Source organism: Schistocerca gregaria, chromosome 9, assembly GCF_023897955.1.
Source record: "Schistocerca gregaria isolate iqSchGreg1 chromosome 9, iqSchGreg1.2, whole genome shotgun sequence".
Lineage (NCBI taxonomy): Eukaryota > Metazoa > Arthropoda > Insecta > Orthoptera > Acrididae > Schistocerca > Schistocerca gregaria.
This window is the reverse complement of record NC_064928.1, coordinates 42,417,655-42,489,743: the sequence shown is the minus strand read 5'-3', so window position 1 is coordinate 42,489,743 and position 72,089 is coordinate 42,417,655.

Here is a 72,089-nt window from a genome sequence, read left to right as displayed (position 1 = left end):
ATCTCGATGCAATTTCTGTGTTTCATCAACACTTTGAAGATCCACAGATTACAGAATGCCTCCAGATGTGCATCGGAAACTACTACTGGTCTTGCAGGGAACGATCAAAGCGTAGACTGTTTGAGACATTACTCACATGGATGATAGTGCGCATGGTGACTGTTGTATTCAATTCCGATGCAATTTCTGTATTTCATCAACACTCAGATAGTCCACAGATTACTGGATGGCTCCAGATGTGCATCGGAAAGTACTACTGGTCTTCCAGTGAACGATCAAAGCGTGGACTGTTTGATACATTACTCTCATGGAGGAAAGTGCGCATAGTGACTGTTGTATTCAATCCCGATGCAACTTCTGTGTTTTATCAACACTTTGAAGGGCCACAGCTTACAGAATGCCTCCAGATGTGCATCAGAAACTACTACTGGTCTTCCAGGCAACGAACAATGCGTAAACTGTTTGAGACATTACTCCCATGGAGGAAAGTGGGCATGGTGAATGTTGTATTCAATCCCGATGCAATTTCTGGGTTTCTTCAGCACTCTGATAGTCCACAGATTACAAAATGCCTCCAGATGAGAATCGGTAACTACTATTGGTCTTCCAGGTAACCATCAAAGCGTAGACTGTTTGAGACATTACTCCCATGGAGGAAAGTGCGCATGGTGACTGTTGTATTCCATACCGATGCAATTTCTATGATTCATCAACACTTTGAAGATCCACAGATTACAGAATGCCTCCAGATGTGCATCAGACACTACTACTGGTCTTCCAGGGAACGATCAAAATGTAGACTGTTTGAGACATTACTCCTATGGAGGAAAGTTCTCATGGTGACTGTTGTATTCAATCCCGATGCAGTTTCTGTGTTTCATCAACACTCTGATAGTCCACACATTACAGAATGCCTCCAGATGTGCATCGGAAACTATTACATTGACTTCCAGGGAACGATCAAAGCGTAGACTGTTTGAGACATTACTCCCATGGAGGAAATTGTGCATGGTGACTGTTGTATTCAATTCCGATGCAATTTCTGTGTTTCATCAACACTCTGATAGTCCACAGACTACAGAATGACTCCAGATGTGCATCGGAAACTACTACTGGTCTTCAAGGGAACGATCAAAGCGTAAACTGTTTGAGACATTACTCCCATGGAGAAAAGCCTGCTTGGTGCCTGTTGTATACAATCCCGATGCACTTTCTGTGTTTCATCAACACTTTGAAGGTCCACAGATTACAGAATGCCTCCAGATTTGCATCGGAAACTACTACTGGTGTTCCAGGGAACAATCAAAACGTAGACAGTTTGAGACATTACTTCCATGGAGGAAAATGCGAATGATGACTGTTGTACTCAATCCCGAGGCAGTTTTTGTGTTTCATCAACACTTTCAAGGTCCACAGATTACAGAATGCCTCCAGATGTGCATCGGAAACTACTACTGGTCTTGCAGGGAACGATCTAACCGTAGACTGTTTGAGACATTACTCCCATGGAGGAAAGTGCGCATGGTCACTGTTGTATTCAATCCTGATGCAATTTCTGTGTTTCATCAACACCCTGATAGACCACACATTATAGAATGCCCCCAGATGGGCATCGGAAACTACTACTGGTCTTCCAGGGAACGATCAAAGCGTAAACTCTTTGAGACATTACTCCCATGGAGAAAAGTGCACATGATGACTGTTGTATTCAATCCCGATGCAATTTCTGGGTTTCATCAACACTCTGATAGTCCACAGATTACAAAATGCCTTCTGATGTGCATCGGAAACTACTACAGGTCTTCCAGGGAACGATCAAAGCGTAGACTGTTTGAGACATTACTCCCATGGAGGAAAGTGCGCATGGTGAATGTTATATTCAATCTCGATGCAATCTCTGTGTTTCATCAACACTTTGAAGATCCACAGATTACAGAATGCCTCCAGATGTGCATCGGAAACTACCACTGGTCTTGCAGGGAACGATCAAAGCGTAGACTGTTTGAGACATTACTCACATGGATGATAGTGCGCATGGTGACTGTTGTATCCAATCCCGATTCGATTTCTGTATTTCATCAACACTCAGATAGTCCACAGATTACTGGATGGCTCCGGATGTGCATCGGAAACTACTACTGGTCTTCCAGGGAACGATCAAAGCGTGGACTGTTTGATACGTTACTCTCATGGAGGAAAGTGCGCATAGTGAATGTTGTATTCAATCCCGATGCAATTTCTGGGTTTCTTCAGCACTCTGATAGTCCACAGATTACAAAATGCCTCCAGATGAGAATCGGTAACTACTATTGGTCTTCCAGGGAACCATCAAAACGTAGACTGTTTGAGACATTACTCCCATGGAGGAAAGTGCGCATAGTGACTGTTGTATTCAATCCCGATGCAATTTCTGTGTTTCATCAACACTCTGATAGTCCACAGCTTACAAAATGCCTCCAGATGTGCATCGGAAACTAATACTGGCCTTCCAGGGATCGATCAACGCGGAGACAGTTGGAGACTTTACTCCCATGGAGGAAAGTGGGCATGGTGACTGTTGTATTCCATACCGATGCAATTTCTGTGTTTCATCAACACTTTGAAGATCCACTGAATACAGAATGCCTCCAGATGTGCATCGGAAACTACTACTGGTCTTCCAGGGAACGATCAAAGCGTAGACTGTTAGTGACATTACTCCCATGGAGGAAAATGCGAATGATGACTGTTGTATTCCATCCCGATGCAATTTCTGTGTTTCATCAACACTTTGAAGGTCCACAGATTACAGAATGCCTCCAGATGTGCATCGGAAACTACTACTGGTCTTGCAGGGAACGATCAAAGCGTAGACTCTTTGAGACATTACTCACATGGATGATAGTGCGCATGGTGACTGTTGTATTCAATCCCGATGCAATTTCTGTGTTTCATCAACACTTTGAAGGTCCACAGATTACAGAATGCCTGCAGATGTGCATCGGAAACTACTACTGGTCTTCCATGGAACGATCAAAGCGTAGACAGTTTGAGACATTACTCCTACGGAGGAAAGTGCGCATGGTGACTGTTGTATTCCATCCCGATGCAATTTCTGTGATTCATCAACTCTTTGAAGGTCCACAGATTACAGAATGCCTCCAGATGTGCATCGGAAACTACTACTGGTCTTCCAGGGAATGATCAAAGCGTAGACTGTTTGCGACATTACTCCCATGGAGGAAAGTGCGCATGGTGACTGTTGTATTCAATCCCGATGCAATTTCTGTGTTTCATCAACACTCTGATAGTCCACACATTACAGAATGCCCCATATGTGCATCGGAACTAATACTGGTCTTCCAGGGAAGGAACAAAGCGTAAACTGTCTGAGACATTACTCCCATGGAGGAAAGTGCGCATGGTGTCTGTTGTATTCAATCCCGATGCAATTTCTGTGTTTGAGCAAAACTCTGATAGTTTACAGATTACAGAATGCCTCCAGATGTGCATCGGAAACTACTACTGGTCTTCCACTGAACGATCAATGCGTAGACTGTTGGAGACATTACTCCCATGGAGGAAAATGCGAATGATGACTGTTGTATTCCATCCCGAGGCAATTTCTGTGTTTCATCAACACTTTGAAGGTCCACAGATTACAGAATGCCTCCAGATGTGCATCGGAAAGTATTACATTGTCTTCCAGGGAACGATCAAAGCGTAAACTGTTTGAGACATTACTCTCATGGAGGAAAGTGCGCATATTGACTGTTGTATTCGATCCCGATGCAATTTCTGGGTTTCATCAACACTCTGATAGTCAACAGATTACAAAATGCCTACAGATGAGAATCGGAAACTGCTACTGGTCTTCCAGGGAACCATCAAAGCGTACACTGTTTGAGACATTACTCCCATGGAGGAAAGTGCGCATGGTGATTGTTGTATTCAATTCCGATGCAATTTCTGTGTTTCATCAACACTCCTATAGTCGACAGATTACAGGATGCCTCCAGATGTGCATCGGAAACTACTACTGGTCTTCCAGGGAACGATCAAAGCGTAGACTGTTTGCGACATTACTTCCATGGAGGAAATTCGGCATGGTGACTGTTGTATTGAATCCCGATGCAATTTCTGTGTTTCATCAACACTCTGATAGTCCACAGATTACAGAATGTCTCCAGATGTGCATCGGAAACTACTACTGGTCTTCCAGGGAACAATCAAAGCGTAGACTGTTTGAGACATTACTCCCATGGAGGAAAGTGGGCATGGTGAATGTTGTTTTCAATCCCGATGCAATTTCTGGGTTTCATCAGCACTCTGATAGTCCACAGATTACAAAATGCATCCAGATTACAATCGGAAACTACTACTGGTCTTCCAGGTAACCATCAAAGCGTAGACTGTTTGAGACATTACTCCCATGGAGGAAAGTGCGCATGGTGACTGTTGTATTCAATCCCGATGCAATTTCTGTGTTTCATCAACACTCAGATAGTCCACAGATTACAGGATGCCTCCAGATGTGCATCGGAAACTGCTACTGGTCTTCCAGGGAACGATCAAAGCGTAGACTGTTTGAGACATTACTCTCATGGAGGAAAGTGCGCATAGTGACTGTTGTATTCAATCCCGATGCAATTTCTGGGTTTCATCAACACTCTGATAGTCCACAGATTACAAAATGCCTCCTGATGTGCATCGGAAACTACTACAGGTCTTCCAGGGAATGATCAAAGCGTAGACTGTTTGATTCATTACTCCCATGGAGGAAAGTGGGCATGGTAACTGTTGTATTCAACCCCGATGCAATTTCTGTGTTTCATCAACACTCTGATTGTCCACAGATTACAGAATGCCTCCAGATGTGCATCGCAAACTACTACTGGTCTTGCAGGGAACGATCAAACCGTAGACTGTTTGAGACATTACTCCCATGGAGGTAAGTGCGCATGGTCACTGTTGTATTCAATCCCGATGCAATTTCTGGGTTTCATCAACACTCTGATAGTCCACAGATTACAAAATGCCTCCTGATGTGCATCGGAAACTACTACAGGTCTTCCAGGGAATGATCAAAGCGTAGACTGTTTGAGACATTACTCCCATGGAGGAAAGTGCGCATGGTTACTGTTGTATTCAATGTCGATGCAATTTCTGTGTTTCATCAACACTTTGAAGGTGCACAGATTACAGAATGTCTCCAGATGTGCATCGGAAACTACTACTGGTCTTCCAGGTAACGATCAAAGCGTAGACTGTTTGAGACATTACTCACATGCAGGAAAGTGCGTAAGGTGGCTGTTGTATTCACCCCGATGCAATTTCTGTGTTTCATCAACACTTTGAAGGTCCACAGATTACAGAATGCCTCCAGATGTCCATCGGAAACTACTACGGGTCTTCCAGGGAACGATCAAAACGTAGACAGTTTGAGACATTACTCCCATGGAGGAAAGTGCGCATGGTGACTGTTGTATTGCATACCGATGCAATTTCTGTGTTTCATCAACACTTTGAAGATCCACAGATTACAGAATGCCTCTAGATGTGCATCAGAAACTACTACTGGTCTTCCAGGGAACGATCAAAGCGTAGACTGTTTGAGACAATACTCCTATGGGGGAAAGTGCTCATGGTGACTGTTGTATTCAATCCCGATGCAGTTTCTGTGTTTCATCAACAATCTGAAGGTCCACAGATTACAGAATGCCTACAGATGTGCATCGGAAACTATTACATTGACTTCCAGGGAACGATCAAAGCGTAGACTCTTTGAGACATTACTCCCATGGAGGAAATTGCGCATGGTGACTGTTGTATTCAATCCCGATGCAATTTCTGTGTTTCATCAACACTCAGATAGTTCACAGATTACAGGATGCCTCCAGATGTGCATCGGAAACTACTACTGGTCTTCCAGGGAACCATCAAATCGTAGACTGTTTGAGACATTACTCCCATGGAGGAATGTGCGCATTGTGACTGTTGTATTCAATCCCGATGCAATTTCTGTGTTTTATAAACTCTCTGAAAGTCCACAGATTACAGAATGCCTCCAGATGTGCATCGGAAACTACTACTGGTGTTCCAGGGAACGATCAAAATGTAGACAGTTTGAGACATTACTCCCATGGAGGAATATGCGAATGATGACTGTTGTATTCAATCCCGAGGCGATTTCTGTGTTTCATCAACACTTTGAAGGTCCACAGATTACAGAATGCCTCCAGATGTGCATCGGAAACTACTACTGGTCTTGCAGGGAACGATCTAACCGTAGACTGTTTGAGACATTACTCCCGTGGAGGAAAGTGCGCATGGTGACTGTTGTATTCAATCCTGATGCAATTTCTGTGTTTCATCAACACTCTGATAGTCCACACATTATAGAATGCCCCCAGATGTGCATCGGACACTACTACTGGTCATCCAGAGAACGATCAAAGGGTAAACTGTTTGAGACATTACTCCCATGGAGAAAAGTGCTCATGGTGACTGTTGTATTCAATCCCGATGCAATTTCTGTGTTTCATCAACACTCTGATAGTCCACAGATTACAGAATGCCTCCAGATGTGCATCGGAAACTACTACTGGTCTTCCAGGGAACGATCAAAGCGTAGACTGTTTGAGACATTACTCCTATGGAGGAAAGTGCTCATGGTGACTGTTGTATTCAATCCCGATGCAGTTTCTGTGTTTCATCAACACTCTGATAGTCCACACATTACAGAATGCCTCCAGATGTGCATCGGAAACTTTTACATTGACCTCTACTGAACGATCAAAGCGTAGACTGTTTGAGACATTACTCCCATGGAGGAAATTGCGCATGGTGACGGTTGTATTCAATCCCGATGCAATTTCTGTGTTTTATCAACACTCTGATAGTCCACAGATTACAGAATGCCTCCAGATGTGCATCGGAAACTACTACGAGTCTTCAAGGGAACGATCAAAACGTAAACTGTTTGAGACATTACTCCCATGGAGAAAAGCCTGCATGGTGCCTGTTGTATACAATCCCCTTGCACTTTCTGTGTTTCATCAACACTTTGAAGGTCCACAGATTACAGAATGCATCCAGATGTGCATCGGAAACTACTACTGGTGTTCCAGGGAACGATCAAAACGTAGACAGTTTGATACATTACTCCCATGGAGGAAAATGCGAATGATGACTGTTGTATTCAATCATGATGATATTTCTGTGTTTAATCAACAATCTGTTTGTCCACAGATTACAGAATGCCTCCAGATGTGCATCGGAAACTACTACTGGTCTTGCAGGGAACGATCTAACCGTAGACTGTTTGAGACATTACTCCCATGGAGGAAAGCGCGCATGGTGACTGTTGTATTCAATCCCGATGCAATTTCTGTGTTTCATCAACACTTTGAAGGTACACAGATTACAGAATGCCTCCAGATGTGCATCGGAAACTACTACTGGTCTTCCAGGGAACGATCAAAGCGTAAACTGTTTGAGACATTACAACCATGGAGGAAAGTGCGCATGGTGACTGTTGTATTCAATCCCAATGCAATATCTGTGTTTCTTCAACAGTCTGATAGTCCACAGATTACAAAATGAGTCCAGATGTGCATCGGAAATTACTACAGGTCTTCCAGGGAACGATCAAAGCGTAGACCCTTTGAGACATTACTCCTATGGAGGAAAGTGCTCATGGTGACTGTTGTATTCAATCCCGATGCAGTTTCTGTGTTTCATCAACACTCTGATAGTCCACAGATTAGAGAATGCCTCCAGATGTGCATCGGAAACTATTACATTGACTTCCAGGGAACGATCAAAGCGTAGATTGTTTGAGACATTACTGCCATGGAGGAAAGTGCGCATGGTGAATTCTGAATTCAATCGCGATGCTATTTCTGTGTTTCATCAACACTTTGAAGGTCCACAGATTACAGAATGCCTCCAGATGTGCATCGGAAACTACTACTGGTCTTCCAGGGAACGATCAAAGCGTAGACTGTTTGAGACATTACTCACATGGAGGAAAGTGCGCAAGGTGGCTGTTGTATTCAATCCCGATGCAATTTCTGTGTTTCATCAACACTTTGAAGGTCGACAGGTTACAGAATGCCTCCAGATGTGCATCGGAAACTACTACTGGTCTTCCAGGGAACGATCAAAACGTAGACAGTTTGAGACATTACTCCCATGGAGGAAAGTGCGCATGATGACTGTTGTATTCCATACCGATGCAATTTCTATGATTCATCAACACTTTGAAGATCCACAGAATACAGAATGCCCCCAGATGTGCATCGAAAACTACTACTGGTCTTCCAGGGAACGATAAAAGCGTAGACTGTTTGAGACATTACTCCTATGGAGGAAAGTGCTCATGGTGGCTGTTGTATTCAATCCCGATGTAGTTTCTGTGTTTCATCAACACTCTGATAGTCCACAGATTACAGAATGCCTCCAGATGTGCACCGGAAACTACTACTGGTCTTCAAGGGAACGATCAAAGCGTAAACTGTTTGAGACATTACTCCCATGGAGAAAAGCCTGCATGGTGCCTGTTGTATACAATCACGATGCACTTTCTGTGTTTCATCAACACTTTGAAGGTCCACAGATTACAGAATGCCTCCAGATGTGCATCCGAAACAACTACTGGTGTTCCAGGGAACGATCAAAACGTAGACAGTTTGAGACATTACTCCCATGGAGGAAAATGCGAATGATGACTGTTGTATTCAATCCCGAGGCAATTTCTGTGTTTCATCAACACTTTGAAGGTCCACATATTATAGAATGCCTACAGATGTGCATCGGAAACTACTACTGGTCTTGCAGGGAACGATCAAACCGTAGACTGTTTGAGACATTCCTCCCATGGATGAAAGTGCGCATGGTCACTGTTGTATTCAATCCTGATGCAATTTCTGTGTTTCATCTACACTCTGATAGTCCACACATTATAGAATACCCTCAGATGTACAACGGAAACTACTACTGGTCTTCCAGGGAACGATCAAAGCGTAAACTGTTAGAGACATTACTCCCATGGAGAAAAGTGCACATGGTGACTGTTGTATTCAATCCCGATGCAATATCTGGTTTTCATCAACACTCTGATAGTCCACAGATTACAAAATGCCTCCTGATGTGCATCGGAAACTACTACAGGTCTTCCAGGGAATGATCAAAGCGTGGACTGTTTTAAACAATACTCCCATGGAGGAAACTGCGCATGGTGACTGTTGTATTCACTCTCGATGCAATTTCTGTGTTTCATCAACACTTAGAAGGTCCACAGATTACAGAATGCCTGCAGATGTGCATCGGAAACTACGACTGTTCTTCCAGGGAACGATCAAAGCGTAGACTGTTTGAGACATTACTCACATGCAGGAAAGTGCGCAAGGTGGCTGTGTATTCAATCCCGATGCAATTTCTGTGTTTCATCAACACTTTGAAGGTCCACAGATTACAGAATGCCTCCAGATGTGCATCGGAAACTACTACTGGTCTTCCAGGGAACGATCAAAGCGTAGACTGTTTGAGACATTACTCACATGGAGGAAAGTGCGCAAGGTGGCTGTTGTATTCAATCCCGATGCAATTTCTGTGTTTCATCAACACTTTGAAGGTCGACAGGTTACAGAATGCCTCCAGATGAGCATCGGAAACTACTACTGGTCTTCCAGGGAACGATCAAAACGTAGACAGTTTGAGACATTACTCCCATGGAGGAAAGTGCGCATGATGACTGTTGTATTCCATACCGATGCAATTTCTATGATTCATCAACACTTTGAAGATCCACAGAATACAGAATGCCCCCAGATGTGCATCGAAAACTACTACTGGTCTTCCAGGGAACGATAAAAGCGTAGACTGTTTGAGACATTACTCCTATGGAGGAAAGTGCTCATGGTGGCTGTTGTATTCAATCCCGATGTAGTTTCTGTGTTTCATCAACACTCTGATAGTCCACAGATTACAGAATGCCTCCAGATGTGCACCGGAAACTACTACTGGTCTTCAAGGGAACGATCAAAGCGTAAACTGTTTGAGACATTACTCCCATGGAGAAAAGCCTGCATGGTGCCTGTTGTATACAATCACGATGCACTTTCTGTGTTTCATCAACACTTTGAAGGTCCACAGATTACAGAATGCCTCCAGATGTGCATCCGAAACAACTACTGGTGTTCCAGGGAACGATCAAAACGTAGACAGTTTGAGACATTACTCCCATGGAGGAAAATGCGAATGATGACTGTTGTATTCAATCCCGAGGCAATTTCTGTGTTTCATCAACACTTTGAAGGTCCACAGATTATAGAATGCCTACAGATGTGCATCGGAAACTACTACTGGTCTTGCAGGGAACGATCAAACCGTAGACTGTTTGAGACATTCCTCCCATGGATGAAAGTGCGCATGGTCACTGTTGTATTCAATCCTGATGCAATTTCTGTGTTTCATCTACACTCTGATAGTCCACACATTATAGAATACCCTCAGATGTACAACGGAAACTACTACTGGTCTTCCAGGGAACGATCAAAGCGTAAACTGTTAGAGACATTACTCCCATGGAGAAAAGTGCACATGGTGACTGTTGTATTCAATCCCGATGCAATATCTGGTTTTCATCAACACTCTGATAGTCCACAGATTACAAAATGCCTCCTGATGTGCATCGGAAACTACTACAGGTCTTCCAGGGAATGATCAAAGCGTGGACTGTTTTAGACAATACTCCCATGGAGGAAACTGCGCATGGTGACTGTTGTATTCACTCTCGATGCAATTTCTGTGTTTCATCAACACTTAGAAGGTCCACAGATTACAGAATGCCTGCAGATGTGCATCGGAAACTACGACTGTTCTTCCAGGGAACGATCAAAGCGTAGACTGTTTGAGACATTACTCACATGCAGGAAAGTGCGCAAGGTGGCTGTGTATTCAATCCCGATGCAATTTCTGTGTTTCATCAACACTTTGAAGGTCCACAGATTACAGAATGCCTCCAGATGTGCATCGGAAACTACTACTGGTCTTCCAGGGAACGATCAAAACGTAGACAGTTTGAGACATTTCTCCCATGGAGGAAAGTGCGCATGGTGACTGTTGTATTCCATACCGATGCAATTTCTATGATTCATCAACACTTTGAAGATCCACAGATTACAGAATGCCTCCAGATGTGCATCAGAAACTACTACTGGTCTTCCAGGGAACGATCAAAATGTAGACTGTTTGCGACATTACTCCTATGGAGGAAAGTTCTCATGGTGACTGTTGTATTCAATCCCGATGCAGTTTCTGTGTTTCATCAACACTCTGATAGTCCACACATTACAGAATGCCTCCAGATGTGCATCGGAAACTATTACATTGACTTCCAGGGAACGATCAAAGCGTAGACTGTTTGAGACATTACTCCCATGGAGGAAAGTGCGCATGGTGACTGTTGTATTCCATACCGATGCAATTTCTATGATTCATCAACACTTTGAAGATCCACAGATTACAGAATGCCTCCAGATGTGCATCGGAAACTACTACTGGTCTTCCAGGGAACAATCAAAACGTAGACAGTTTGAGACATTACTTCCATGGAGGAAAATGCGAATGATGACTGTTGTACTCAATCCCGAGGCAGTTTTTGTGTTTCATCAACACTTTGAAGGTCCACATATTACAGAATGCCTCCAGATGTGCATCGGAAACTACTACTGGTCTTGCAGGGAACGATCTAACCGTAGACTGTTTGAGACATTACTCCCATGGAGGAAAGTGCGCATGGTCACTGTTGTATTCAATCCTGATGCAATTTCTGTGTTTCATCAACACCCTGATAGTCCACACATTATAGAATCCCCCCAGATGTGCATCGGAAACTACTACTGGTCTTCCAGGGAACGATCAAAGCGTAAACTGTTTGAGACATTACTCCCATGGAGAAAAGTGCACATGATGACTGTTGTATTCAATCCCGATGCAATTTCTGGGTTTCATCAACACTCTGATAGTCCACAGATTACAAAATGCCTTCTGATGTGCATCGAAAACTACTACAGGTCTTCCAGGGAACGATCAAAGCGTAGACTGTTTGAGACATTACTCCCATGGAGGAAAGTGCGCATGGTGAATGTTATATTCAATCTCGATGCAATTTCTGTGTTTCATCAACACTTTGAATATCCACAGATTACAGAATGCCTCCAGATGTGCATCGGAAACTACTACTGGTCTTGCAGGGAACGATCAAAGCGTAGACTGTTTGAGACATTACTCACATGGATGATAGTGCGCATGGTGACTGTCTTATTCAATCCCGATGCAATTTCTGTATTTCATCAACACTCAGATAGTCCACAGATTACTGGATGGCTCCAGATGTGCATCGGAAACTACTACTGGTCTTCCAGGGAACGATCAAAGCGTGGACTGTTTGATACATTACTCTCATGGAGGAAAGTGCGCATAGTGACTGTTGTATTCAATCCCGATGCAACTCCTGTGTTTTATCAACACTTTGAAGGTCCACAGCTTACAGAATGCCTCCAGATGTGCATCAGAAACTACTACTGGTCTTCCAGGCAACGAACAAAGCGTAAACTGTTTGAGACATTACTCCCATGGAGGAAAGTGGGCATGGTGAATGTTGTATTCAATCCCGATGCAATTTCTGGGTTTCTTCAGCACTCTGATAGTCCACAGATTACAAAATGCCTCCAGATGAGAATCGGTAACTACTATTGGTCTTCCAGGGAACCATCAAAGCGTAGACTGTTTGAGACATTACTCCCATGGAGGAAAGTGCGCATGGTGACTGTTGTATTCCATACCGATGCAATTTCTATGATTCATCAACACTTTGAAGATCCACAGATTACAGAATGCCTCCAGATGTGCATCAGAAACTACTACTGGTCTTCCAGGGAACGATCAAAATGTAGACTGTTTGAGACATTACTCCTATGGAGGAAAGTTCTCATGGTGACTGTTGTATTCAATCCCGATGCAGTTTCTGTGTTTCATCAACACTCTGATAGTCCACACATTACAGAATGCCTCCAGATGTGCATCGGAAACTATTACATTGACTTCCAGGGAACGATCAAAGCGTAGACTGTTTGAGACATTACTCCCATGGAGGAAATTGCGCATGGTGACTGTTGTATTCAATCCCGATGCAATTTCTGTGTTTCATCAACACTCTGATAGTCCACAGACGACAGAATGCATCCAGATGTGCATCGGAAACTACTACTGGTGTTCCAGGGAACAATCAAAACGTAGACAGTTTGAGACATTACTTCCATGGAGGAAAATGCGAATGATGACTGTTGTACTCAATCCCGAGGCAGTTTTTGTGTTTCATCAACACATTGAAGGTCCACAGATTACAGAATGCCTCCAGATGTGCATCGGAAACTACTACTGGTCTTGCAGGGAACGATCTAATCGTAGACTGTTTGAGACATTACTGCCATGGAGGAAAGTGCGCATGGTCACTGTTATATTCAGTCCTGATGCAATTTCTGTGTTTCATCAACACCCTGATAGTCCACACATTATAGAATGCCCCCAGATGTGCATCGGAAACTACTACTGGTCTTCCAGGGAACGATCAAAGCGTAAACTCTTTGAGACATTACTCCCATGGAGAAAAGTACACATGATGACTGTTGTATTCAATCCCGATGCAATTTCTGGGTTTCATCAACACTCTGATAGTCCACAGATTACAAAATGCCTTCTGATGTGCATCGGAAACTACTACAGGTCTTCCAGGGAACGATCAAAGCGTAGCCTGTTTGAGACATTACTCCCATGGAGGAAAGTGCGCATGGTGAATGTTATATTCAATCTCGATGCAATTTCTGTGTTTCATCAACACTTTGAAGATCCACAGATTACAGAATGCCTCCAGATGTGCATCGGAAACTACCACTGGTCTTGCAGGGAACGATCAAAGCGTAGACTGTTTGAGACATTACTCACATGGATGATAGTGCGCATGGTGACTGTTGTATCCAATCCCGATGCAATTTCTGTATTTCATCAACACTCAGATAGTCCACAGATTACTGGATGGCTCCAGATGTGCATCGGAAACTACTACTGGTCTTCCAGGGAACGATCAAAGCGTGGACCGTTTGATACATTACTCTCATGGAGGAAAGTGCGCATAGTGACTGTTGTATTCAATCCCGATGCAACTTCTGTGTTTTATCAACACTTTGAAGGTCCACAGCTTACAGAATGCCTCCAGATGTGCATCAGAAACTACTACTGGTCTTCCAGGCAACGAACAAAGCGTAAACTGTTTGAGACATTACTCCCATGGAGGAAAGTGGGCATGGTGAATGTTGTATTCAATCCCGATGCAATTTCTAGGTTTCTTCAGCGCTCTGATAGTCCACAGATTACAAAATGCCTCCAGATGAGAATCGGTAACTACTATTGGTCTTCCAGGGAACCATCAAAGCGTAGACTGTTTGAGACATTACTCCCATGGAGGAAAGTGCGCATGGTGACTGTTGTATTTAAATTCCGATGCAATTTCTGTGTTTCATCAACACTCAGATAGTCCACAGATTACAGGATGCCTCCAGATGTGCATCGGAAACTACTACTGGTCTTCCAGGGAACGATCAAAGCGTAGACTGTTTGAGACATTACTCTCATGGAGGAAAGTGCGCATAGTGACTGTTGTATTCAATCCCGATGCAATTTCTGTGTTTTATCAACACTCTGATAGTCCACAGCTTACAAAATGCCTCCAGATGTGCATCGGAAACTAATACTGGCCTTCCAGGGAACGATCAACGCGTAGTCAGTTTGAGACTTTACTCCCATGGAGGAAAGTTCTCATGGTGACTGTTGTATTCAATCCCGATGCAGTTTCTGTGTTTCATCAACACTCTGATAGTCCACACATTACAGAATACCTCCAGATGTGCATCGGAAACTATTACATTGACTTCCAGGGAACGATCAAAGCGTAGACTGTTTGAGACATTACTCCCATGGAGGAAAGTGCGCATGGTGACTGTTGTATTCCATACCGATGCAATTTCTATGATTCATCAACACTTTGAAGATCCACAGATTACAGAATGCCTCCAGATGTGCATCGGAAACTACTACTGGTCTTCCAGGGAACAATCAAAACGTAGACAGTTTGAGACATTACTTCCATGGAGGAAAATGCGAATGATGACTGTTGTACTCAATCCCGAGGCAGTTTTTGTGTTTCATCAACACTTTGAAGGTACACAGATTACAGAATGCCTCCAGATGTGCATCGAAAACTACTACTGGTCTTCCAGGGAACGATCGAAGCGTAGACAGTTTGAGACATTACTCCTACGGAGGAAAGTGCGCATGGTGACTGTTGTATTCCATCCCGATGCAATTTCTGTGATTCATCAACTCTTTGAAGGTCCACAGATTACAGAATGCTTCCAGATGTGCATCGGAAACCACTACTGGTCTTCCAGTTAATGATCAAAGCTTAGACTGTTTGCGACATTACTCCCATGGAGGAAAGTAGGCATGAAGACTGTTGTATTCAATCCCGATGCAATTTCTGTGTTTCATCAACACTCAGATAGTCCACAGATTACAGAATGCCTCCAGATGTGCATCGGAAACTACTACTGGTCTTCCAGGGAACGATCAAATCGTAGACTGTTTGCGACATTACTCCCATGGAGGAAAGTGCGCATGGTGACTGTTGTATTCCATACCGAAGTAATTTCTGTGTTTCATCAACACTTTGAAGATCCACAGATTACAGAATGTCTCCAGATGTGCATCGGAAACTACTACTGGACTTCCAGGGAACGATCAAAGCGTAAACTGTCTGAGACATTACTCCCATGGAGGAAAGTGCGCATGGTGTCTGTTGTATTCAATCCCGATGCAATTTCTGTGTTTGAGCAAAACTCTGATAGTTTACAGATTACAGAATGCCTCCAGATGTGCATCGGAAACTACTACTGGTCTTCCAGGGAACGATCAATGCGTAGACTGTTGGAGACATTACTCCCATGGAGGAAAATGCGAATGATGACTGTTGTATTCCATCCCGAGGCAATTTCTGTGTTTCATCAACACTTTGAAGGTCCACAGATTACAGAATGCCTCCAGATGTGCATCGGAAAGTATTACATTGTCTTCCAGGGAACGATCAAAGCGTAAACTGTTTGAGACATTACTCTCATGGAGGAAAGTGCGCATAGTGACTGTTGTATTCGATCCCGATGCAATTTCTGGGTTTCATCAACACTCTGATAGTCAACAGATTACAAAATGCCTACAGATGAGAATCGGAAACTGCTACTGGTCTTCCAGGGAACCATCAAAGCGTACACTGTTTGAGACATTACTCCCATGGGGGAAAGTGCGCATGGTGATTGTTGTATTCAATCCCGATGCAATTTCTGTGTTTCATCAACACTCCTATAGTCGACAGATTACAGGATGCCTCCAGATGTGCATCGGAAAGTACTACTGGTCTTCCAGGGAACGATCAAAGCGTAGACTGTTTGCGACATTACTTCCATGGAGGAAATTCGGCATGGTGACTGTTGTATTCAATCCCGATGCAATTTCTGTGTTTCATCAACACTCTGATAATCCACAGATTTCAGAATGTCTCCAGATGTGCATCGGAAACTACTACAGGTCTTCCAGGGAACGATCAAAGCGTAGACTGTTTGAGACATTACTCCCATGGAGGAAAGTGGGCATGGTGAATGTTGTTTTCAATCCCGATGCAATTTCTGGGTTTCATCAGCACTCTGATAGTCCACAGATTACAAAATGCATCCAGATGACAATCGGAAACTACTACTGGTCTTCCAGGTAACCATCAAAGCGTAGACTGTTTGAGACATTACTCCCATGGAGGAAAGTGCGCATGGTGACTGTTGTATTCAATCCCGATGCAATTTCTGTGTTTCATCAACACTCAGATAGTCCACAGATTACAGGATGCCTCCAGATGTGCATCGGAAACTGCTACTGGTCTTCCAGGGAACGATCAAAGCGTAGACTGTTTGAGACATTACTCTCATGCAGGAAAGTGCGCATAGTGACTGTTGTATTCAATCCCGATGCAATTTCTGGGTTTCATCAACACTCTGATAGTCCACAGATTACAAAATGCCTCCTGATGTGCATCGGAAACTACTACAGGTCTTCCAGGGAATGATCAAAGCGTAGACTGTTTGAGTCATTACTCCCATGGAGGAAAGTGGGCATGGTGACTGTTGTATTCAACCCCGATGCAATTTCTGTGTTTCATCAACACTCTGATTGTCCACAGATTACAGAATGCCTCCAGATGTGCATCGCAAACTACTACTGGTCTTCCAGGGAACGATCAAAGCGTAGACTGTTGGAGACATTACTCCCATGGAGGAAAGTGCGCATGGTGACTGTTGTATTCCATACCGATGCAATTTCTGTGTTTCATCAACACTTTGAAGATCCACGGATTACAGAATGCCTCCAGATGTGCATCGGAAACTACTACTGGTCTTCAAGGGAACGATCAAAGCGTAGACTGTTGGAGACATTACTCCCATGGAGGAAAATGCGAATGATTACAGTTGTATTCCATCCCGATGCAATTTCTGTGTTTCATCAACACACTGATAGTCCACAGATTACAGAATGCCTCCAGATGTGCATCGGAAACTACTACTGGTCTTCCAGGGAATGATCAAAGCGTAGACTGTTTGCGACATTACTCCCATGGAGGAAAGTGGGCATGAAGACTGTTGTATTCAATCCCGATGCAATTTCTGTGTTTCATCAACACTCTGATAGTCCACACATTACAGAATGCCTCCACATGTGCATCGGAACTAATACTGGTCTTCCAGGGAAGGATCAAAGCGTAAACTGTCTGAGACATTACTCCCATGGAGGAAAGTGCGCATGGTGTCTGTTGTATTCAATCCCGATGCAATTTCTGTGTTTGAGGAAAACTCTGATAGTTTACAGATTACAGAACGCCTCCAGATGTGCATCGGAAACTACTACTGGTCTTCCAGGGAACGACCAATGCGTAGACTGTTGGAGACATTACTCCCATGGAGGAAAATGCGAATGATGACTGTTGTATTCCATCCCGAGGCAATTTCTGTGTTTCATCAACACTTTGAAGGTCCACAGATTACAGAATGCCTCCAGATGTGCATCGGAAACTACTACTGGTCTTCCAGGGAACGATCAAAGCGTAGACTGTTTGCGACATTACTTCCATGGAGGAAATTCGGCATGGTGACTGTTGTATTCAATCCCGATGCAATTTCTGTGTTTCATCAACACTCTGATAGTCCACAGATTACAGAATGTCTCCAGATGTGCATCGGAAAGTACTACTGGTCTTCCAGGGAACGATCAAAGCGTAGACTGTTTGAGACATTACTCCCATGGAGGAAAGTGGGCATGGTGAATGTTGTTTTCTATCCCGATGCAATTTCTGGGTTTCATCAGCACTCTGATAGTCCACAGATTACAAAATGCATCCAGATGACAATCGGAAACTACTACTGGTCTTCCAGGTAACCATCAAAGCGTAGACTGTTTGAGACATTACTCCCATGGAGGAAAGTGCGCATGGTGACTGTTGTATTCAATCCCGATGCAATTTCTGTGTTTCATCAACACTCAGATAGTCCACAGATTACAGGATGCCTCCAGATGTGCATCGGAAACTGCTACTGGTCTTCCAGGGAACGATCAAAGCGTAGACTGTTTGAGACATTACTCTCATGGAGGAAAGTGCTCATAGTGACTGTTGTATTCAATCCCGATGCAATATCTGGGTTTCATCAACACTCTGATAGTCCACAGATTACAAAATGCCTCCTGATGTGCATCGGAAACTACTACAGGTCTTCCAGGGAATGATCAAAGCGTAGACTGTTTGAGTCATTACTCCCATGGAGGAAAGTGGGCATGGTGACTGTTGTATTCAACCCCGATGCAATTTCTGTGTTTCATCAACACTCTGATTGTCCACAGATTACAGAATGCCTCCAGATGTGCATCGCAAACTACTACTGGTCTTCCAGCTAACGATCAAAGCGTAGACTGTTGGAGACATTACTCCCATGGAGGAAAGTGCGCATGGTGACTGTTGTATTCCATACCGATGCAATTTCTGTGTTTCATCAACACTTTGAAGATCCACGGATTACAGAATGCCTCCAGATGTGCATCGGAAACTACTACTGGTCTTCAAGGGAACGATTAAAGCGTAGACTGTTGGAGACATTACTCCCATGGAGGAAAATGCGAATGATTACAGTTGTATTCCATCCCGATGCAATTTCTGTGTTTCATCAACACACTGATAGTCCACAGATTACAGAATGCCTCCAGATGTGCATCGGAAACTACTACTGGTCTTCCAAGGAATGATCAAAGCGTAGACTGTTTGCGACATTACTCCCATGGAGGAAAGTGGGCATGAAGACTGTTGTATTCAATCCCGATGCAATTTCTGTGTTTCATCAACACTCTGATAGTCCACACATTACAGAATGCCTCCACATGTGCATCGGAACTAATACTGGTCTTCCAGGGAAGGATCAAAGCGTAAACTGTCTGAGACATTACTCCCATGGAGGAAAGTGTGAATGGTGTCTGTTGTATTCAATCCCGATGCAATTTCTGTGTTTGAGCAAAACTCTGATAGTTTACAGATTACAGAACGCCTCCAGATGTGCATCGGAAACTACTACTGGTCTTCCAGGGAACGACCAATGCGTAGACTGTTGGAGACATTACTCCCATGGAGGAAAATGCGAATGATGACTGTTGTATTCCATCCCGAGGCAATTTCTGTGTTTCATCAACACTTTGAAGGTCCACAGATTACAGAATGCCTCCAGATGTGCATCGGAAAGTATTACATTGTCTTCCAGCGAACGATCAAAGCGTAAACTGTTTGAGACATTACTCTCATGGAGGAAAGTGCGCATAGTGACTGTTGTATTCGATCACGATGCAATTTCTGGGTTTCATCAACACTCTGATAGTCAACAGATTACAAAATGCCTACAGATGAGAATCGGAAACTGCTACTGGTCTTCCAGGGAACCATCAAAGCGTACACTGTTTGAGACATTACTCCCATGGAGGAAAGTGCGCATGGTGATTTTGTATTCAATCCCGATGCAATTTCTGTGTTTCATCAACACTCCTATAGTCGACAGATTACAGGATGCCTCCAGATGTGCATCGGAAACTACTTCTGGTCTTCCAGGGAACGATCAAAGCGTAGACTGTTTGCGACATTACTTCCATGGAGGAAATTCGGCATGGTGACTGTTGTATTCAATCCCGATGCAAATTCTGTGTTTCATCAACACTCTGATAGTCCACAGATTACAGAATGTCTCCAGATGTGCATCGGAAACTACTACTGGTCTTCCAGGGAACGATTAAAGCGTAGACTGTTTGAGACATTACTCCCATGGAGGAAAGTGCGCATGGTGATTGTTGTATTCAATCCCGATGCAATTTCTGTGTTTCATCAACACTCCTATAGTCGACAGATTACAGGATGCCTCCAGATGTGCATCGGAAACTACTTCTGGTCTTCCAGGGAACGATCAAAGCGTAGACTGTTTGCGACATTACTTCCATGGAGGAAATTCGGCATGGTGACTGTTGTATTCAATCCCGATGCAATTTCTGTGTTTCATCAACACTCAGATAGTCCACAGCTTACAGGATGCCTCCAGATGTGCATCGGAAACTGCTACTGGTCTTCCAGGGAACGATCAAAGCGTAGACTGTTTGAGACATTACTCTCATGGAGGAAAGTGCGCATAGTGACTGTTGTATTCAATCCCGATGCAACTTCTGTGTTTTATCAACACTTTGAAGGTCCACAGCTTACAGAATGCCTCCAGATGTGCATCGGAAACTACTACTGGTCTTCCAGGGAACGATCAAAGCGTATTACTGTTTGAGTCATTACTCCCATGGAGGAAAGTGGGCATGGTGACTGTTGTATTCAACCCCGATGCAATTTCTGTGTTTCATCAACACTCTGATTGTCCACAGATTACAGAATGCCTCCAGATGTGCATCGCAAACTACTACTGGTCTTCCAGGGAACGATCAAAGCGTAGACTGTTGGAGACATTACTCCCATGGAGGAAAGTGCGCATGGTGACTGTTGTATTCCATACCGATGCAATTTCTGTGTTTCATCAACACGCTGATAGTCCACAGATTACAGAATGCCTCCAGATGTGCATCGGAAACTACTACTGGTCTTCCAGGGAATGATCAAAGCGTAGACTGTTTGCGACATTACTCCCATGGAGGAAAGTGGGCATGAAGACTGTTGTATTCAATCCCGATGCAATTTCTGTGTTTCATCAACACTCTGATAGTCCACACATTACAGAATGCCTCCACATGTGCATCGGAACTAATACTGGTCTTCCAGGGAAGGATCAAAGCGTAAACTGTCTGAGACATTACTCCCATGGAGGAAAGTGCGAATGGTGTCTGTTGTATTCAATCCCGATGCAATTTCTGTGTTTGAGCAAAACTCTGATAGTTTACAGATTACAGAACGCCTCCAGATGTGCATCGGAAACTACTACTGGTCTTCCAGGGAACGACCAATGCGTATACTGTTGGAGACATTACTCCCATGGAGGAAAATGCGAATGATGACTGTTGTATTCCATCCCGAGGCAATTTCTGTGTTTCATCAACACTTTGAAGGTCCACAGATTACAGAATGCCTCCAGATGTGCATCGGAAAGTATTACTTTGTCTTCCAGCGAACGATCAAAGCGTAAACTGTTTGAGACATTACTCTCATGGAGGAAAGTGCGCATAGTGACTGTTGTATTCGATCACGATGCAATTTCTGGGTTTCATCAACACTCTGATAGTCAACAGATTACAAAATGCCTACAGATGAGAATCGGAAACTGCTACTGGTCTTCCAGGGAACCATCAAAGCGTACACTGTTTGAGACATTACTCCCATGGAGGAAAGTGCGCATGGTGATTTTGTATTCAATCCCGATGCAATTTCTGTGTTTCATCAACACTCCTATAGTCGACAGATTACAGGATGCCTCCAGATGTGCATCGGAAACTACTTCTGGTCTTCCAGGGAACGATCAAAGCGTAGACTGTTTGCGACATTACTTCCATGGAGGAAATTCGGCATGGTGACTGTTGTATTCAATCCCGATGCAATTTCTGTGTTTCATCAACACTCTGATAGTCCACAGATTACAGAATGTCTCCAGATGTGCATCGGAAACTACTACTGGTCTTCCAGGGAACGATTAAAGCGTAGACTGTTTGAGACATTACTCCCATGGAGGAAAGTGCGCATGGTGATTGTTGTATTCAATCCCGATGCAATTTCTGTGTTTCATCAACACTCAGATAGTCCACAGATTACAGGATGCCTCCAGATGTGCATCGGAAACTGCTACTGGTCTTCCAGGGAACGATCAAAGCGTAGACTGTTTGAGACATTACTCTCATGGAGGAAAGTGCGCATAGTGACTGTTGTATTCAATCCCGATGCAACTTCTGTGTTTTATCAACACTTTGAAGGTCCACAGCTTACAGAATGCCTCCAGATGTGCATCGGAAACTACTACTGGTCTTCCAGGGAACGATCAAAGCGTATTACTGTTTGAGTCATTACTCCCATGGAGGAAAGTGGGCATGGTGACTGTTGTATTCAACCCCGATGCAATTTCTGTGTTTCATCAACACTCTGATTGTCCACAGATTACAGAATGCCTCCAGATGTGCATCGCAAACTACTACTGGTCTTCCAGGGAACGATCAAAGCGTAGACTGTTGGAGACATTACTCCCATGGAGGAAAGTGGGCATGGTGACTGTTGTATTCAACCCCGATGCAATTTCTGTGTTTCATCAACACTCTGATTGTCCACAGATTACAGAATGCCTCCAGATGTGCATCGCAAACTACTACTGGTCTTCCAGGGAACGATCAAAGCGTAGACTGTTTCTAGACATTACTCCCATGGAGGAAAGTGCGCATGGTGACTGTTGTATTCCATACCGATGCAATTTCTGTGTTTCATCAACACTTTGAAGATCCACAGATTACAGAATGCCTCCAGATGTGCATCGGAAACTACTACTGGTCTTCCAGGGAACGATCAATGCGTGGACTGTGGGAGACATTACTCAGATGGAGAAAAATGCGAATGATGACTGTTGTATTCCATCCCGATGCAATTTCTGTGTTTCATCAACGCATTGAAGTTCCACAGATTACAGAATGCCTCCAGATGTGCATCGGAAACTACTACTGGTCTTGCAGGGAACGATCAAATCGTAGACTGTTTGTGGCATTACTCCCATGGAGGAAAGTGGGCATGGTGACTGTTGTATTCAATCCCGATGCAATTTCTGTTTTTCATCAACACTTTGAAGGTCCACAGCTTACAGAATGCCCCCAGATGAACATCGGAAACTACTACTGGTCTTCCAGGGAATGATTAAAGCGTCGACTGTTTGAGACATTACTCCCATGGAGGATAGTGCGCATGGTGACTGTTGTATTCAATCCAGATGCAATTTCTGTGTTTCATCAACACTCAGATAGTCCACAGATTACAGAATGATTCCAGATGAGCATCGGAAACTACTACTGGTCTTCCAGGGAACGATCAAATCGTAGACTGTTTGTGGCATTACTCCCATGGAGGAAAGTGGGCATGGTGACTGTTGTATTCAATCCCGATGCAATTTCTGTTTTTCATCAACACTTTGAAGGTCCACAGCTTACAGAATGCCCCCAGATGAACATCGGAAACTACTACTGGTCTTCCAGGGAATGATTAAAGCGTCGACTGTTTGAGACATTACTCCCATGGAGGAAAGTTCACATGGTTACTGTTGTATACAATCCCGATGCAATTTCTGTGTTTCATCAACACTCTGATAGTCCACAGATTACAGAATGCCTCCAGATGTGCATCGGAAACTACTACTGGTCTTCCAGGGAACGATCAAAGCGTAGACTGTTTGAGACATTACTCTCATGGAGGAATGTGTGCATGGTGACTGTTGTATTCAATCCCGATGCAATATCTGTGTTTTATCAAGACTCTGATAGACCACAGATTACAGAATGCCTCCAGATGTGCATCGGAAACTACTACTGGTCTTCCAGGGAACGATCAAAAAATAGACTGTGTGCGAAATTACTCCCATTGAGGAAAGTGGGCATGGTGACTGTTGTATTCAATCCCGTTGCAATTTCTGTGTTTCATCATCACTCTGATACTCCACAGATTACAGAGTGCCTCCAGATGTGCATTGGAAACTACTACTGGTCTTCCAGGGAACGATCAAAGCGTAGACAGTTTGAGACATTACTCCCATGGAGGAAAGTGCGCATGGTGTCTGTTGTATTCAATCCCGATGCAATTTCTGTGTTTCATCAACACTCTGATAGTCCACACATTACACAATGCCCCCATATGTGCATCGGAAACTAATACTGATCTTCCAGGGAACGATCAAAGAGTAGACTGTTTGCGACATTACTCCCACGGAGGAAAGTGGGCATGGTGACTGTAGTATTCAATCCCGATGCAATTTCTGTGTTTCATCAACACTCTGATAATCCACAGATTACATAATGCCTCCAGATGTGCATCGGAAACTACTACTGGTATTCCGGTGAACGATCATAACGTAGACTGTTTGTGACATTAGTCATATGGAGGAAAGTGCGCATGGTGACTGTTGTATTCTATCCCGATGCAATTTCTGTGTTTCATCAACACTTTGAAGGTCCACAGATTACAGAATGCCTACAGATGTGCATCGGAAACTACTACTGGTCTTCCAGGGAACGATCAAAGCGTAGACTGTTTGAGACATTACTCCCATGGAGGAATGTGTGCATGGTGACTGTTGTATTCAATCCTGATGCAATATCTGTGTTTTATCAAGACTCTGATAGTCCACAGATTACAGAATGCCTCCAGATGTGCATCGGAAACTACTACTGGTCTTCCAGGGAACGATCAAAAAATAGACTGTGAGCGAAATTACTCTCATGGAGGAACGTGGGCATGGTGACTGTTGTATTCAATCCCGTTGCAATTTCTGTGTTTCATCATCACTCTGATAGTCCACAGATTACAGAGTGCCTCCAGATGTGCATCGGAAACTACTACTGGTCTTCCAGGGAACGTTCAAAGCGTAGACAGTTTGAGACATTATTCCCATGGAGGAAAGTGCACATTGTGACGTATTGAATGCCGAGGCAATTTCTGTGTTTCATCAACACTTTGAAGGTCCACAGATTACAGAACGATTCCAGATGTGCATCGGAAACTACTACTTGTCTAGCAGGGAACGATCAAAGTGTAGACTGTTTGAGACATTACTCCCATGGAGGAACGTGCGCATGGTGACGTATTGAATGCCGAGGCAATTTCTGTGTTTCATCAACACTTTGAAGGTCCACAGATTACAGAACGATTCCAGATGTGCATCGGAAACTACTACTTGTCTAGCAGGGAACGATCAAAGTGTAGACTGTTTGAGATATTACTCCCATGGAGGAAAGTGCGCATGGTGTCTGTTGTATTCAATCCCGATGCAATTTCTGTGTTTCATCAACACTCTGATAGTCCACACATTACACAATGCCCCCATATGTGCATCGGAAACTAATACTGATCTTCCAGGGAACGATCAAAGAGTAGACTGTTTGCGACATTACTCCCACGGAGGAAAGTGGGCATGGTGACTGTAGTATTCAATCCCGATGCAATTTCTGTGTTTCATCAACACTCTGATAATCCACAGATTACAGAATGCCTCCAGATGTGCATCGGAAACTACTACTGGTATTCCGGTGAACGATCATAACGTAGACTGTTTGTGACATTAGTCATATGGAGGAAAGTGCGCATGGTGACTGTTGTATTCTATCCCGATGCAATTTCTGTGTTTCATCAACACTTTGAAGGTCCACAGATTACAGAATGCCTCCAGATGTGCATCGGAAACTACTACTGGTCTTCCAGGGAACGATCAAAGCGTAGACTGTTTGAGACATTACTCCCATGGAGGAATGTGTGCATGGTGACTGTTGTATTCAATCCCGATGCAATATCTGTGTTTTATCAAGACTCTGATAGTCCACAGATTACAGAATGCCTCCAGATGTGCATCGGAAACTACTACTGGTCTTCCAGGGAACGATCAAAAAATAGACTGTGAGCGAAATTACTCTCATGGAGGAACGTGGGCATGGTGACTGTTGTATTCAATCCCGTTGCAATTTCTGTGTTTCATCATCACTCTGATAGTCCACAGATTACAGAGTGCCTCCAGATGTGCATCGGAAACTACTACTGGTCTTCCAGGGAACGTTCAAAGCGTAGACAGTTTGAGACATTATTCCCATGGAGGAAAGTGCACATTGTGACGTATTGAATGCCGAGGCAATTTCTGTGTTTCATCAACACTTTGAAGGTCCACAGATTACAGAACGATTCCAGATGTGCATCGGAAACTACTACTTGTCTAGCAGGGAACGATCAAAGTGTAGACTGTTTGAGACATTACTCCCATGGAGGAAAGTGCGCATGGTGTCTGTTGTATTCAATCCCGATGCAATTTCTGTGTTTCATCAACACTCTGATAGTCCACACATTACACAATGCCCCCATATGTGCATCGGAAACTAATACTGATCTTCCAGGGAACGATCAAAGAGTAGACTGTTTGCGACATTACTCCCACGGAGGAAAGTGGGCATGGTGACTGTAGTATTCAATCCCGATGCAATTTCTGTGTTTGATCAACACTCTGATAATCCACAGATTACAGAATGCCTCCAGATGTGCATCGGAAACTACTACTGGTATTCCGGTGAACGATCATAACGTAGACTGTTTGTGACATTAGTCATATGGAGGAAAGTGCGCATGGTGACTGTTGTATTGTATCCCGATGCAATTTCTGTGTTTCATCAACACTTTGAAGGTCCACAGATTACAGAATGCCTCCAGATGTGCATCGGAAACTACTACTGGTCTTCCAGGGTACGATCAAAGCGTAGACTGTTTGCGACATTACTCCCATGGAGGAAAGTGGGCATGGTGACTGTAGTATTCAATCCCGATGCAATTTCTGTGTTTCATCAACACTCTGATAGTCCACATATTACAGAATGCCTCCAGATGTGCATCGGAAACTACTACTGGTCTTCCAAGAAACGATCAAAGCGTAAACTGTTTGAGACATTACACCCATGGAGGAAAGTGCGCATGGTAACTGTTGTATTCCATCGCGATGCAATTTCTGTGTTTCATCAACATTTTGAAGGTCCACAGATTACAGAATGCCTCCAGATGTGCATCGGAAACTACTACTGGTCTTCCAGGGAACGATCAAAGCGTAGACAGTTTGAGACATTACTCCCATGGAGGAAAGTGTGCATTGTGACTGTTGTATTGAATGCCGAGGCAATTTCTGTGTTTCATCAACACTTTGAAGGTCCACAGATTACAGAACGATTCCAGATGTGCATCGGAAACTACTACTGGTCTAGCAGGGAACGATCAAAACGTAGACTGTTTGAGACATTACTCCCATGGAGGAAAGTGCGCATGGTGTCTGTTGTATTCAATCCCGATGCAATTTCTGTGTTTCATCAACACTCTGATAGTCCACACATTACACAATGCCCCCATATGTGCATCGGAAACTAATACTGATCTTCCAGGGAACGATCAAAGCGTAAACTGTTTGAGACATTACTCCCATGGAGGAAAGTGCGCATGGTGACTAATGTATTCAATCCTGATGCAATTTCTGTGTTTCATCAACACTCTGATAGTCCACAGATTACAGAATGCCTCCAGATGTGTATCGGAAACTACTACTGGTATTCCAGGGAACTATCATAACGTAGACTGTTTGTGACATTACTCATATGGAGGAAAGTGCGCATGGTGACTCTTGTATTCAATCCCGATGCAATTTCTGTGTTTCATCAACACGTTGAAGGTCCACAGATTACAGAATGCATCCAGATGTGCATCGGAACTACTACTGGTCTTCCAGGGAACGATCAAAGAGTAGACTGTTTGCGACATTGCTCCCACGGAGGAAAGTGGGCATGGTGACTGTAGTATTCAATTCAGATGCAATTTCTGTGTTTCATCAACACTCTGATAGTCCACAGATTACAGAATGCCTCCAGATGTGCTTCGGAAACTACTACTGGTCTTCCTGGGAACGATCAAAGCGTAAACTGTTTGAGACATTACACCCATGGAGGAAAGTGCGCATGGTGACTGTTGTATTCAATCCCGATGCAATTTCTGTGTTTCATCAACACTCTCATAGTCCACAGATTACAGAATGCCTCCAGATGTGCATCGGAAACTACTACTGGTCTTCCAGGGAACGATCAAAGCGTAGACTGTTTGAGACATTACTCCCATGGAGGAATGTGTGCATGGTGACTGTTGTATTCAATCCCGATGCAATTTCTTTGTTTCATCAACACTCTGATAGTCCACAGCTTACAAAATGCCTCCAGATGTGCATCGGAAACTAATACTGGTCTTTCAGGGAACGTTCAAAGCGTAGACTGTTTGAGACATTACTCTCATGGAGGAAAGTGCGCATGGTGACTGTTGTATTCAATCCCGATGCAATATCTGTGTTTTATCAAGACTCTGATAGTCCACAGATTACAGAATGCCTCCAGATGTGTATCGGAAACTACTACTGGTATTCCAGGGAACTATCATAACGTAGACTGTTTGTGACATTACTCATATGGAGGAAAGTGCGCATGGTGACTCTTGTATTCAATCCCGATGCAATTTCTGTGTTTCATCAACACGTTGAAGGTCCACAGATTACAGAATGCATCCAGATGTGCATCGGAACTACTACTGGTCTTCCAGGGAACGATCAAAGAGTAGAATGTTTGCGACATTACTCCCACGGAGGAAAGTGGTCATGGTGACTGTAGTATTCAATTCCGATGCAATTTCTGTGTTTCATCATCACTCTGATAGTCCACAGATTACAGAGTGCCTCCAGATGTGCATCGGAAACTACTACTGGTCTTCCAGGGAACGATCAAAGCGTAGACAGTTTGAGACATTACTCCCATGGAGGAAAGTGCGCATTGTGACTGTTGTATTGAATGCCGAGGCAATTTCTGTGTTTCATCAACACTTTGAAGGTCCACAGATTACAGAACGATTCCAGATGTGCATCGGAAACTACTACTGGTCTAGCAGGGAACGATCAAAGCGTAGACTGTTTGAGACATTACTCCCATGGAGGAAAGTGCGCATGGTGTCTGTTGTATTCAATCCCGATGCAATTTCTGTGTTTCATCAACACTCTGATAGTCCACACATTACACAATGCCCCCATATGTGCATCGGAAACTAATACTGATCTTCCTGGGAACGATCAAACCGTAAACTGTTTGAGACATTACTCCCATGGCGGAAAGTGCGCATGGTGACCGTTGTATTCAATCCTGATGCAATTTCTGTGTTTCATCAACACTTTGAAGGTCCACAGATTACAGAATGCCTCCAGATGTGCATCGGAACTACTACTGGTCTTCCAGGGAACGATCAAAGAGTAGACTGTTTGCGACATTACTCCCACGGAGGAAGTGGTCATGGTGACTGTAGTATTCAATTCCGATGCAATTTCTGTGTTTCATCAACACTCTGATAGTCCACAGATTACAGAATGCCTCCAGATGTGCATCGGAAACTACTACTGGTCTTCCAGGGAACGATCAAACCGTAGACTGTTTGAGACATTACTCCCACGGAGGAAACTGCGCATGGTGACTGTTATATTGCATCCCGATGCAATTTCTGTGTTTCATCAACACTCTGATAGTCCACAGATTACAGAATGCCTCCAGATGTGCATCGGAAACAACTACTGGTCTTCCAGGGAACGATCAAAGCGTAGACTGTTTGAGACATTACTCATATGGAGGAAAGTGCGCATGGTGACTGTTGTATTCAATCCCGATGCAACTTATGTGTTTCATCAACACTCTGATAATCCACAGATTACAGAATGCCTCCAGATGTGCATCGGAAACTACTACTGGTATTACAGGTAACTATAATAACGTAGACTGTTTGTGACATTACTCATATGGAGGAAAGTGCGCATGGTGACTGTTGTACTCAATCCCGTTGCAATTTCTGTGTTTCATCAACACTTTGAAGGTCAACAGATTACAGAATGCCTCAAGATGTGCATCGGAAACTACTACTGGTATTCCGGTGAACGATCATAACGTAGACTGTTTGTGACATTAGTCATATGGAGGAAAGTGCGCATGGTGACTGTTGTATTCTATCCCGATGCAATTTCTGTGTTTCATCAACACTTTGAAGGTCCACAGATTACAGAATGCCTCCAGATGTGCATCGGAAACTACTACTGGTCTTCCAGGGAACGATCAAAGCGTAGACTGTTTGAGACATTACTCCCATGGAGGAATGTGTGCATGGTGACTGTTGTATTCAATCCCGATGCAATATCTGTGTTTTATCAAGACTCTGATAGTCCACAGATTACAGAATGCCTCCAGATGTGCATCGGAAACTACTACTGGTCTTCCAGGGAACGATCAAAAAATAGACTGTGAGCGAAATTACTCTCATGGAGGAACGTGGGCATGGTGACTGTTGTATTCAATCCCGTTGCAATTTCTGTGTTTCATCATCACTCTGATAGTCCACAGATTACAGAGTGCCTCCAGATGTGCATCGGAAACTACTACTGGTCTTCCAGGGAACGTTCAAAGCGTAGACAGTTTGAGACATTATTCCCATGGAGGAAAGTGCACATTGTGACGTATTGAATGCCGAGGCAATTTCTGTGTTTCATCAACACTTTGAAGGTCCACAGATTACAGAACGATTCCAGATGTGCATCGGAAACTACTACTTGTCTAGCAGGGAACGATCAAAGTGTAGACTGTTTGAGACATTACTCCCATGGAGGAAAGTGCGCATGGTGTCTGTTGTATTCAATCCCGATGCAATTTCTGTGTTTCATCAACACTCTGATAGTCCACACATTACACAATGCCCCCATATGTGCATCGGAAACTAATACTGATCTTCCAGGGAACGATCAAAGAGTAGACTGTTTGCGACATTACTCCCACGGAGGAAAGTGGGCATGGTGACTGTAGTATTCAATCCCGATGCAATTTCTGTGTTTGATCAACACTCTGATAATCCACAGATTACAGAATGCCTCCAGATGTGCATCGGAAACTACTACTGGTATTCCGGTGAACGATCATAACGTAGACTGTTTGTGACATTAGTCATATGGAGGAAAGTGCGCATGGTGACTGTTGTATTGTATCCCGATGCAATTTCTGTGTTTCATCAACACTTTGAAGGTCCACAGATTACAGAATGCCTCCAGATGTGCATCGGAAACTACTACTGGTCTTCCAGGGTACGATCAAAGCGTAGACTGTTTGCGACATTACTCCCATGGAGGAAAGTGGGCATGGTGACTGTAGTATTCAATCCCGATGCAATTTCTGTGTTTCATCAACACTCTGATAGTCCACAGATTACAGAATGCATCCAGATGTGCATCGGAACTACTACTGGTCTTCCAGGGAACGATCAAAGAGTAGACTGTTTGCGACATTGCTCCCACGGAGGAAAGTGGGCATGGTGACTGTAGTATTCAATTCAGATGCAATTTCTGTGTTTCATCAACACTCTGATAGTCCACAGATTACAGAATGCCTCCAGATGTGCTTCGGAAACTACTACTGGTCTTCCTGGGAACGATCAAAGCGTAAACTGTTTGAGACATTACACCCATGGAGGAAAGTGCGCATGGTGACTGTTGTATTCAATCCCGATGCAATTTCTGTGTTTCATCAACACTCTCATAGTCCACAGATTACAGAATGCCTCCAGATGTGCATCGGAAACTACTACTGGTCTTCCAGGGAACGATCAAAGCGTAGACTGTTTGAGACATTACTCCCATGGAGGAATGTGTGCATGGTGACTGTTGTATTCAATCCCGATGCAATTTCTTTGTTTCATCAACACTCTGATAGTCCACAGCTTACAAAATGCCTCCAGATGTGCATCGGAAACTAATACTGGTCTTTCAGGGAACGTTCAAAGCGTAGACTGTTTGAGACATTACTCTCATGGAGGAAAGTGCGCATGGTGACTGTTGTATTCAATCCCGATGCAATATCTGTGTTTTATCAAGACTCTGATAGTCCACAGATTACAGAATGCCTCCAGATGTGTATCGGAAACTACTACTGGTATTCCAGGGAACTATCATAACGTAGACTGTTTGTGACATTACTCATATGGAGGAAAGTGCGCATGGTGACTCTTGTATTCAATCCCGATGCAATTTCTGTGTTTCATCAACACGTTGAAGGTCCACAGATTACAGAATGCATCCAGATGTGCATCGGAACTACTACTGGTCTTCCAGGGAACGATCAAAGAGTAGAATGTTTGCGACATTACTCCCACGGAGGAAAGTGGTCATGGTGACTGTAGTATTCAATTCCGATGCAATTTCTGTGTTTCATCATCACTCTGATAGTCCACAGATTACAGAGTGCCTCCAGATGTGCATCGGAAACTACTACTGGTCTTCCAGGGAACGATCAAAGCGTAGACAGTTTGAGACATTACTCCCATGGAGGAAAGTGCGCATTGTGACTGTTGTATTGAATGCCGAGGCAATTTCTGTGTTTCATCAACACTTTGAAGGTCCACAGATTACAGAACGATTCCAGATGTGCATCGGAAACTACTACTGGTCTAGCAGGGAACGATCAAAGCGTAGACTGTTTGAGACATTACTCCCATGGAGGAAAGTGCGCATGGTGTCTGTTGTATTCAATCCCGATGCAATTTCTGTGTTTCATCAACACTCTGATAGTCCACACATTACACAATGCCCCCATATGTGCATCGGAAACTAATACTGATCTTCCTGGGAACGATCAAACCGTAAACTGTTTGAGACATTACTCCCATGGCGGAAAGTGCGCATGGTGACCGTTGTATTCAATCCTGATGCAATTTCTGTGTTTCATCAACACTTTGAAGGTCCACAGATTACAGAATGCCTCCAGATGTGCATCGGAACTACTACTGGTCTTCCAGGGAACGATCAAAGAGTAGACTGTTTGCGACATTACTCCCACGGAGGAAGTGGTCATGGTGACTGTAGTATTCAATTCCGATGCAATTTCTGTGTTTCATCAACACTCTGATAGTCCACAGATTACAGAATGCCTCCAGATGTGCATCGGAAACTACTACTGGTCTTCCAGGGAACGATCAAACCGTAGACTGTTTGAGACATTACTCCCACGGAGGAAACTGCGCATGGTGACTGTTATATTGCATCCCGATGCAATTTCTGTGTTTCATCAACACTCTGATAGTCCACAGATTACAGAATGCCTCCAGATGTGCATCGGAAACAACTACTGGTCTTCCAGGGAACGATCAAAGCGTAGACTGTTTGAGACATTACTCATATGGAGGAAAGTGCGCATGGTGACTGTTGTATTCAATCCCGATGCAACTTATGTGTTTCATCAACACTCTGATAATCCACAGATTACAGAATGCCTCCAGATGTGCATCGGAAACTACTACTGGTATTACAGGTAACTATAATAACGTAGACTGTTTGTGACATTACTCATATGGAGGAAAGTGCGCATGGTGACTGTTGTACTCAATCCCGTTGCAATTTCTGTGTTTCATCAACACTTTGAAGGTCAACAGATTACAGAATGCCTCAAGATGTGCATCGGAAACTACTACTGGTCTTCCAGGGAACGATCAAAGCGTAGACTGTTTGCGACATAACTCCCATGGAGGGTAGTGCGTATGGTGACTGTAGTATTCAATCCCGATGCAATTTCTGTGTTTCATCATCACTCTGATAGTCCACAGATTACAGAATGCCTCCAGATGTGCATCGGAAACTACTACTGGTCTTCCAGGGAACTATCAAAGCGTAAACTCTTTGACACATTACATCCATATAGGAAAGTGCGCATGGTGACTGTTGTATTCAATCCCCATGCCATTTCTGTGTTTCATCAAGACTCTCATAGTCCACAGATTACAGAATGCCTCCAGATGTGCATCGGAAACTACTACTGGTCTTCCAGGGAACTATCAAAGCGTAAACTGTTTGAGACATTACATCCATATAGGAAAGTGCGCATGGTGACTGTTGTATTCAATCCCAATGCAATATCTGTGTTTCATCAACACTCTGATAGTCCACAGATTACAGAATGCCTCCAGATGTGCATCGGAAACTACTACTGGTCTTCCAGCGAACGATCAAAGCGTAGACTGTTTGAGACATTACTCAAACTTAGGAAAGTGCGCATGGTGACTGTTGTATTCAATCCCGATGCAATTTCTGTGTTTCATCAATACTTTGAAGGTCCACAGATTACAGAATACCTCCAGATGTGCATCGGAAACTACTACTGGTCTTCCAGGGAACGATCAAATCGTAGACAGTTTGACACATTAGTCCCACGGAGGAAAGTGCGCATGGTAACTGTTGTATTCCATCGCGATGCAATTTCTGTGTTTCATCAACACTTTGAAGGTCCACAGATTACAGAATGCCTCCAGATGTGCATCGGAAACTACTACTGGTCTTCCAGGGAACGATCAAAGCGTAGACTGTTTGAGACATTACTCCCATGGAGGAAAGTGGGCATGGTGACTGTAGTATTCAATCCCGTTGCAATTTCTGTGTTTCATCATCACTCTGATAGTCCACAGAATACAGAATGCCTCCAGATATGCATGGGAAACAACTACTGGTCTTCCAGGGAACGATCAAAGCGTAGACAGTTTGAGACATTACTCCCATGGGGGAAAGTGCGCATTGTGACTGTTGTATTGAATCCCGAGGCTATTTCTGTGTTTCATCAACACTTTGAAGGTCCACAGATTACATAACGATTCCAGATGTGCATCGGAAACTACTACTGGTCTAGCAGGGAACGATCAAAGCGTAAACTGTTTGAGACATTACTCCCATGGAGAAAAGTGCGCATGGTGACTGTTGTATTCAATCCTTATGCAATTTCTGTGTTTCATCAACACTCTGATAGTCCACAGATTACAGAATGCCTCCAGATGTGCATCGGAAACTACTACTGGTCTTCCAGGGAACGATCAAAAAATAGACTGTGAGCGAAATTACTCCCATGGAGCAACGTGGGCATGGTGACTGTTGTATTCAATCCCGTTGCAATTTCTGTGTTTCATCATCACACTGATAGTCCACAGATTACAGAGTGCCTCCAGACGTGCATCGGAAACTACTACTGGTCTTCCAGGGAACGTTCAAAGCGTAGACAGTTTGAGACATTACTCCCATGGAGGAAAGTGCGCATTGTGACGTATTGAATGCCGAGGCAATTTCTGTGTTTCATCAACACTTTGAAGGTCCACGGATTACAGAACGATTCCAGATGTGCATCGGAAACTACTACTGGTCTAGCAGGGAACGATCAAAGTGTAGACTGTTTGAGACATTACTCCCATGGAGGAAAGTGCGCATGGTGTCTGTTGTATTCAATCCCGATGCAATTTCTGTGTTTCATCAACACTCTGATAGTCCACACATTACACAATGCCCCCATATGTGCATCGGAAACTAATACTGATCTTCCAGGGAACGATCAAAGAGTAGACTGTTTGCGACATTACTCCCACGGAGGAAAGTGGGCATGGTGACTGTAGTATTCAATCCCGATGCTATTTCTGTGTTTGATCAACACTCTGATAATCCACAGATTACAGAATGCCTCCAGATGTGCATCGGAAACTACTACTGGTATTCCGGTGAACGATCATAACGTAGACTGTTTGTGACATTAGTCATATGGAGGAAAGTGCGCATGGTGACTGTTGTATTGTATCCCGATGCAATTTCTGTGTTTCATCAACACTTTGAAGGTCCACAGATTACAGAATGCCTCCAGATGTGCATCGGAAACTACTACTGGTCTTCCAGGGTACGATCAAAGCGTAGACTGTTTGCGACATTACTCCCATGGAGGAAAGTGGGCATGGTGACTGTAGTATTCAATCCCGATGCAATTTCTGTGTTTCATCAACACTCTGATAGTCCACATATTACAGAATGCCTCCAGATGTGTATCGGAAACTACTACTGGTCTTCCAAGAAACGATCAAAGCGTAAACTGTTTGAGACATTACACCCATGGAGGAAAGTGCGCATGGTAACTGTTGTATTCCATCGCGATGCAATTTCTGTGTTTCATCAACATTTTGAAGGTCCACAGATTACAGAATGCCTCCAGATGTGCATCGGAAACTACTACTGGTCTTCCAGGGAACGATCAAAGCGTAGACAGTTTGAGACATTACTCCCATGGAGGAAAGTGCGCATTGTGACTGTTGTATTGAATGCCGAGGCAATTTCTGTGTTTCATCAACACTTTGAAGGTCCACAGATTACAGAACGATTCCAGATGTGCATCGGAAACTACTACTGGTCTAGCAGGGAACGATCAAAACGTAGACTGTTTGAGACATTACTCCCATGGAGGAAAGTGCGCATGGTGTCTGTTGTATTCAATCCCGATGCAATTTCTGTGTTTCATCAACACTCTGATAGTCCACACATTACACAATGCCCCCATATGTGCATCGGAAACTAATACTGATCTTCCAGGGAACGATCAAAGCGTAAACTGTTTGAGACATTACTCCCATGGAGGAAAGTGCGCATGGTGACTGTTGTATTCAATCCTGATGCAATTTCTGTGTTTCATCAACACTCTGATAGTCCACAGATTACAGAATGCCTCCAGATGTGTATCGGAAACTACTACTGGTATTCCAGGGAACTATCATAACGTAGACTGTTTGTGACATTACTCATATGGAGGAAAGTGCGCATGGTGACTCTTGTATTCAATCCCGATGCAATTTCTGTGTTTCATCAACACTTTGAAGGTCCACAGATTACAGAATGCATCCAGATGTGCATCGGAACTACTACTGGTCTTCCAGGGAACGATCAAAGAGTAGACTGTTTGCGACATTACTCCCACGGAGGAAAGTGGTCATGGTGACTGTAGTATTCAATTCCGATGCAATTTCTGTGTTTCATCAACACTCTGATAGTCCGCAGATTACAGAATGCCTCCAGATGTGCTTCGGAAACTACTACTGGTCTTCCTGGGAACGATCAAAGCGTAAACTGTTTGAGACATTACACCCATGGAGGAAAGTGCGCATGGTGACTGTTGTATTCAATCCCGATGCAATTTCTGTGTTTCATCAACACTCTCATAGTCCACAGATTACAGAATGCCTCCAGATGTGCATCGGAAACTACTACTGGTCTTCCAGGGAACGATCAAAGCGTAAACTGTTTGAGACATTACTCCCATGGAGGAATGTGTGCATGGTGACTGTTGTATTCAATCCCGATGCAATTTCTTTGTTTCATCAACACTCTGATAGTCCACAGCTTACAAAATGCCTCCAGATGTGCATCGGAAACTAATACAGGTCTTTCAGGGAACGTTCAAAGCGTAGACTGTGTTCGAAATTACTCCCATGGAGGAAAGTGCGCATGGTGACTGTTGTATTCAATCCCGTTGCAATTTCTGTGTTTCATCATCACTCTGATAGTCCACAGATTACAGAGTGCCTCCAGATGTGCATCGGAAACTACTACTGGTCTTCCAGGGAACGATCAGAGCGTAGACAGTTTGAGACATTACTCCCATGGAGGAAAGTGCGCATTGTGACTGTTGTATTGAATGCCGAGGCAATTTCTGTGTTTCATCAACACTTTGAAGGTCCACAGATTACAGAACAATTCCAGATGTGCATCGGAAACTACTACTGGTCTAGCAGGGAACGATCAAAGCGTAGACTGTTTGAGAAATTACTCCCATGGAGGAAAGTGCGCATGGTGTCTGTTGTATTCAATCCCGATGCAATTTCTGTGTTTCATCAACACTCTGATAGTCCACACATTACACAATGCCCCCATATGTGCATCGGAAACTAATACTGATCTTCCTGGGAACGATCAAACCGTAAACTGTTTGAGACATTACTCCCATGGAGCAAAGTGCGCATGGTGACTGTTGTATTCAATCCTGATGCAATTTCTGTGTTTCATCAACACTTTGAAGGTCCACAGATTACAGAATGCCTCCAGATGTGCATCGGAACTACTACTGGTCTTCCAGCGAACGATCAAAGAGTAGACTGTTTGCGACATTACTCCCACGGAGGAAGTGGTCATGGTGACTGTAGTATTCAATTCCGATGCAATTTCTGTGTTTCATCAACACTCTGATAGTCCACAGATTACAGAATGCCTCCAGATGTGCATCGGAAGCTACTACTGGTCTTCCAGGGAACTATCAAAGCGTAAACTGTTTGAGACATTACATCCATATAGGAAAGTGCGCATGGTGACTGTTGTATTCAATCCCGATGCCATTTCTGTGTTACATCAAGACTCTCATAGTCCACAGATTACAGAATGCCTCCAGATGTGCATCGGAAACTACTACTGGTCTTCCAGGGAACTATCAAAGCGTAAACTGTTTGAGACATTACATCCATATAGGAAAGTGCGCATGGTGACTGTTGTATTCAATCCCAATGCAATATCTGTGTTTCATCAACAATCTGATAGTCCACAGATTACAGAATGCCTCCAGATGTGCATCGGAAACTACTACTGGTCTTCCAGCGAACGATCAAAGCGTAGACTGTTTGAGACATTACTCCCACTTAGGAAAGTGCGCATGGTGACTGTTGTATTCAATCCCGATGCAATTTCTGTGTTTCATCAATACTTTGAAGGTCCACAGATTACAGAATACCTCCAGATGTGCATCGGAAACTACTACTGGTCTTCCAGGGAACGATCAAATCGTCGACAGTTTGACACATTAGTCCCACGGAGGAAAGTGCGCATGGTAACTGTTGTATTCCATCGCGATGCAATGTCTGTGTTTCATCAACACTTTGAAGGTCCACAGATTACAGAATGCCTCCAGATGTGCATCGGAAACTACTACTGGTCTTCCAGGGAACGATCAAAGCGTAGACTGTTTGAGACATTACTCCCATGGAGGAAAGTGGGCATGGTGACTGTAGTATTCAATCCCGTTGCAATTTCTGTGTTTCATCATCACTCTGATAGTCCACAGAATACAGAATGCCTCCAGATATGCATGGGAAACAACTACTGGTCTTCCAGGGAACGATCAAAGCGTAGACAGTTTGAGACATTACTCCCATGGGGGAAAGTGCGCATTGTGACTGTTGTATTGAATCCCGAGGCTATTTCTGTGTTTCATCAACACTTTGAAGGTCCACAGATTACATAACGATTCCAGATGTGCATCGGAAACTACTACTGGTCTAGCAGGGAACGATCAAAGCGTAAACTGTTTGAGACATTACTCCCATGGAGAAAAGTGCGCATGGTGACTGTTGTATTCAATCCTTATGCAATTTCTGTGTTTCATCAACACTCTGATAGTCCACAGATTACAGAATGCCTCCAGATGTGCATCGGAAACTACTACAGGTATTCCAGGGAACTATCATAACGTAGACTGTTTGTGACATTACTCATATGGTGGAAAGTGCGCATGGTGACTGTTGTATTCAATCCCGCTGCAATTTCTGTGTTTCATCAACACTTTGAAGGTCCACAGATTACAGAATGCCTCCAGATGTGCATCGGAACTACTACTGGTCTTCCAGGGAACGATCTAAGAGTAGACTGTTTGCGACATTACTCCCACGGAGGAAAGTGGTCATGGTGACTGTAGTATTCAATTCCGATGCAATTTCTGTGTTTCATCAACACTCTGATAGTCCACAGATTACAGAATGCCTCCAAATGTGCATCGGAAACTACTACTGGTCATCCAGGGAACGATCAAAGCGTAAACTGTTTGAGACATTACACCCATGGAGGAAAGTGCGCATGGTGACTGTTGTATTCAATCCCGATGCAATTTCTGTGTTTCATCAAGACTCTCATAGTCCACAGATTACAGAATGCCTCCAGATGTGCATCGGAAACTACTACAGGTATTCCAGGGAACTATCATAACGTAGACTGTTTGTGACATTACTCATATGGAGGAAAGTGCGCATGGTGACTGTTGTATTCATTCCCGCTGCAATTTCTGTGTTTCATAAACACTTTGAAGGTCCACAGATTACAGAATGCTTCCAGATGTGCATCGGAACTACTACTGGTCTTGCAATGAACAATCAAAGCGTAGACCGTTTGAGACATTACTCCCATGGAGAAAAGTGCGCATGGTGACTGTTGTATTCCATCCCGACGCAATTTCTGTGTTTCATCAACAATTTGAAGGTCCACAGATTACAGAATGCCTCCAGATGTGCATCGGAAACTACTACTGATCTTCCAGGGAACGATCAAAGCGTAGACTGTTTGCGACATTACTCCCACGGAGGAAGTGGTCATGGTGACTGTAGTATTCAATTCCGATGCAATTTCTGTGTTTCATCAACACTCTGATAGTCCACAGATTACAGAATGCCTCCAGATGTGCATCGGAAACTAATACTGGTCTTCCAGGGAACGATCAAAGCGTAAACTGTTTGAGACATTACACCCATGGAGGAAAGTGCGCATGGTGACTGTTGTATTCAATCCCGATGCAATTTCTGTGTTTCATCAAGACTCTCATAGTCCACAGATTACAGAATGCCTCCAGATGTGCATCGGAAACTACTATTGGTCTTCCAGGGAACGATCAAAGCGTAAACTCTTTGAGACATTACATCCATGGAGGAAAGTGCGCATGGTGACTGTTGTAATCAATCCCAATGCAATATCTGTGTTTCATCAACACTCTGATAGTCCACAGATTACAGAATGCCTCCAGATGTGCATCGGAAACAACTACTGGTCTTCCAGGGAACGATCAAAGCGTAGACTGTTTGAGACATTACTCATATGGAGGAAAGTGCGCATGGTGACTGTTGTATTCAATCCCGATGCAACTTATGTGTTTCATCAACACTCTGATAATCCACAGATTACAGAATGCCTCCAGATGTGCATCGGAAACTACTACTGGTATTACAGGTAACTATAATAACGTAGACTGTTTGTGACATTACTCATATGGAGGAAAGTGTGCATGGTGACTGTTGTACTCAATCCCGTTGCAATTTCTGTGTTTCATCAACACTTTGAAGGTCAACAGATTACAGAATGCCTCAAGATGTGCATCGGAAACTACTACTGGTCTTCCAGGGAACGATCAAAGCGTAGACTGTTTGCGACATTACTCCCATGGAGGATAGTGGGCATGGTGAGTGTAGTATTCAATCCCGATGCAATTTCTGTGTTTCATCATCACTCTGATAGTCCACAGATTACAGAATGCCTCCAGATGTGCATCGGAAACTACTACTGGTCTTCCAGGGAACTATCAAAGCGTAAACTGTTTCAGACATTACATCCATATAGGAAATTGCGCATGGTGACTGTTGTATTCAATCCCGATGCCATTTCTGTGTTACATCAAGACTCTCATAGTCCACAGATTACAGAATGCCTCCAGATGTGCATCGGAAACTACTACTGGTCTTCCAGGGAACTATCAAAGCGTAAACTGTTTGAGACATTACATCCATATAGGAAAGTGCGCATGGTGACTGTTGTATTCAATCCCAATGCAATATCTGTGTTTCATCAACACTCTGATAGTCCACAGATTACAGAATGCCTCCAGATGTGCATCGGAAACTACTACTGGTCTTCCAGCGAACGATCAAAGCGTAGACTGTTTGAGACATTACTCCCACTTAGGAAAGTGCGCATGGTGACTGTTGTATTCAATCCCGATGCAATTTCTGTGTTTCATCAATACTTTGAAGGTCCACAGATTACAGAATACCTCCAGATGTGCATCGGAAACTACTACTGGTCTTCCAGGGAACGATCAAATCGTCGACAGTTTGACACATTAGTCACACGGAGGAAAGTGCGCATGGTAACTGTTGTATTCCATCGCGATGCAATGTCTGTGTTTCATCAACACTTTGAAGGTCCACAGATTACAGAATGCCTCCAGATGTGCATCGGAAACTACTACTGGTCTTCCAGGGAACGATCAAAGCGTAGACTGTTTGAGACATTACTCCCATGGAGGAAAGTGGGCATGGTGACTGTAGTATTCAATCCCGTTGCAATTTCTGTGTTTCATCATCACTCTGATAGTCCACAGAATACAGAATGCCTCCAGATATGCATGGGAAACAACTACTGGTCTTCCAGGGAACGATCAAAGCGTAGACAGTTTGAGACATTACTCCCATGGGGGAAAGTGCGCATTGTGACTGTTGTATTGAATCCCGAGGCTATTTCTGTGTTTCATCAACACTTTGAAGGTCCACAGATTACATAACGATTCCAGATGTGCATCGGAAACTACTACTGGTCTAGCAGGGAACGATCAAAGCGTAAACTGTTTGAGACATTACTCCCATGGAGAAAAGTGCGCAAGGTGACTGTTGTATTCAATCCTGATGCAATTTCTGTGTTTCATCAACACTCTGATAGTCCACAGATTACAGAATGCCTCCAGATGTGCATCGGAAACTACTACAGGTATTCCAGGGAACTATCATAACGTAGACTGTTTGTGACATTACTCATATGGAGGAAAGTGCGCATGGTGACTGTTGTATTCAATCCCGCTGCAATTTCTGTGTTTCATCAACACTTTGAAGGTCCACAGATTACAGAATGCCTCCAGATGTGCATCGGAACTACTACTGGTCTTCCAGGGAACGATCTAAGAGTAGACTGTTTGCGACATTACTCCCACGGAGGAAAGTGGTCATGGTGACTGTAGTATTCAATTCCGATGCAATTTCTGTGTTTCATCAACACTCTGATAGTCCACAGATTACAGAATGCCTCCAAATGTGCATCGGAAACTACTACTGGTCATCCAGGGAACGATCAAAGCGTAAACTGTTTGAGACATTACACCCATGGAGGAAAGTGCGCATGGTGACTGTTGTATTCAATCCCGATGCAATTTCTGTGTTTCATCAAGACTCTCATAGTCCACAGATTACAGAATGAATCCAGATGTGCATCGGAAACAACTACTGGTCTTCCAGGGAACGATCAAAGCGTAGACTGTTTGAGACATTACTCATATGGAGGAAAGTGCGCATGGTGACTGTTGTATTCAATCCCGATGCAATTTCTGTGTTTCATCAAGACTCTCATAGTCCACAGATTACAGAATGCCTCCAGATGTGCATCGGAAACTACTACTGGTCTTCTAGGGAACTATCAAAGCGTAAACTGTTTGAGACATTACATCCATATAGGAAAGTGCGCATGGTGACTGTTGTATTCAATCCCAATGCAATATCTGTGTTTCATCAACACTCTGATAGTCCACAGATTACAGAATGCCTTTAGATGTGCATCGGAAACTACTACAGGTGTTCCAGGGAACTATCATAACGTAGACTGTTTGTGACATTACTCATATGGAGGAAAGTGCGCATGGTGACTGTTGTATTCAATCCCGCTGCAATTTCTGTGTTTCATAAACACTTTGAAGGTCCACAGATTACAGAATGCATCCAGATGTGCATCGGAACTACTACTGGTCTTGCAATGAACAATCAAAGCGTAGACCGTTTGAGACATTACTCCCATGGAGAAAAGTGCGCATGGTGACTGTTGTATTCCATCCCGACGCAATTTCTGTGTTTCATCAACAATTTGAAGGTCCACAGATTACAGAATGCCTCCAGATGTGCATCGGAAACTACTACTGATCTTCCAGGGAACGATCAAAGCGTAGACTGTTTGCGACATTACTCCCATGGAGGAAAGTGGGCATGGTGACTGTAGTATTCAATCCCGATGCAATTTCTGTGTTTCATCAACACTCTGATAATCCACAGATTACAGAGTGCCTCCAGATGTGCATCGGAAACTACTACTGGTATTCCGGTGAACGATCATAACGTAGACTGTTTGTGACATTAGTCATATGGAGGAAAGTGCGCATGGTGACTGTTGTATTCAATCCCTACGCAATTTCTGTGTTTCATCAACAATTTGAAAGTCCACAGATTACAGAATGCCTCCAGATGTGCATCGGAAACTACTACTGGTCATCCAGGGAACGATCAATGCGTAAACTGTTTGAGACATTACACCCATGGAGGAAGGTGCGCATGGTGACTGTTGTATTCAATCCCGATGCAATTTCTGTGTTTCATCAAGACTCTCATAGTCCACAGATTACAGAATGAATCCAGATGTGCATCGGAATCTACTACTGGTCTTCCTGGGAACGATCAAAGCGTAAACTGTTTGAGACATTACATCCATATAGGAAAGTGCGCATGGTGACTGTTGTATTCAATCCCAATGCAATATCTGTGCTTCATCAATACTCTGATAGTCCACAGATTACAGAATGCCTACAGATGTGCATCGGAAACTACTACTGGTCTTCCAGGGAACGATCAAAGCGTAGACTGTTTGAGACATTATTCATATGGAGGAAAGTGCGCATGGTGACTGTTGTATTCAATCCCGATGCAATTTATGTGTTTCATCAACACTCTGATAATCCACAGATTACAGAATGCCTCCAGATGTGCATCGGAAACTACTACTGGTATTCCAGGGAACTATCATAACGTAGACTGTCTGTGACATTACTCATATGGAGGAAAGTGCGCATGGTGACTGTTGTATTCAATCCCGATGCAATTTCTGTGTTTCATCAACACTTAGAAGGTCAACAGATTACAGAATGCCTCAAGATGTGCATCGGAATCTACTACTGGTCTTCCAGGGAACGATCAAAGCGTAGACTGTTTGCGACATTACTCCCATGGAGGAAAGTGGGCATGGTGAGTGTAGTATTCAATCCCGATGCAATTTCTGTGTTTCATCAACACTCTGATATTCCACAGATTACAGATTGCCTCCAGATGTACATCGGAAACTACTACTGGTCTTCCAGGGAACGATCAAAGCGTAAACTGTTTGAGACATTACACCCATGGAGGAAAGTGCGCATGGTGACTGTTGTATTCAATCCCGATGCAATTTCTGTGTTTCATCAAGACTCTCATAGTCCACAGATTACAGAATGCCTCCAGATGTGCATCGGAAACTACTACTGGACTTCCAGGGAACTATCAAAGCGTAAACTGTTGGAGACATTACATCCATATAGGAAAGTGCGCATGGTGACTGTTGTATTCAATCCCAATGCAATATCTGTGTTTCATCAACACTCTCATAGTCCACAGATTACAGAATGCCTCCAGATGTGCATCGGAAACTACTACTGGTCTTCCAGCGAACGATCAAAGCGTAGACTGTTTGAGACATTACTCCCACTTAGGAAAGTGCGCATGGTGACTGTTGTATTCAATCCCGATGCAATTTCTGTGTTTCATCAATACTTTGAAGGTCCACAGATTACAGAATACCTCCAGATGTGCATCGGAAACTACTACTGGTCTTCCAGGGAACGATCAAATCGTAGACAGTTTGACACATTAGTCCCACGGAGGAAAGTGCGCATGGTAACTGTTGTATTCCATCACGATGCAATTTCTGTGTTTCATCAACACTTTGAAGGTCCACAGATTACAGAATGCCTCCAGATGTGCATCGGAAACTACTACTGGTCTTCCAGGGAACGATCAAAGCGTAGACTGTTTGAGACATTACTCCCATGGAGGAAAGTGGGCATGGTGACTGTAGTATTCAATCCCGTTGCAATTTCTGTGTTTCATCATCACTCTGAAAGTCCACAGAATACAGAATGCCTCCAGATATGCATGGGAAACAACTACTGGTCTTCCAGGGAACGATCAAAGCGTAGACAGTTTGAGACATTACTCCCATGGGGGAAAGTGCGCATTGTGACTGTTGTATTGAATCCCGAGGCTATTTCTGTGTTTCATCAACACTTTGAAGGTCCACAGATTACATAAGGATTCCAGACGTGCATCGGAAACTACTACTGGTCTAGCAGGGAACGATCAAAGCGTAAACTGTTTGAGACATTACTCCCATGGAGAAAAGTGCGCATGGTGACTGTTGTATTCAATCCTGATGCAATTTCTGTGTTTCATCAACACTCTGATAGTCCACAGATTACAGAATGCCTCCAGATGTGCATCGGAAACTACTACAGGTATTCCAGGGAACTATCATAACGTAGACTGTTTGTGACATTACTCATATGGAGGAAAGTGCGCATGGTGACTGTTGTATTCAATCCCGCTGCAATTTCTGTGTTTCATCAACACTTTGAAGGTCCACAGATTACAGAATGCCTCCAGATGTGCATCGGAACTACTACTGGTCTTCCAGGGAACGATCTAAGAGTAGACTGTTTGCGACATTACTCCCACGGAGGAAAGTGGTCATGGTGACTGTAGTATTCAATTCCGATGCAATTTCTGTGTTTCATCAACACTCTGATAGTCCACAGATTACAGAATGCCTCCAGATGTGCATCGGAAACTACTACTGGTCATCCAGGGAACGATCAAAGCGTAAACTGTTTGAGACATTACACCCATGGAGGAAAGTGCGCATGGTGACTGTTGTATTCAATCCCGATGCAATTTCTGTGTTTCATCAAGACTCTCATAGTCCACAGATTACAGAATGAATCCAGATGTGCATCGGAAACAACTACTGGTCTTCCAGGGAACGATCAAAGCGTAGACTGTTTGAGACATTACTCATATGGAGGAAAGTGCGCATGGTGACTGTTGTATTCAATCCCGATGCCATTTCTGTGTTTCATCAAGACTCTCATAGTCCACAGATTACAGAATGCCTCCAGATGTGCATCGGAAACTACTACTGGTCTTCTAGGGAACTATCAAAGCGTAAACTGTTTGAGACATTACATCCATATAGGAAAGTGCGCATGGTGACTGTTGTATTCAATCCCAATGCAATATCTGTGTTTCATCAACACTCTGATAGTCCACAGATTACAGAATGCCTCCAGATGTGCATCGGAAACTACTACAGGTATTCCAGGGAACTATCATAACGTAGACTGTTTGTGACATTACTCATATGGAGGAAAGTGCGCATGGTGACTGTTGTATTCAATCCCGCTGCAATTTCTGTGTTTCATAAACACTTTGAAGGTCCACAGATTACAGAATGCATCCAGATGTGCATCGGAACTACTACTGGTCTTGCAATGAACAATCAAAGCGTAGACCGTTTGAGACATTACTCCCATGGAGAAAAGTGCGCATGGTGACTGTTGTATTCCATCCCGACGCAATTTCTGTGTTTCATCAACAATTTGAAGGTCCACAGATTACAGAATGCCTCCAGATGTGCATCGGAAACTACTACTGATCTTCCAGGGAACGATCAAAGCGTAGACTGTTTGCGACATTACTCCCATGGAGGAAAGTGGGCATGGTGACTGTAGTATTCAATCCCGATGCAATTTCTGTGTTTCATCAACACTCTGATAATCCACAGATTACAGAGTGCCTCCAGATGTGCATCGGAAACTACTACTGGTCTTCCAGGGAACGATCAAAGCGTAAACTGTTTGAGACATTACTCCCATGGAGAAAAGTGCGCATGGTGACTGTTGTATTCAATCCTGATGCAATTTCTGTGTTTCATCAACACTCTGATAGTCCACAGATTACAGAATGCCTCCAGATGTGCATCGGAAACTACTACAGGTATTGCAGGGAACTATCATAACGTAGACTGTTTGTGACATTACTCATATGGAGGAAAGTGCGCATGGTGACTGTTGTATTCAATCCCGCTGCAATTTCTGTGTTTCATCAACACTTTGAAGGTCCACAGATTACAGAATGCCTCCAGATGTGCATCGGAACTACTACTGGTCTTCCAGGGAACGATCTAAGAGTAGACTGTTTGCGACATTACTCCCACGGAGGAAAGTGGTCATGGTGACTGTAGTATTCAATTCCGATGCAATTTCTGTGTTTCATCAACACTCTGATAGTCCACAGATTACAGAATGCCTAGAGATGTGCATCGGAAACTACTACTGGTCATCCAGGGAACGATCAAAGCGTAAACTGTTTGAGACATTACACCCATGGAGGAAAGTGCGCATGGTGACTGTTGTATTCAATCCCGATGCAATTTCTGTGTTTCATCAAGACTCTCATAGTCCACAGATTACAGAATGAATCCAGATGTGCATCGGAAACAACTACTGGTCTTCCAGGGAACGATCAAAGCGTAGACTGTTTGAGACATTACTCATATGGAGGAAAGTGCGCATGGTGACTGTTGTATTCAATCCCGATGCAATTTCTGTGTTTCATCAAGACTCTCATAGTCCACAGATTACAGAATGCCTCCAGATGTGCATCGGAAACTACTACTGGTCTTCTAGGGAACTATCAAAGCGTAAACTGTTTGAGACATTACATCCATATAGGAAAGTGCGCATGGTGACTGTTGTATTCAATCCCAATGCAATATCTGTGTTTCATCAACACTCTGATAGTCCACAGATTACAGAATGCCTCCAGATGTGCATCGGAAACTACTACAGGTATTCCAGGGAACTATCATAACGTAGACTGTTTGTGACATTACTCATATGGAGGAAAGTGCGCATGGTGACTGTTGTATTCAATCCCGCTGCAATCTCTGTGTTTCATAAACACTTTGAAGGTCCACAGATTACAGAATGCATCCAGATGTGCATCGGAACTACTACTGGTCTTGCAATGAACAATCAAAGCGTAGACCGTTTGAGACATTACTCCCATGGAGAAAAGTGCGCATGGTGACTGTTGTATTCCATCCCGACGCAATATCTGTGTTTCATCAACAATTTGAAGGTCCACAGATTACAGAATGCCTCCAGATGTGCATCGGAAACTACTACTGGTCTTCCTGGGAACGATCAAAGCGTAAACTGTTTGAGACATTACATCCATGGAGGAAAGTGCTCATGGTGACTGTTGTATTCAATCCCAATGCAATATCTGTGCTTCATCAATACTCTGATAGTCCACAGATTACAGAATGCCTACAGATGTGCATCGGAAACTACTACTGGTCTTCCAGGGAACGATCAAAGCGTAGACTGTTTGAGACATTATTCATATGGAGGAAAGTGCGCATGGTGACTGTTGTATTCAATCCCGATGCAATTTATGTGTTTCATCAACACTCTGATAATCCACAGATTACAGAATGCCTCCAGATGTGCATCGGAAACTACTACTGGTATTCCAGGGAACTATCATAACGTAGACTGTTTGTGACATTACTCATATGGAGGAAAGTGCGCATGGTGACTGTTGTATTCAATCCCGATGCAATATCTGTGTTTCATCAACACTTAGAAGGTCAACAGATTACAGAATGCCTCAAGATGTGCATCGGAATCTACTACTGGTCTTCCAGGGAACGATCAAAGCGTAGACTGTTTGCGACATTACTCCCATGGAGGAAAGTGGGCATGGTGAGTGTAGTATTCAATCCCGATGCAATTTCTGTGTTTCATCAACACTCTGATATTCCACAGATTACAGAATGCCTCCAGATGTACATCGGAAACTACTACTGGTCTTCCAGGGAACGATCAAAGCGTAAACTGTTTGAGACATTACACCCATGGAGGAAAGTGCGCATGGTGACTGTTGTATTCAATCCCGATGCAATTTCTGTGTTTCATCAAGACTCTCATAGTCCACAGATTACAGAATGCCTCCAGATGTGCATCGGAAACTACTACTGGACTTCCAGGGAACTATCAAAGCGTAAACTGTTGGAGACATTACATCCATATAGGAAAGTGCGCATGGTGACTGTTGTATTCAATCCCAATGCAATATCTGTGTTTCATCAACACTCTCATAGTCCACAGATTACAGAATGCCTCCAGATGTGCATCGGAAACTACTACTGGTCTTCCAGGGAACGATCAAAGCGTAGACTGTTTGAGACATTACTCCCACGGAGGAAAGTGCGCATGGTAACTGTTGTATTCAATCCCGATGCAATTTCTGTGTTTCATCAATACTTTGAAGGTCCACAGATTACAGAATACCTCCACATGTGCATCGGAAACTACTACTGGTCTTCCAGGGAACGATCAAATCGTAGACAGTTTGACACATTAGTCCCACGGAGGAAAGTGCGCATGGTGACTGTTGTATTCCATCGCGATGCAATTTCTGTGTTTCATCAACACTTTGAAGGTCCACAGATTACAGAATGCCTCCAGAGGTGCATCGGAAACTACTACTGGTCTTCCAGGGAACGATCAAAGCGTATACTGTTTTAGACAATACTCCCATGGAGGAAAGTGCGCATGGTGACTTTTGTATTGAATCCCGATGCAATTTCTGTGTTTCATCAACACTCTGATAGTCCACGGATTACAGAATGATTCCAGATGTGGTACTACTGGTCTTCCAGGGAACCATCAAAGCGTAGACTGTTTTAGACATTACTCCCATGGAGGGTAGTGCGTATGGTGACTGTTGTATTCAATCCCGATGCAATTTCTGTGTTTCATCAACACTCAGATAGTCCACAGATTACAGAATGCCTCCAGATGTGCATCGGAAACTTTTACTGGTCTTCCAGGGAACGATCAAACGTAGACTGTTTGTGACATTACTCATGTGGAGGAAAGTACGCATGGTGACTGTTGTATTCAATCCCGATGCAATTTCTGTGTTTCATCAACACTTTGAAGATCCACAGATCACAGAATGCCTCCAGATTTGCATCGGAACTACTACTGGTCTTCCAGGGATCGATCAAAGCGTAGACTGTTTGCGACATTTCTCCCATGGAGGAAAGTGGGCATGGTGACTGTAGGGTTCAATCCCGATGCAATTTCGGGGTTTCATCAAGACTCTCATAGTCCACTGATTACAGAATGCCTCCAGATGTGCATCGGAAACTACTACTGGTCTTCCAGGGAACGATCAAAGCGTAAACTGTTTGAGACGTTACAACCATGGAGGAAAGTGCGCATGGTGACTGTTGTATTCAATCCCAATGCTATATCTGTGTTTCATCAACACTCTGATAGTCCACAGATTACAGAATGCCTCCAGATGTGCATCGGACACTACTACTGGTCTTCCAGGGAACGATCAAATCGTAAACTGTTTGAGACATTACACCCATGGAGGAAAGTGCGCATGGTGACTGTTGTATTCAATCCCGATGCAATTTCGGGGTTTCATCAAGACTCTCATAGTCCACTGATTACAGAATGCCTCCAGATGTGCATCGGAAACTACTACTGGTCTTCCTGGGAACGATCAAAGCGTAAACTGTTTGAGACATTACAACCATGGAGGAAAGTGCGCATGGTGACTGTTGTATCCAATCCCAATGCTATATCTGTGTTTCGTCAACACTCTGATAGTCCACAGATTACAGAATGCCTCCAGATGTTCATCGGAAACTACTACTGGTCTTCCAGGGAACGATCAAAGCGTAGACTGTTTGAGACATAACTCACATGGAGGATAGTGCGCATGGTGACTGTTGTATTCAATCCCGATGCAATTTCTGTGTTTCATCAACACTTTGAAGGTCCACAGATTACAGAATGCCTCCAGATGTGCATCGGAAACTACTACTGGTCTTCCAGGGAACGATCAAAGCGTAGACTGTTTGAGACATTACTCCCACGGAGGAAAGTGCGCATGGTGACTGTTGTATTCCGATGCAATTTCTGTGTTTCATAAATACTTTGAAGGTCCACCGATTGCAGAATGCCTCAAGATGTGCATCGGAAAGTACTACTGGTCTTAAAGGGAACGATCAAAGCGTAGACTGTTTGAGACATTACTCCCATGGAGGAAAGTGCGCATGGTAACTGTTGTATTCAATCCCGATGCAATTTCTGTGTTTCATCAACACTTTGAACGTCGCCAGATTACAGAATGCCTCCAGATGTGCATCGGAAACTACTACTGGTCTTCCAGGGAACGATCAAATCGTAGTCTGTTTGAGACAATACTCCCACGGAGGAAACTGCGCATGGTGATTGTTGTATTGCATCCCGATGCAATTTCGGTGTTTTATCAACACTTTGAAGGTCCACAGATTACAGAATGCCTCAAGATGTGCATCGGAAACTACTACTGGTCTTCCAGGGAACGATCAAAGTGTAGACAGTTTGAGACATTAGTCGCACGGAGGAAAGTGCGCATGGTGACTGTTGTATTCCATCCCGATGCAATTTCTGTGTTTCATCAACACTCTGAGAGTCCACAGATTACAGAATGCCTCCAGATGTGTATCGGAAACTACAACTGGTCTTCCAGGGAACCATCAAAGCGTAGACTGTTTGAGACTACTCCCATGGGGTAAAGCCCGCATGGTGACTGTTGTATTCCATACCGATGCAATTTCTGTGTTTCATCAACACTTTGAAGATCCACAGATTACAGAATGCCTCCAGATGTGCACCGAATACTACTACTGGTCTTCCAGGGAACGATCTAAGCGTATACTGTTTGCGACATTACTCCCATGGAGGAAAGTGGGCATGGTGACTGTAGTATTCAATCCCGATGCTATTTCTGAGTTTCATCAACACTCTGATAGTCCACAGATTACAGAATGACTCCAGATGTGCATCGGAAACTACTACTGGTCTTCCAGGGAACGATCAAATCGTAAACTCTTTGAGACATTACAATCATGGAGGAAAGTGCGTATGGTGACTGTAGTATTCAATCCCAATGCAATATCTGTGTTTCATCAACACTCTGATAGTCCACAGATTACAGAATGCCTCCAGATGTGCATCGGAAACTACTACTGGTCTTCCAGGGAACGATCAAAGCGTAGACTGTTTGAGACATTACTCACATGGAGGATAGTGCGCATGGTGACTGTTGTATTCAATCCCGATGCAATTTCTGTGTCTCATCAACACTTTGAAGGTCCACAGATTAGAGAATGCCTCCAGATGTGCATCGGAAACTACTACTGGTCTTCCAGGGAACGATCAAAGCGTAGACTGTTTGAGACATTACTCCCACGGAGGAAAGTGCGCATGGTGACTGTTGTATTCGGAAGCAGTTTCTGTGTTTCATAAATACTTTGAAGGTCCACCGATCACAGAATGCCTCAAGATGTGCATCGGAAACTACTACTGGTCTTCCAGGGAACGATGAAAGTGTAGACAGTTTGAGACATTAGTCCAACGGAGGAAAGTGCGCATGGTGACTGTTGTATTCCATCCCGATGCTATTTCTGTGTTTCATCAACACTTTGAAGGTCCACAGATTACAGAATGCCTCCAGATGTGCATCGGAAACTACTATTGGTCTTCCTGGGAACCATCAAAGCGTAGACTGTTTGAGACATTACTCCCATGGAGGAAAGTGCGCATGGTGACTGTTGTATTAAATCCCGAAGCAATTTCTGTGTTTCATCAACACTCTGATAGTACACAGATTACAGAATGCCTCCAGATGTGCATCGGAAACTACTGCTGGTCTTCCAGGGAACGATCAAAGCGTAGACTGTTTGAGACATTACTCACATGGATGATAGTGCGCATGGTGACTGTTGTATTCAATCCCGATGCAATTTCTGTGTTTCATCAACACTTTGAAGGTCCACAGATAACAGAATGCCTCCAGATGTGCATCGGAAACTACTACTTGTCTTCCAGGGAACGATCAAAGCGTAGACTGTTTGAGACATTACTCCCACGGAGGAAACTGCGCATGGTGACTGTTGTATTCCATCCTGATGCAATTTCTGTGTTTTATCAACACTTTGAAGGTCCACAGATTACAGAATGCCTCAAGATGTGCATCGGAAACTACAACTGGTCTTCCAGGGAACGATCAAAGCGTAGACAGTTTGAATCATTACTCCCACGGAGGAAAGTGCGCATGGTGACTGTTGTATTCCATCCCGATGTAATTTCTGTGTTTCATCAACACTCTGATAGTCCACAGATTACGGAATGCCTCCAGATGTGTATCGGAAACTACAACTGGTCTTCCAGGGAACTATCAAAGCGTAGACTGTTTGAGACATTACTCCCATGGAGAAAAGCCCGCATGGTGGCTGTTGTATTCCATACCGATGCAATTTCTGTGTTTCATCAACACTTTGAAGATCCACAGATTACAGAATGCCTCCAGACGTGCATCGAAAACTACTACTGGTCTTCCAGGGAACGATCAAAGCGTAGACTGTTTGCGACATTACTCCCATGGAGGAAAGTGATCATGGTGACTGTAGTATTCAATCCCGATGCAATTTCTGTGTTTCATCAACACTCTGATAGTCCACAGATTACAGAATGCCTCCAGATGTGCATCGGAAACTACTACTGGTCTTCCAGGGAACGATCAAGTCGTAAACTGTTTGAGACATTACACCCATGGAGGAAAGTGCGCATGGTGACTGTTGTATTCAATCCCGATGCAATTTCGGGGTTTCATCAAGACTTTCATAGTCCACTGATTACAGAATGCCTCCAGATGTGAATCGGAAACTACTACTGGTCTTCCAGGGAACGATCAAAGCGTAAACTATTTGAGACATTACAACCACAGAGAAAAGTGCGCATGGTGACTGTTGTATTCAATCCCAATGCAATATCTGTGTTTCATCAACACTCTGATAGTCCACAGATTACAGAATGCCTCCAGATGTGCATCGGAAACTACTACTGGTCTTCCAGGGAACGATGAAAGCATAGACTGTTTGAGACATTACTCACATGGAGGATAGTGCGCATGGTGACTGTTGTATTCAATCCCGATGCAATTTCTGTGTTTCATCAACACTTTGAAGGTCCACAGATTAGAGAATGCCTCCAGATGTGCATCGGAAACTACTACTGGTCTTCCAGGGAACGATCAAAGCGTAGACTGTTTGAGACATTACTCCCACGGAATAAAGTGTGCATGGTGACTGTTGTACTCCGATGCACTTTCTGTGTTTCATAAATACTTTGAAGGTCCACCGATTTCAGAATGCCTCAAGATGTGCATCGGAAACTACTACTGGTCTTCCAGGGAACGATCAAAGTGTAGACAGTTTGAGACATTAGTCCCACGGAGGAAAGTGCGCATGGAGACTGTTGTATTCCATCCCGATGCAATTTCTGTGTTTCATCAACACTTTGAAGGTCCACAGATTACAGAATGCCTCCAGATGTGCATCGGAAACTACTACTGGTCTTCCTGGGAACCATCAAAGCGTAGACTGTTTGAGACATTACTCCCATGGAGGAAAGTGCGCATGGTGACTGTTGTATTCAATCCCGATGCAATCTCTGTGTTTCATCAAGACTCTGATAGTACACAGATTACAGAATGCCTCCAGATGTGCATCGGAAACTACTGCTTGTCTTCCAGGGAACGATCAAAGCGTAGACTGTTTGAGACATTACTCACATGGAGGATAGTGCGCATGGTGACTGTAGTATTCAATCCCGATGCAATTTCTGTGTTTCATCAACACTCTGATAGTCCACAGATTACAGAATGCTTCCAGATGTGCATCGGAAACTACTATTGGTCTTCCAGGGAACGATCAAATCGTAAACTGTTTGAGACATTACACCCATGGAGGAAATTGCGCATGGTGACTGTTGTATTCAATCCCGATGCAATTTCGGGGTTTCATCAAGACACTCATAGTCCACTGATAACAGAATGCCTCCAGATGTGCATCGGAAACTACTACTGGTCTTCCAGGGAACGATCAAAGCGTAAACTGTTTGAGACATTACAACCATGGAGGAAAGTGCGCATGGTGACTGTTGTATTCAATCCCAATGCAATATCTGTGTTTCATCAACACTCTGATAGTCCACAGATTACAGAATGCCTCCAGATGTGCATCGGAAACTACTACTGGTCTTCCAGGGAACGATCAAAGCGTAGACTGTTTGAGACATTACTCACATGGAGGATAGTGCGCATGGTGACTGTTGTATTCAATCCCGATGCAATTTCTGTGTTTCATCAACACTTTGAAGGTCCACAGATTAGAGAATGCCTCCAGATGTGCATCGGAAACTACTACTGGTCTTCCAGGGAACGATCAAAGCGTAGACTGTTTGAGACATTAGTCCCACGGAGGAAAGTGCGCATGGTGACTGTTGTATTCCGATGCAATTTCTGTGTTTCATAAATACTTTGAAGGTCCACCGACTACAGAATGCCTCAAGATGTGCATCGGAAACTACTACTGGTCTTCCAGGGAACGATCAAAGTGTAGACAGTTTGAGACATTAGTCCCACGGAGGAAAGTGAGCATGGTGACAGTTGTATTCCATCCCGATGCAATTTCTGTGTTTCATCAACACTTTGAAGGTCCACAGATTACAGAATGCCTCCAGATGTGCATCGGAAACTACTACTGGTCTTCCTGGGAACCATCAAGGCGTAGACTGTTTGAGACATTACTCCCATGGAGGAAAGTGCGCATGGTGACTGTTGTATTCAATCCCGATGCAATTTCTGTGTTTCATCAAGACTCTGATAGTACACAGATTACAGAATGCCTCCAGATGTGCATCGGAAACTACTGCTGGTCTTCCAGGGAACGATCAAAGCGTAGACTGTTTGAGACATTACTCACATGGAGGATAGTGCGCATGGTGACTGTTGTATTCAATCCCGATGCAATTTATGTGTTTCATCAACACTTTGAAGGTCCACAGACTACAAAATGCCTCGAGATGTGCATCGGAAACTACTACAGGTATTCCAGGGAACGATCAAAGCGTAAACTGTTTGCGACATTACTCCCACGGAGGAAGTGGTCATGGTGACTGTAGTATTCAATTCCGATGCAATTTCTGTGTTTCATCAACACTCTGATAGTCCACAGATTACAGAATGCCTCCAGATGTGCATCGGAAACTACTACTGGTCATCCAGGGAACGATCAAAGCGTAAACTGTTTGAGACATTACACCCACGGAGGAAAGTGCGCATGGTGACTGTTGTATTCAATCCCGATGCAATTTCTGTGTTTCATCAAGACTCTCATAGTCCACAGATTACAGAATGAATCCAGATGTGCATCGGAAACTACTACTGGTCTTCCAGGGAACGATCAAAGCGTAAACTGTTTGAGACATTACATCCATGGAGGAAAGTGCGCATGGTGACTGTTGTAGTCAATCCCAATGCAATATCTGTGTCTCATCAACACTCAGATAGTCCACAGATTACAGAATGCCACCAGATGTGCATTGCAAACTACTACTGGTCTTCCAGGAAACGATCAAAGCGTAGACTGTTTGAGACATTACTCATTTGGAGGAAAGTGCGCATGGTGACTGTTGTATTCAATCCCGATGCAATTTATGTGTTTCATCAACACTCTGATAATCCACAGATTACAGAATGCCTCCAGATGTGCATCGGAAACTACTACTGGTATTCCAGGGAACTATCATAACGTAGACTGTTTGTGACATTACTCATGTGGAGGAAAGTGCGCATGGTGACTGTTGTATTCAATCCCGATGCAATTTCTGTGTTTCATCAACACTTTGAAGGTCAACAGATTACAGAATGCCTCAAGATGTGCATCGGAAACTACTACTGGTCTTCCAGGGAACGATCAAAGCGTAGACTCTTTGCGACATTACTCCCATGGAGGAAAGTGGGCATGGTGAGTGTAGTATTCAATCCCGATGCAATTTCTGTGTTTCATCAACACTCTGATAGTCCACAGATTACAGATTGCCTCCAGATGTGCATCGGAAACTACTACTGGTCTTCCAGGGAACGATCAAAGCGTAAACTGTTTGAGACATTACACCCATGGAGGAAAGTGCGCATGGTGACTGTTGTATTCAATCCCGATGCAATTTCTGTATTTCATCAAGACTCTCATAGTCCACAGATTACAGAATGCCTCCAGATGTGCATCGGAAACTACTACTGGTCTTCCAGGGAACTATCAAAGCGTAAACTGTTGGTGACATTACATCCATATAGGAAAGTGCGCATGGTGACTGTTGTATTCAATCCCAATGCAATATCTGTGTTTCATCAACACTCTGGTAGTCCACAGATTACAAAATGCCTCCAGTTGTGCATCGGAAACTACTACTGGTCTTCCAGGGAACGATCAAAGCGTAGACTGTTTGAGACGTTACTCCCACGGAGGAAAGTGCGCATGGTGACTGTTGTATTCAATCCCGATGCAAATTCTGTGTTTCATCAATACTTTGAGGGTCCACAGATTACAGAATACCTCCACATGTGCATCGGAAACTACTACTGGTCTTCCAGGGAACGATCAAAGCGTAGACAGTCTGACACATTAGTCCCAAGGAGGAAAGTGCGCATGGTGACTTGTATTCCATCGCGATGCAATTTCTGTGTTTCATCAACACTTTGAAGGTCCACAGATTACAGAATGCCTCCAGATGTGAATCGGAAACTACTACTGGTCTTCCAGGGAACCATCAAATCGTAGACTGTTTTAGACATTACTCCCATGGAGGAATTGCGCATGGTGACTGTTGTATTCATTCCCGATTCAATTTCTGTGTTTCATCAATACTCAGATAGTCCACAGATTACAGAATGCCTCTAGATGTGCATCGGAAACTACTACTGGTCTTCCAGGGAACGATCAAACGTAGACTGTTTGTGACATTACTCATATGGAGGAAAGTGCGCATGGTGACTGTTGTATTCAATCCCGATGCAATTTCTGTGTTTCATCAACACTTTGAAGATCCACAGATTACAGAATGCCTCCAGATTTGCATCGGAAACTACTACTGGTCTTCCAGGGAACGATCAAAGCGTAGACTGTTTGCGACATTACTCCCATGCAGGAAAGTGGGCATGGTGACTGTAGTATTCAATCCCGATGCAATTTCTGTGTTTCATCAACACTCTGATAGTCCACAGATTACAGAATGCCTCCAAATGTGCATCGGAAACTACTACTGGTCTTCCAGGGAACGATCAAAAAGTAAACTGTTTGAGACATTACAACCATGGAGGGAAGTGCGCATGGTGACTGTTGTATTCAATCCCGATGCAAAATATGTGTTTCATCAACACTCTGATAGTCCACAGAGTACAGAATGCCTCCAGATGTGCATCGGAAACTACTACTGGTCTTCCAGGGAACGATCAAATCGTAGACTGTTTGAGACATTACTCACATGAAGGATAGTGCGCATGGTGACTGTTGTATTCAATCCCGATGCAATTTCTGTGTTTCATCAACACTTTGAAGGTCCACAGATTACAGAATGCCTCCAGATGTGCATCGGAAACTACTACTGGTCTTACAGGGAACGATCAAAGCGTAGAATGTTTGAGACATTTTTTACACGGAGGAAAGTGCGCATGGTGAATGTTGTATTCCGATGCAATTTCTGTGTTTCATACATACTTTGAAGGTCCACCGATTACAGAATGCCTCAAGATGTGCATCGGAAACTACTACTGGTCTTCCAGGGAACGATCAAAGTGTAGACAGTTTGAGACATTAGTCGCACGGAGGAAAGTGCGCATGGTGACTGTTGTATTCCATCCCGATGCAATTTCTGTGTTTCATCAACACTTTGAAGGTCCACAGATTACAGAATACCTCCAGATGTGCATCGGAAACTACTACTGGTCTTCCTGGGAACCATCAAAGCGTAGACTGTTTGAGACATTACTCCCATGGAGGATAGTGCGCATGGTGACTGTTGTATTCAATCCCGATGTAATTTCTGTGTTTCATCAACACTTTGAACGTCGCCAGATTACAGAATGCCTCCAGATGTGCATCGGAATCTACTACTGGTCTTCCAGGGAACGATCAAAGCGTAGTCTGTTTGAGACATTACTCCCACGGAGGAAACTGCGCATGGTGACTGTTGTATTCCATCCCGATGCAACTTCTGTGTTTTATCAACACTTTGAAGATCCACAGATTACAGAATGCCTCCAGATGTGCATCGAAAACTACTACTGGTCTTCCAGGGAACGATCAAATCGTAAACTGTTTGAGACATGACGTCCATGGAGGAACGTGCGCATGGTGACTGTTGTATTCAATCCCGATGCAATTTCTGTGTTTCATCGACACTTTGAAGGTCCACAGATTACAGAATGCCTCCAGATGTGCATCGGAAACTACTACTGGTCTTCCAGGGAACGATCAAAGCGTAGAATGTTTGAGACATTTTTCCCACGGAGGAAAGTGCGCATGGTGACTGTTGTATTACGATGCAATTTCTGTGTTTCATAAATACTTTGAAGGTCCACCGATTACAGAATGCCTCAAGATGTGCATCGGAAACTACTACTGGTCTTCCAGGGAACGATCAAAGTGTAGACAGTTTAAAACATTTGTCCCACGGAGGAAAGTGCGCATGGTGACTGTTGTATTCCATCCCGATGCAATTTCTGTGTTTCATCAACACTTTGAAGGTCCACAGATTACAGAATGCCTCCAGATGTGCATCGGAAACTACTACTGGTCTTCCAGGGAACGATCAAAGTGTAGACAGTTTGAGACATTAGTCGCATGGAGGAAAGTGCGCATGGTGACTGTTGTATTCAATCACGATGCAATTTCTGTGTTTCATCAACACTTTGAAGGTCCACAGATTACAGAATACGTCCAGATGTGCATCGGAAACTACTACTGGTCTTCCTGTTAACCATCAAAGCGTAGACTGTTTGAGACATTACTCCCATGGAGGAAAGTGCGCATGGTGACTGTTGTATTCAATCCCGATGCAATTTCTGTGATTCATCAAGACTCTGATAGTACACAGATTACAGAATGCCTGCAGATGTGCATCGGAAACTACTGCTGGTCTTCCAGGGAACGATCAAAGCGTAGACAGTTTGAGTCATTACTCCCACTGAGGAAAGTGCGCATGGTGACTGTAGTATTCAATCCCGATGCAACATCTGTGTTTCATCAACACTCTGATAGTTCATAGATTACAGAATGCCTCCAGATGTGCATCGGAAACTACTACTGGTCTTCCAGGGAACGATCAAATCGTAAACTGTTTGAGACATTACACCCATGGAGGAAAGTGCGAATGGTGACTCTTGTATTCAATCCCGATGCAATTTCGGGGTTTCGTCAAGCCTCTCATAGTCCACTGATTACAGGATGCCTCCAGATGTGCATCGGAAACTACTACTGGTCTTCCAGGGAACGATCAAATCGTAAACTGTTTGAGACATTACACCCATGGAGGAAAGTGCGAATGGTGACTGTTGTATTCAATCCCGATGCAATTTCGGGGTTTCGTCAGGCCTCTCAAAGTCCACGGATTACAGAATGCCTCCAGATGTGTATCGGAAACTACAACTGTTCTTCCAGGGAACTATCAAAGCGTAGACTGTTTGAGACGTTACTCCCATGGAGTAAAGCCCGCATGGTGACTGTTGTATTCCATACCGATGCAATTTCTGTGTTTCATCAAAACTTTGAAGATCCACAGATTACAGAATGCCTCCAGATGTCATCGAAAACTACTACTGGTCTTCCTGGGAACCATCAAAGCGTAGACTGTTTGAGACATTACTCCCATGGAGGAAAGTGCGCATGGTGACTGTTGTATTCAATCCCGATGCAATTTCTGTGTTTCATCAAGACTCTGATAGTACACAGATTACAGAATGCCTCCAGATGTGCATCGGAAACTACTGCTGGTCTTCCAGGGAACGATCAAAGCGTAGACTGTTTGAGACATTACTCACATGGATGATAGTGCGCATGGTGACTGTTGTATTCAATCCCGATGCAATTTCTGTGTTTCATCAACACTTTGAAGGTCCACAGATTACAGAATGCCTCCAGATGTGCATCGGAAACTACTACTGGTCTTCCAGGGAACGATCAAACCGTAGACAGTTTGAGTCATTACTCCCACGGAGGAAAGTGCGCATGGTGACTGTTGTATTCCATCCCGATGCAATTTCTGTGTTTCATCAACACTCTGATAGTCCACAGATTACGAAATGCCTCCAGATGTGTATCGGAAACTACAACTGGTCTTCCGGGGAACTATCAAAGCGTAGACTGTTTGAGACATTACTCCCATGGAGAAAAGCCCGCTTGGTGACTGTTGTATTCCATACCGATGCTATTTCTGTGTTTCATCAACACTTTGAAGATCCAAAGATTACAGAATGCCTCCAGACGTGCATTGAAAACTACTACTGGTCTTCCAGGGAACGATCAAAGCGTAGACTGTTTGCGACATTACTCCCATGGAGGAAAGTGGCCATGGTGACTGTAGTATTCAATCCCGATGCAATTTCTGTGTTTCATCAACACTCTGATAGTCCACAGATTACAGAATGCCTCCAGATGTGCATCGGAAACTACTACTGGTCTTCCAGGGAACGATCAAGTCGTAAACTGTTTGAGACATTACACCCACGGAGGAAAGTGCGCATGGTGACTGTTGTATTCAATCCCGATGCAATTTCGGGGTTTCAACAACACTCTCATAGTCCACTGATTACAGAATGCCTCCAGATGTGCATCGGAAACTACTACTGGTCTTCCAGGGAACGATCAAAGCGTAAACTGTTTGAGACATTACAACCACGGAGGAAAGTGCGCATGGTGACTGTTGTATTCAATCCCAATGCAATATCTGTGTTTCATCAACACTCTGATAGTCCACAGATTACAGATTGCCTCCAGATGTGCATCGGAAACTACTACTGGTCTTCCAGGGAACGATGAAAGCGTAGACTGTTTGAGACATTACTCCCATGGAGGAATGTGCGCATGGTGACTGTTGTATTCAATCCCGATGCAATTTCTGTGTTTCATCAGACTCTGATAGTACACAGATTACAGAATGTCTCCAGATGTGCATCGGAAACTACTGCTGGTCTTCCAGGGAACGATCAAAGCGTAGACTGTTTGAGACATTACTCCCACGGAGGAAACTGCGCATGGTGACTGTTGTATTCCATCCCGATGCAATTTCTGTGTTTTATCAACACTTTGAAGGTCTACAGATTACAGAATACCTCCAGATGTGCATCGGAAACTACTGCAGGTATTCCACGGAACTATCATTACGTAGACTGTTTGTGACATTACTCATATGGAGGAAAGTGCGCGTGGTGACTGTTGTATTCAATCCCGATGCAATTTCTGTGTTTTATCAACACTTTGAAGGTCCACAGATAACAGAATGCCTCAAGATGTGCATCGGAAACTACTACTGGTCTTCCAGGGAACGATCAAAGCGTAGACAGTTTGAGTCATTACTAACACTGAGGAAAGTGCGCATGGTGACTCTTGTATTCCATCCCGATGCAATTTCTGTGTTTCATCAACACTCTGATAGTCCACAGATTACAGAATGCCTCCAGATGTGTATCGGAAACTACAACTGTTCTTCCAGGGAACTATCAAAGCGTAGACTGTTTGAGACATTACTCCCATGGAGTAAAGCCCGCATGGTGACTGTTGTTTTCCATACCGATGCAATTTCTGTGTTTCATCAAAACTTTGAAGATCCACAGATTACAGAAAATTTCCAGATGTGCATCGAAAACTACTACTGGTCTTCCAGGGAACGATCAAAGCGTAGACTGTTTGCGACATTACTCCCATGGAGGAAAGTGGGCATGGTGACTGTAGTATTCAATCCCGATGCAATTTCTGTGTTTCATCAACACTCTGATAGTCCACAGGTTACAGAATGCCTCCAGATGTGCATCGGAAACTACTACTGGTCTTCCAGGGAACGATCAAATCGTAAACTGTTTGAGACATTACACCCATGGAGGAAAGTGCGAATGGTGACTGTTGTATTCAATCCCGATGCAATTTCGGGGTTTCGTCAAGCCTCTCATAGTCCACTGATTACAGGATGCCTCCAGATGTGCATCGGAAACTACTACTGGTCTTCCAGGGAACGATCAAAGCGTAAACTGTTTGAGACATTACAATCATGGAGGAAAGTGCGCATGGTGACTGTAGTATTCAATCCCGATGCAATTTCTGTGTTTCATCAAGACTCTGATAGTACACAGATTACAGAATGCCTCCAGATGTGCATCGGAAACTACTGCTGGTCTTCCAGGGAACGATCAAAGCGTAGACTGTTTGAGACATTACTCACATGGATGATAGTGCGCATGGTGACTGTTGTATTCAATCCCGATGCAATTTCTGTGTTTCATCAACACTTTGAAGGTCCACAGATTACAGAATGCCTCCAGATGTGCATCGGAAACTACTACTGGTCTTCCAGGGAACGATCAAAGCGTAGACAGTTTGAGTCATTACTCCCACCGAGGAAAGTGCGCATGGTGACTGTTGTATTCCATCCCGATGCAATTTCTGTGTTTCATCAACACCCTGATAGTCCACAGATTACGGAATGCCTCCAGATGTGTATCGGAAACTACAACTGGTCTTCCAGGGAACTATCAAAGCGTAGACTGTTTGAGACATTACTCCCATGGAGAAAAGCCCGCATGGTGACTGTTGTATTCCATACCGATGCTATTTCTGTGTTTCATCAACACTTTGAAGATCCAAAGGTTACAGAATGCCTCCAGACGTGCATCGAAAACTACTACTGGTCTTCCACGGAACGATCAGAGCGTAGACTGTTTGCGACATTACTCCCATGGAGGAAAGAGGGGCATGGTGACTGTAGTATTCAATTCCAATGCAATTTCTGTGTTTCATCAACACTCTGATAGTCCACAGATTGCAGAATGCCTCCAGATGTGCATCGGAAGCTACTACTGGTCTTCCAGGGAACGATCAAAGCGTAAACTGTTTGAGACATTACATCCATGGAGGAAAGTGCGCATGGTGACTGTTGTATTCAATCCCAATGCAATATCTGTGTTTCATCAACACTCTGATAGTCCACAGATTACAGAATGCCTCCAGATGTGCATCGGAAACTACTACTGGTCTTCCAGGGAACGATCAAGGCGTAGACTGTTTGAGACATTACTCACATGGAGGATAGTGCGCATGGTGACTGTTGTATTCAATCCCGATGCAATATCTGTGTTTCATCAACACTTTGAAGGTCCACAGATTACAGAATGCGTCCAGATGTGCATCGGAAACTACTACTGGTCTTCCTGGGAACCATCAAAGCGTAGACTGTTTGAGACATTACTCCCATGGAGGAAAGTGCGCATGGTGACTGTTGTATTCAATCCCGATGCAATTTCTGTGTTTCATCAAGACTCTGATAGTACACAGATTACAGAATGCCTCCAGATGTGCATCGGAAACTACTGCTGGTCTTCCAGGGAACGATCAAAGCGTAGACTGTTTGAGACATTACTCACATGGATGAGAGTGCGCATGGTGACTGTTGTATTCAATCCCGATGCAATTTCTGTGTTTCATCAACACTTTGAAGGTCCACAGATTACAGAATGCCTCCAGATGTGCATCGGAAACTACTACTGGTCTTCCAGGGAACGATCAAATCGTAGACAGTTTGAGTCATTACTCCCACGGAGGAAAGTGCGCATGGTGACTGTTGTATTCCATCCCGATGCAATTTCTGTGTTTCATCAACACTCTGATAGTCCACAGATTACGAAATGCCTCCAGATGTGTATCGGAAACTACAACTGGTCTTCCGGGGAACTATCAAAGCGTAGACTGTTTGAGACATTACTCCCATGGAGAAAAGCCCGCTTGGTGACTGTTGTATTCCATACCGATGCTATTTCTGTGTTTCATCAACACTTTGAAGATCCAAAGATTACAGAATGCCTCCAGACGTGCATTGAAAACTACTACTGGTCTTCCAGGGAACGATCAAAGCGTAGACTGTTTGCGACATTACTCCCATGGAGGAAAGTGGCCATGGTGACTGTAGTATTCAATCCCGATGCAATTTCTGTGTTTCATCAACACTCTGATAGTCCACAGATTACAGAATGCCTCCAGATGTGCATCGGAAACTACTACTGGTCTTCCAGGGAACGATCAAGTAGTAAACTGTTTGAGACATTACACCCACGGAGGAAAGTGCGCATGGTGACTGTTGTATTCAATCCCGATGCAATTTCGGGGTTTCAACAACACTCTCATAGTCCACTGATTACAGAATGCCTCCAGATGTGCATCGGAAACTACTACTGGTCTTCCAGGGAACGATCAAAGCGTAAACTGTTTGAGACATTACAACCACGGAGGAAAGTGCGCATGGTGACTGTTGTATTCAATCCCAATGCAATATCTGTGTTTCATCAACACTCTGATAGTCCACAGATTACAGATTGCCTCCAGATGTGCATCGGAAACTACTACTGGTCTTCCAGGGAACGATGAAAGCGTAGACTGTTTGAGACATTACTCACATGGAGGATAGTGCGCATGGTGACTATTGTATTCAATCCCGATGCAATTTCTGTGTTTCATCAACACTTTGAAGGTCCACAGATTAGAGAATGCCTCCAGATGTGCATCGGAAACTACTACTGGTCTTCCAGGGAACGATCAAAGCGTAGACTGTTTGAGACATTACTCCCACGGAGGAAAGTGCGCATGGAGACTGTTGTATTCCGATGCACTTTCTGTGTTTCATAAATACTTTGAAGGGCCGCCGATTACAGAATGCCTCAAGATGTGCATCGGAAACTACTACTGGTCTTCCAGGGAACGATCAAAGTGTAGACAGTTTGAGACATTAGTCCCACGGAGGAAAGTGGGCATGGTGACTGTTGTATTCCATCCCGATGCAATTTCTGTGTTTCATCAACACTTTGATAGTCCACAGATTACATAATGCCTCCAGATGTGCATCGGAAACTACTACTGGTCTTCCTGGGAACCATCAAAGCGTAGACTGTTTGAGACATTACTCCCATGGAGGAATGTGCGCATGGTGACTGTTGTATTCAATCCCGATGCAATTTCTGTGTTTCATCAGACTCTGATAGTACACAGATTACAGAATGTCTCCAGATGTGCATCGGAAACTACTGCTGGTCTTCCAGGGAACGATCAAAGCGTAGACTGTTTGAGACATTACTCCCACGGAGGAAACTGCGCATGGTGACTGTTGTATTCCATCCCGATGCAATTTCTGTGTTTTATCAACACTTTGAAGGTCTACAGATTACAGAATACCTCCAGATGTGCATCGGAAACTACTGCAGGTATTCCACGGAACTATCATTACGTAGACTGTTTGTGACATTACTCATATGGAGGAAAGTGCGCATGGTGACTGTTGTATTCAATCCCGATGCAATTTCTGTGTTTTATCAACACTTTGAAGGTCCACAGATTACAGAATGCCTCAAGATGTGCATCGGAAACTACTACTGGTCTTCCAGGGAACGATCAAAGCGTAGACAGTTTGAGTCATTACTCCCACTGAGGAAAGTGCGCATGGTGACTCTTGTATTCCATCCCGATGCAATTTCTGTGTTTCATCAACACTCTGATAGTCCACAGATTACAGAATGCCTCCAGATGTGTATCGGAAACTACAACTGTTCTTCCAGGGAACTATCAAAGCGTAGACTGTTTGAGACATTACTCCCATGGAGTAAAGCCCGCATGGTGACTGTTGTTTTCCATACCGATGCAATTTCTGTGTTTCATCAAAACTTTGAAGATCCACAGATTACAGAAAATCTCCAGATGTGCATCGAAAACTACTACTGGTCTTCCAGGGAACGATCAAAGCGTAGACTGTTTGCGACATTACTCCCATGGAGGAAAGTGGGCATGGTGACTGTAGTATTCAATCCCGATGCAATATCTGTGTTTCATCAACACTCTGATAGTCCACAGATTACAGATTGCCTCCAGATGTGCATCGGAAACTACTACTGGTCTTCCAGGGAACGATGAAAGCGTAGACTGTTTGAGACATTACTCACATGGAGGATAGTGCGCATGGTGACTATTGTATTCAATCCCGATGCAATTTCTGTGTTTCATCAACACTTTGAAGGTCCACAGATTAGAGAATGCCTCCAGATGTGCATCGGAAACTACTACTGGTCTTCCAGGGAACGATCAAAGCGTAGACTGTTTGAGACATTACTCCCACGGAGGAAAGTGCGCATGGAGACTGTTGTATTCCGATGCACTTTCTGTGTTTCATAAATACTTTGAAGGGCCGCCGATTACAGAATGCCTCAAGATGTGCATCGGAAACTACTACTGGTCTTCCAGGGAACGATCAAAGTGTAGACAGTTTGAGACATTAGTCCCACGGAGGAAAGTGGGCATGGTGACTGTTGTATTCCATCCCGATGCAATTTCTGTGTTTCATCAACACTTTGATGGTCCACAGATTACATAATGCCTCCAGATGTGCATCGGAAACTACTACTGGTCTTCCTGGGAACCATCAAAGCGTAGACTGTTTGAGACATTACTCCCATGGAGGAATGTGCGCATGGTGACTGTTGTATTCAATCCCGATGCAATTTCTGTGTTTCATCAGACTCTGATAGTACACAGATTACAGAATGTCTCCAGATGTGCATCGGAAACTACTGCTGGTCTTCCAGGGAACGATCAAAGCGTAGACTGTTTGAGACATTACTCCCACGGAGGAAACTGCGCATGGTGACTGTTGTATTCCATCCCGATGCAATTTCTGTGTTTTATCAACACTTTGAAGGTCTACAGATTACAGAATACCTCCAGATGTGCATCGGAAACTACTGCAGGTATTCCACGGAACTATCATTACGTAGACTGTTTGTGACATTACTCATATGGAGGAAAGTGCGCATGGTGACTGTTGTATTCAATCCCGATGCAATTTCTGTGTTTTATCAACACTTTGAAGGTCCACAGATTACAGAATGCCTCAAGATGTGCATCGGAAACTACTACTGGTCTTCCAGGGAACGATCAAAGCGTAGACAGTTTGAGTCATTACTCCCACTGAGGAAAGTGCGCATGGTGACTCTTGTATTCCATCCCGATGCAATTTCTGTGTTTCATCAACACTCTGATAGTCCACAGATTACAGAATGCCTCCAGATGTGTATCGGAAACTACAACTGTTCTTCCAGGGAACTATCAAAGCGTAGACTGTTTGAGACATTACTCCCATGGAGTAAAGCCCGCATGGTGACTGTTGTTTTCCATACCGATGCAATTTCTGTGTTTCATCAAAACTTTGAAGATCCACAGATTACAGAAAATCTCCAGATGTGCATCGAAAACTACTACTGGTCTTCCAGGGAACGATCAAAGCGTAGACTGTTTGCGACATTACTCCCATGGAGGAAAGTGGGCATGGTGACTGTAGTATTCAATCCCGATGCAATTTCTGTGTTTCATCAACACTCTGATAGTCCACAGGTTACAGAATGCCTCCAGATGTGCATCGGAAACTACTACTGGTCTTCCAGGGAACGATCAAATCGTAAACTGTTTGAGACATTACACCCATGGAGGAAAGTGCGAATGGTGACTGTTGTATTCAATCCCGATGCAATGTCGGGGTTTCGTCAAGCCTCTCATAGTCCACTGATTACAGGATGCCTCCAGATGTGCATCAGAAACTACTACTTGTCTTCCAGGGAACGATCAAAGCGTAAACTGTTTGAGACATTACAATCATGGAGGAAAGTGCGCATGGTGACTGTAGTATTCAATCCCGATGCAATTTCTGTGTTTCATCAAGACTCTGATAGTACACAGATTACAGAATGCCTCCAGATGTGCATCGGAAACTACTGCTGGTCTTCCAGGGAACGATCAAAGCGTAGACTGTTTGAGACATTACTCACATGGATGATAGTGCGCATGGTGACTGTTGTATTCAATCCCGATGCAATTTCTGTGTTTCATCAACACTTTGAAGGTCCACAGATTACAGAATGCCTCCAGATGTGCATCGGAAACTACTACTGGTCTTCCAGGGAACGATCAAAGCGTAGACAGTTTGAGTCATTACTCCCACGGAGGAAAGTGCGCATGGTGACTGTTGTATTCCATCCCGATGCAATTTCTGTGTTTCATCAACACCCTGATAGTCCACAGATTACGGAATGCCTCCAGATGTGTATCGGAAACTACAACTGGTCTTCCAGGGAACTATCAAAGCGTAGACTGTTTGAGACATTACTCCCATGGAGAAAAGCCCGCATGGTGACTGTTGTATTCCATACCGATGCTATTTCTGTGTTTCATCAACACTTTGAAGATCCAAAGGTTACAGAATGCCTCCAGACGTGCATCGAAAACTACTACTGGTCTTCCACGGAACGATCAAAGCGTAGACTGTTTGCGACATTACTCCCATGGAGGAAAGAGGGGCATGGTGACTGTAGTATTCAATTCCAATGCAATTTCTGTGTTTCATCAACACTCTGATAGTCCACAGATTGCAGAATGCCTCCAGATGTGCATCGGAAGCTACTACTGGTCTTCCAGGGAACGATCAAAGCGTAAACTGTTTGAGACATTACATCCATGGAGGAAAGTGCGCATGGTGACTGTTGTATTCAATCCCAATGCAATATCTGTGTTTCATCAACACTCTGATAGTCCACAGATTACAGAATGCCTCCAGATGTGCATCGGAAACTACTACTGGTCTTCCAGGGAACGATCAAGGCGTAGACTGTTTGAGACATTACTCACATGGAGGATAGTGCGCATGGTGACTGTTGTATTCAATCCCGATGCAATATCTGTGTTTCATCAACACTTTGAAGGTCCACAGATTACAGAATGCGTCCAGATGTGCATCGGAAACTACCACTGGTCTTCCTGGGAACCATCAAAGCGTTGACTGTTTGAGACATTACTCCCATGGAGGAAAGTGCGCATGGTGACTGTTGTATTCAATCCCGATGCAATTTCTGTGTTTCATCAAGACTCTGATAGTACACAGATTACAGAATGCCTCCAGATGTGCATCGGAAACTACTGCTGGTCTTCCAGGGAACGATCAAAGCGTAGACTGTTTGAGACATTACTCACATGGATGATAGTGCGCATGGTGACTGTTGTATTCAATCCCGATGCAATTTCTGTGTTTCATCAACACTTTGAAGGTCCACAGATTACAGAATGCCTCCAGATGTGCATCGGAAACTACTACTGGTCTTCCAGGGAACGATCAAAGCGTAGACTGTTTGAGACATTGCTCCCACGGAGGAAAGTGCGCATGGTGACTGTTGTATTCCGATGCAATTTCTATGTTTCATAAATACTTTGAAGGTCCACCGATTACAGAATGCCTCAAGATGTGCATCGGAAACTACTACTGGTCTTCCAGGGAACGATCAAATTGTAGACTGTTTGAGACGTTACTCCCATGGAGAAAAGCCCGCATGGTGACTGTTGTATTCCATACCGATGCTATTTCTGTGTTTCATCAACACTTTGAAGATCCAAAGGTTACAGACTGCCTCCAGACGTGCATCGAAAACTACTACTGGTCTTCCAGGGAACGATCAAAGCGTAGACTGTTTGCGACATTACTCCCATGGAGGAAAGTGGGCATGGTGACTGTAGTATTCAATTCCAATGCAATTTCTGTGTTTCATCAACACTCTGATAGTCCACAGATTGCAGAATGCCTCCAGATGTGCATCGGAAACTACTACTGGTCTTCCAGGGAACGATCAAAGCGTAAACTGTTTGAGACATTACATCCATGGAGGAAAGTGCGCATGGTGACTGTTGTATTCAATCCCGATGCTATTTCTGTGTTTCATCAACACTTTGATGGTCAACAGATTACGGAATGTCTCAAGATGTGCATCGGAAACTACTACTGGTCTTCCAGGGAACGATCAAAGCGTAGACTGTTTGCGACATTACTCCCATGGAGGAAAGTGGGCATGGTGAGTGTAGTATTCAATCCCGATGCAATTTCTGTGTTTCATC